Raw genomic sequence first — 72,089 nt, forward strand, 5'->3', positions numbered from 1 at the left:
AGGACCTGGGGAACTACGGATCTGTCAGTCTGACCTTGGTGCCAGGAAAGGTCCTCTTGAATGCAATCATGCAGTGTATGCAGAAAAATCGAGGCATCATGCATAATCAGCACGGGTCAATGACAGCCAAGTCCTGCCTCATCTCCTTCTATGACCAGGTGACCTACATGGTAGATGAGGAAAAGGCTGCTGACATAATCTACTTAGACTTCAGCAAAGACATAAATACACAGTCTCCCACAGTATTCTCCTGGAGAAACTGGCAGCCAATGGCTTGGACAGGTACAGTCTTTGCTCGGTTAAAAACTGGCAGGATGGCTGGGCAAAGAGGGTGGTGGTGAATGAAGTGAAATCCAGCTGGTGACTAGCCACCAGTGGTATTCCCCAGGGGTCAGTGTTGGGGCCGATCCACTTTAATATCTCTATTGATGACTTGGATGAGGGAATTGAGTGCACCTTCAATAAACTTGCATACACCAAGTTGGGGGGAATTGTTAGTATGCAAGAGGGTAAAAAGGCCCTGGGGAGGGACCCAAACAGATTGGATTGATGTGCAGAGCCAATGGGATGAGGTCCAACATGGCTAAGTGCTGTGTCCTACACTTTGGCCACAACAACCCCATGCAGTGCTACAGGCCTGGGGAAGAGAGGCTGGAAAGTTGTGCAGAGGAAAAGGATCTGGGTGTGTTGGTCAGTGCTCACCTGAACATGAAATGGCAGTGTGCCCAGGTGGCCAAGAAGGCCAATGGCATCCTGGCTTGTATAGAATTATAGAATCATAAAATATCCTGAGTTGGAAGGGACCCACAAGGATCATCGAGTCCAAATCCTGGCTTTACATAAGTCTATCCAAAACTTCAGGTCATATGACTGAGAGCATAGTCCAAACACTTCAACAACCTCAACAGGCTTGGTGCCATGACATACCGTTCCAGTGTGCAACCACCCTCTCAGTGAAGAACTTTTTCCTGATACCCAAACAAGAATAGTGTAGCTAGCAGGACCTGGGAGGTGATTGTCTCTGTGTATTCATAGATTCATAGAATCATTAGGGTTGGAATGACCTCTGGGATCATCTGGTCCAACCATCACCCTACTACCAATGTCACCCACTAAACCACATCCTTAAGAGTCAAGCCCAGCCTTTCCTTAAAACACCCCAGGGATAGTAACACTACCACTTCCCTGGGCAACACAATCCAATGCCTGACTGCTCTTTTTGAGAATACATTTCTCTGAATTTCCAATTTAAACCTCCCCTGGAGCAACTTGAGGCCATTCCTTCTAGTCCTACCATTAGTCACCTGTGAGAAGAGGCCTACTCCCAGCTCCCCACAACTTCCTTTCAAGTTGTTGTAGAGAGCAATAAGGTCTCCCCTGAGCTTCCTTTTCTCCAGACTAAACAAACCCAGTTCCCTCAGCCGCTCCTTATAGGACTTGTGTTCCAGGCCCTTCACCAGCTTTGTAGCCCTTCTCTGGACACATTCCAGGGCCTCAATGTCCTTCTTGTAGTGAGGGGCCCAAAACTGAATACAGTACTTGAGGTACGGCCACACCAGAGCTGAGTACAGGGGGCAATCACCTCCTTGGTCCTGCTGGCTACACTGTTCCTGGTACAAACCAGGATGCCATTGACCTTCTTGGTCACCTGGGCACACTGACAGCTCATGTTCTGGTGATACATTCTACTACACAGGTAAAGCAGAAAGGTATGTCCCATTGGAGATTCAGAGCAGCAAGCTAAGGAGGTGCTCTGAAGAGCATTCTGACCAAGCTGAAGGGAGAAATAGTGATGAATCTGCTTGTTATGGAGGAGGAATTCTGCTCATGGCATGCCTGATTGCTGTGCTCTGCTCTTCATGTCTCTCTCTCTCTCTCATCTTTCCTGTTGCTGTGTACTTGTCATCTCTTTGGCTTTCTTAGGAAAGTGCAATAATGAAGAGAAGGATTTCGTCCAAGAGTTGGTGAATTACAGGAAGGACCTATAGGTGTCAGCAGAGTCACTGCCTTGGATGTGCCAAAGGTATTGAGAAAGTGGTGGTGCTAACAATGAGAAAAGATCCATGCATATGTTTGTGAAAGTGAATGTATTTGTGTATGCCTTCTCAATGTCATGTCTGAGCTCTGAATTCCTGATGTGTACTTTGTGTTATCCATGCAACCTGCAGGGAAAGGCAGGAACTGTGGATTTCATGAGATATTTCCTAAAATGTACCACTTATGTATTGTAGCATCCATTTGCTAAACAGTAAAGGCAGCATGGTACTCCACCCAGTTACAGCATCCAATAGGAAGGCAAATTTTAAAGAAAGCCAGTCCCAGAGGACAGCGCAGTCCCAGAGGATGCAATATCAGAAACTTCTTGATCTAAAGAACAAGTGATGGAAATGTACGATGTGTTCATATGAGCAAACACATAAGACACAAGACAGCAGCCCACGAGTGTGGTTTTATCGGCGGAAGAAAGAGGAACCTTGATGAGGAGCCTCCAGAGTCCTGGATTTCTGGTGTCTGGGAGGTGTTGGTGATGCCCTTCATCATCTGTCTCTGTTCTTCTTCAACAGATGCCACATGAGGTCCTGGGTCTCAATGAGTACTGACTCAGATCTGCCAAGCCCATCAGGAAGTCTCTCCAGTAACCAAGGGCCTCCCAAAAGATGCCAGACCCCCACGGTAGAGATACAAACTGCACCCCCACAGGTGAGGTAGTGGCTTTGCTGGCTCAAGCGTGCAAAGCTCTGCACACAGTCCCAGGAAGGGCACCCTCTGAAACATGTTCTCCTCATACCTGTGCAGCTACGAACTAGGACTGACTCAACCTCAGTGGAAGGATCCTCAGCCACAGCAGTGGATCTTTAAGTCCCAGGCCCAGAGACATAAGTCCTCCTCTCTCAGGGGAACAAATGTCCAAAGTTACTATGCTGGGAAAGAGCACCACAGAGGTAAGATTCTTCCCATCTCAGTACTTCTGAGAGCAACAGAAATTTCCCCAAAGAGCTGAGAAGAAGACCTGAAAGTAACTTTACGGAAACACAGTTTCAAGCACAGTGTCTGCTTCTGCAGAAGAGTGCACCCACTCTAAACAAGTGAAACTTTTATACAAGTTGAACTTGCACTTGGAAGGAGAAATCTCTTGTGAGAAATGGAGCTAAGAATTGTACCCCAATTTGATTTTTCAGACAAGACTTGTCATACTTTACTTTTTCTCATGGCTGAATAACTTATGATAGCAATTGCATGTACTTCTGGCTGTCTTTCTTTTCACCCCAGAACACATTTCTCGAACCCAAATTTGGAAATGTCTTGAAATCCAGTTGGTTGAAAAGAATGGACATGTTTTAACATGATTAACAAAAGCTGCATTCCTTTAAGCTACTTATTTATTTATTTTTACATAAACAGAAAGGGAGAACAAAGGTAAGCTAGGACACTAGGGATTTTCTCCTGGGAACAGTACAATAGAGGGATGAATTCTTAAATAATAAATGGGAATATATATAAAAATGCAATAACGTACCTTCAGAGAAACCTCATCTTGTCTGTCTCTCCTGCGCTGACTGCCTTTCACTTTCTGCGTGATGGCACAGATATGAGCAGCCTTCGGTGTCTTTGGACTTTACACAGTTACAGGAAAGAGGGCTCTAAAAAAATGTTGAGACCTTTGCACTTGGCTTTTCACTGACTGGCAGAAGAATTTTTACCACCCTTGTAAATCTTACCCTTCAATGGCATTTAGTGTTGTTGTTCTCTTTAAGGAATGCCTGCAGGTAATCTGTGGAAGAAAGGTTGCAGGACATACATGATGTATGTGCTTAATTAGCTTGAATATGCCTCTGGTACAGGTAACATATGAATGGCTCCTATACAGTTCAAATTGGTTACTAAGAGAAAGACAGCTCTACTTTCAGGAGTTGGCTACCCCCATGATATCACAGTAGGAGACAATTTACTTTCTTGAAAAGGAGCTCCTTTGTCATGCATTGTTAGGGATGCCTCTGTTGGCCAAGTAGAGCCATATCTGCCTTTTTCTATTGTTGCCTTTACAGAACACAGTAGGATGTTCAATGGTGAAAGGAACCTTTTAGATTCAGAATAAGGGATCAGATCTAAGAAGGTGTTGCCTATGCCAACAGCCATGTTTTAAATGTTTTCTGTAAATAACAGAAGATTGTCCTCCATTGAAACTGATAAGAGGCCACATATATAAGGTTTTATAGCCCTATCCGAAATCTACTAGTATTTATTGCCATGTCATAACTCCTCCTGATAAACTATTTAAAGTACAAAAGTCATTTATAGTGCTTACCAGATTTTTTTTTTTTAATGGACTTCTGATGGGAATTTTATGAAATATTAACTTGTGTTGTGGTTTAGTCCATCAGACAGGGAAGCAATAGACAGTTGCTTGCTCCCTCCCCCCCCCCTGCAGTGGGATAGGGGAGAGAATCTGGAAAAAGAAATGTAAAACTCATGAGCTGAGATAAATATTAATAAGAAATAAATGCATGGAGGAAAAAAAATACACAAAACAAGTGACACAAAATGCAATTGCTCACCACCAGCTGACTGATGCTCAGCCAATCCTCAAGCAATGGCAGCCCCCTTAGACAACTGTCCCATGATTTTATTGATCAGTATGATGTCGTGGAATATTCCGTTGTTTAGTTTGGGTCAGCTGTCCTAGTTGTGTCCACTCCCAGCTGCTTGTGCACTGACAGCCTCTTCATGGGCAGGGCAGCATGACCCATGGGCAGAGAAGACAAAAAATTGCTTCATTCAAGTGTAAGCACTGCTCTTTAACAACTAAAACATTATCAGCATTTTTCTCATCCTAAATCCAAAACACAGCACCATACCAGCTACTAGGAAGAAAAATGTCTCTATCCCAGCTGAGACCAGGACATTTGGCAGCCTCATACCAACCTGACTTGCTTCTCTTCCCACAACCTCCCACAACCCTTTCCCCACCCAGGGCACTAGAATTTTCTGTTCAAGACCTTTAACCCTTTAGAGAAGTAGAAATAGTTTTACGAGATAAAATCCATAGCAGGTGTTAATATGTGAATTTAATGCAACAATGCCTTCAGAGTTTTGAACAATTCTTGGTGTGGGGTAGTTGTTGAGAACCAATTATTATTTTGATAGGTTTTAGGTTACTCATGCTTTACCCCGTTCATTCTTATGACACAGTCACGAGAGGATCCACCTTCCAGGTCATCTGTTCACCCTGGGCCACCATTTCTTCCACTTGATTTCTTCCCTGTGTTTGTGCCCTTAAAGAAGGACAGAATCTTATTATCAGAAAAGTGAGTTTTGTGTATTTGCTGTTGGTGATCATTCTGAAGTTGTTGTTCAAAGCATGATCATCAAGGCGATACTAGGATACAGTGACTGGGACACACATGCATACAGGAGGGCTGTCCACAAGATGGATTATTCTTTGTGGTTTTGGCAGACACCAAAAATACACAAACAATCTTGAGGAAAGGTACCACCTGCTGGCAAAGGATGTCACACTGCTCGCAACTGCCTTAATATGGGTTTTCAACACTGAAGGAGAACGATGGGATTGTGTTCATAGAATCATAGAATGTCTCGTGTTGGAAGGGGCCTTAAAAATCATTTAACTCCAACCCACCTGCCATAGGCAGGGATGCCACCCACTAGATTGGGTTGGTCAAGGCCCCAAGACCACAAGGTATTCAAGCCCAGCCTTGAATACCTCCAGGGATGGAACATCCACAACTTCTCTGGGCAACCTCTTCCAGTGCCTCACTACACTTAGAGGGAAGAATTTCCTCCTAATGTCTAGTCTAAACCTACCCTCTTTTAGTTTAAGACCACTTCCCTTTATCCTATCATTATCTACCCAAGTAAAGAGTCCTTCCCCATCCTTTATATAAGTCCCCTTTAAGTATTGAAAGGCTGCAGTGAGGTCTCCCCAGAGTCTTCCCTTCTCCAGGCTGAACAACCGCAGCTCTTCTGGCCTTTCTTCACAGGAGATGTACTCCAGCCCTCCAATCATTGTGTGTTCTGAGATGTTGGTGGATACTTATAAACTTATGATCCAGTAAATATTTCATTTCCTTTGGACTGGATCTAGTCTCAGCCATCAGGTATTCTTCAATCTTCTTTCCTAAGAGTAAGTAACAAACAACACTTAATATTTCATAACTTGTTCATTACAAGTGATTAGAAACACATATTGCAAATAAAAGATAATGCTAGACAAGGACTTCATGCCTATAGTTCTGAAAAGACTGCAGACGTGACAGCAGTAGCTGAATCTGTGTTTTTCCCAGTATGTTCAACACAGAAAATGAAATTACTAGACCTCCAAATGACAAGAATAATAAAAATGCCTAGCATTTCATCTAGTCACAGAGAATATAATGCGCTCTCCATCTTCCTCACATGAAATTGGATTCCATGGCAAGATTTCTCCAAAAATATTATTTACATGAAGATTCCCTGAATCTGACTAAGAGGGGAGGAAGAGGTTCCCTCTATATTAGGAAGTGGATAGATTGTGAACAGCTGTGCCTGAGAAACTGCCATGACCAGGTTGAGAGCTTGTGGGTGAAAATCAAAGATCAGTCCAGTAAAGAGCATTTTGTGGTTGGGGTCTGCTACATGCCACTTGATCAGGTGAAGTCTGTTGACGAGGCCTTCTTGCTTCAGCTGCAAGAACTGCCACACTCACAAGCTCTTGTCCTGATGGGGGATTTCAACCACCTGGATATCTGCTGGGGTAGTGGCATGGAGGGTTCCAGACAATCCAGGAGATTCCTGGAGTCTGTTGAGGATAACTTCCTGGTCCAGGTAGTAGACGGACTGACACGAGGTGAAGCCTTACTAGACCTGGTGCTCACCACAGCAGAAGAAAACATTAGAGAGGTTAAGACTGGAGGCTGCCTGGGCTGTAGTGACCATACCCTGGTGGAGTCTATGATCTTGAGGAATATGGGTCTGGCAAAAAGCAGAGTCAGGACCCTGAACTTCAGGAGAGCAAACTTTTGGCTGCTCAAGGAATTACTGGCTGGTATCCCCTGGGAAACTATGTCCTTAAGGGCATAGGAATGGAACAGATCTGGCAGCTCTTTAAGGACACCCTTCTGAGATCGCAAGAGCTCTCCACCCCGCAGCATAAGAAATCGAGCAGAGGAGGTGGGCAACAGGCATGGTTAAGCAAGGACCTGCAGCTTAAACTGAGGGAAAAGAGGGAAATGTACAGGAAGTGCAAGATATGTTGTGTAGCCTGGGAGGTTGCGCTGTCAGATGTGTAGAGACGGGATCAGGAAAGCCAAGGCACAGATGGAGCTGAACTTGGCAAGGGACGTGGAAAATAACAAAAGACATTCTACAGATACATACATAGGAAGAGACAGGCCAAGGAGAGTGTTCCCCCTCTAATAAATGAGATGGGATGTCCTGGTTTCAGTTAGAACAGAATTAATTTTCTTCCTAGTAGCTGGTGGAATGCTGTGTTTTGGCTTAGGATGAGAAGAGTGCTGATAACACCCCGATGTTTTAATTGTTGCAGAGCAGTGCTTATACCAAGCCAAGGACATCTCAGCCTTTCGCTCTGTCCTGCCAACAGGCAGGCTGGGGGTGCAGTAAGAGCTGGGAGGGGACAGACCCAGGACAGGTGACCCAAACTAGCCAAAGGGGTATTCCATACCATCTGACGTCATGCTAAACAATATATAGGGGTGGTTAGCCGGGGGGAGGGGGCTGGACTGCTCGGGGTTGAGCTGGGCATCGGTCAGCGGGTGGTGGGCAATTGCATTGTGCATCACTTGTTTGTACATATTATTATTACTTTCCTATTATCACCATTGTAACATTATTGTTATTATTGTTATTATTATTTTCCTGTCTTATTAAACTGTCTTTATCTCAACTCACGGGCTTCACTTTCCATTTCTCTCCCCCGTCCCAGAGAGGGAGGGGGGAGGGTGAGCGAACGGCTGCGTGGTATTTAGCTGCCAGCCGGGTTAAACCACGACAGTCTTTTTGGCGCCCAACGTGGGGCACGAAAGGTTGAGATAACGGCAGATCTGACCAGAGTGTGTTAAACTAAAATTGGTGTAAGTATTAGACCTGCTTAATAGTCACTTGTCATAATGCTGATCGCTTTAATCTCAACTCTGCTGCGCCTGTTTTCCAAATTGAGTATTATAGTACATTATTTTCCGTACTTGCTCTCTGTCATGTTGTTTATCCTCTCCGGGCCCTGGTTTCAGATCATTATGGTACTGAGTGTTGTAGCAATGGCTTATGAGACGATGAGATATCTGGTCATGACTCTAACTTGGTATTTGTACTCAGTAACATCGTCGACTCTGTATTTTGGAAACTGTATCTTGGAAACTATTAGCAATTATACCTATTGTTTTTTTCCATTAGGGAGTCAATCTGTGGAGGGGAAAGGGGAAGATATTTTTTCTTACTTGATTACTCTCCCTTTCTCCTTCACCACCCCTGTATCCTCCTGGATCACTATGCCTTCCTTCTTCACCACCCTCTTACCCTCCGAGCTTGCTACAACAGCTCTCCAAGATATTGAATATCCTTGGGATACTCAGACCAGCATAGTCTTGTTGTTCTGCCTCCTGAATGCACTTCAGGTTCTGCTTAAAGTTAAACAACTACTTAGGAAGCTCATCCGGAGATCTGCCCGGAGGCAGTATAGTTGTGGGTGGCAGGGAGTATGGGAGGATATGGGCAGGCATCTAGAGCAGTTGGCACCCCCAGTGTTTTGGAAATTCACCCCTGAACAACTGCAAAATCCTCAAAAACTGGCAGAATGCTTGAGAAAAAGGTGTCATGATTCTGGCAGTTCCAAAGTAACACAAATCATTGTAACATGCTGGGGCCTGGCTCATGCCTATCGAGCTGCCATTGATACTGCTATCAACTTAGTGACAGACCCTGCGGCCACTCCAAGCCCTGTGACAGATCCAACGGCCACTGTGACCCCTACGGTGGACTCTGCAGCCGCTCCAGTCCCAGCTTCTGCAGATGCTCCAGTCCCAGTTCCTGCAGCTGCTCCAGTCCCAGTTCCTGCAGCTGCTCCAGTTCCAGCTCCTGCAGCCACTCCAGTCCCAGCTCCTGCAGCCGCTCCAGTCCCAGCTCCTGCAGCCGCTCCAGTCCCAGCTCCTGCAGCCGCTCCAGTCCCAGCTCCTGCAGCCGCTCCAGTCCCAGCTCCTGCAGCCGCTCCAGCCCCAGCTCCTGCAGCCGCTCCAGCCCCAGCTCCTGCAGCCGCTCCAGCCCCAGCTCCTGCAGCTGCTCCAGTCCCAGCTCCTGCAGCCGCTCCAGTTCCAGCTCCTGCTGCTACTCCAGTCCCAGCTCCTGCAACTGCTCCAACTCCAGTTCCTGCAGCCACTCCAGCTCCGGTTCCTGCAGCTGCTCCAGCTCCTGCAGCCGCTCCAGCTCCTGTGGCTGGGTCAGAGAAACGAGCTGTAGCAGTGCAAGTTGACCCTGCAGAGGGTATTCCAACCTCTGTGGCAGACCCTGTAACAAGGTCAGAGAAACGAGCAGTAGCAGTGCAAGTTGACCCTGCGGAGAGTATTCCAACCTCTGTGGCAGACCCTGTAACAAGGTCAGAGAAACGAGCAGTAGCAGTGCAAGCTGCCCCTGTAGAGAAGGTGAAAAAATGGTATAGAGATTCAGGTCATTTAGAACGCAGAGAGTCTTCTGCCAAATCTAGGTATAGAGACGATGGAGACGACGATGACGCTGGGCCATCAAGGGTTCAGGAGGAGGAAGATGAGGATGCCGAAAAATCAACAGTAACTACCCGAAGCCTAAACGAGCGTGAGTTACGAGATGTGCGAAAAGATTTTGGTCGCTGTATAGGTGAGCAGTTTGTCACCTGGCTGCTCCGATGCTGGGACTCTGGAGCCAATTGTGTGGAATTAGACGGCAGGGAAGCCAAGCGACTGGGATCCCTTGCTAGAGACGCAGGCATTGACAAAGCAATTGCAGATGGAGCACAATCTCAAAGCCTCTGGAGGCGTCTTCTCTCAGCTGTGAGGGAAAGGTATCCCTTCAAGGAAGAACTTTTATGTCTACCAGGCAAGTGGACCACTATGGAGAAGGGAATCCAGTACCTGAGAGAATTAGCCGTACAGGAAGTGATTTATGAGGATCCAGACCTCAGACAAACATCCAAAGATCCAGATGAAGTCAGGTGTACACGACCCATGTGGCGGAAGTTTGTACAGAGTGCACCATCATCATATGCCAGCTCATTGGCAATAATGGCCTGGAAAGAGGATGAGGAACCCACAGTGGATGAAGCGGCTAAACAACTCCGGCAGTACGAAGAAAGTCTCTCTTCTTCCTTACAGGCCTGTGTCTCAGCTGTGGAGAAACTTTCTGAAAAGGTTCACCAACTTGAAGAGAATCTATCGTCCTCCCCACCTGAACCAACCAGTGTCCACCGAGCAAAAGAGAACACTGTGGAGAAACTTTCTGAAAAGGTTCACCAACTTGAAGAGAGATTATTCTCCTCCGTACCTGTACAGAGCAGTGTCTCAGCTATCGGGGGTAGGCGTTCATCCACACAAGGAAGACGATATGGTGGGTACTCACCCCGTGCCACCCTGTGGTTTTACTTACGAGACCATGGAGAGGACATGAGAAAATGGGATGGAAAATCTACTGCGACCCTAGAGGCACGGGTACGTGAGTTGCAAAAGAAAACAATCAAGAAAAAGGGATTCTCTGAAAAGTTTGCTGCTCCAACTTCCAGCAGACAGTCCTTCAAACACAGAAATGAAGAAGATTCTGACCAGGATTAGGGGAGCCCTGCCTCCAGCCAGGGGGAGGAAAGGGGCAATCGAGTTTATTGGACTGTGTGGATTCGATGGCCTGGCACGTCAGACGCACAGAAGTATAAGGCTTTAGTAGACACCAGTGCACAATGTACTATAATGCCATCGAGATATAAAGGACCAGAGCCCATCTATATTTGTGGAGTGACAGGCGGATCTCAGCAGTTGACTGTATTGGAGACTGAAGTGAGTCTGACTGGGAATGAGTGGGAAAAGCACCGCATTGTGACTGGCCCGGATGCTCCATGTATCCTTGGCATAGACTATCTTAGAAGAGGATATTGCAAGGACCCAAAAGGGTTCCGGTGGGCTTTTGGTATAGCTGCCTTAGAGACAGAAGGCATTAAACGATTCTCTACCTTGCCTGGTCTCTCAGAGGACCCCTCTGTTGTGGGGTTGCTGAGTGTCGAAGAACAGCGAGTGCCAATCGCTACCACAACTGTGCACCGGCGGCAATATCGCACTAACCGAGACTCCCTGATTCCCATCCATAAGCTAATTCATCAATTGGAGAGCCAAGGAGTGATCAGCAAGACTCATTCACCTTTCAATAGTCCCATATGGCCAGTGCGAAAGTCTAATGGCGAGTGGAGACTAACAGTGGACTATCGTGGCCTGAACGAAGTGACGCCACCACTGAGTGCTGCAGTGCCGGACATGCTGGAACTTCAGTACGAACTTGAATCGAAGGCAGCCAAGTGGTACGCCACAATTGATATCGCTAATGCATTTTTCTCCATCCCTCTAGCAGCAGAGTGCAGGCCACAATTTGCCTTCACTTGGAGGGGAGTCCAATATACTTGGAATCGGCTGCCCCAGGGGTGGAAACACAGCCCTACCATTTGCCATGGGCTGATCCAGTCTGCACTAGAGCAGGGGGAAGCTCCTGAACACCTGCAGTACATCGATGACATTATTGTGTGGGGTGACACAGCAGAGGAAGTTTTTGAGAAAGGGAAGAAAATAGTCCAAATCCTTCTGAAAGCCGGTTTTGCCATAAAACAAAACAAAGTCAAAGGACCTGCACAAGAGATCCAGTTTTTAGGAATAAAATGGCAAGATGGACGTCGTCAAATCCCAATGGATGTGATCAACAAAATAACAGCTATGTCTCCACCAACTAACAAAAAAGAAACACAGACTTTCCTAGGTGTTGTGGGGTTTTGGAGAATGCCCATCCCAAATTACAATCTGATTGTAAACCTGCTCTACCAAGTAACCCGTAAGAAGAATGAGTTTGAATGGGGCCCTGAACAATGACAAGCCTTTGAACAAATCAAGCAGGAAATAGTCCATGCAGTAGCCCTTGGGCCAGTTCAAACAGGACCAGATGTCAAGAATGTGCTCTGCACTGCAGCCGGGGAGAACGGCCCCACCTGGAGCCTCTGGCAGAAAGAACCTGGGGAAACTCGAGGTCGGCCCCTGGGGTTTTGGAGTCGGGGATACAGAGGATCTGAGGCCCGCTATACTCCAACTGAAAAGGAGATATTGGCAGCATATGAAGGAGTTCGATCTGCTTCGGAGGTGGTCGGTACTGAAGCGCAGCTCCTCCTAGCACCCCGATTGCCGGTACTAGGCTGGATGTTCAAGGGAAGGGTCTCTTCTACGCATCATGCAACTGATGCTACGTGGAGCAAGTGGGTTGCACTGATTACTCAGCGGGCTCGAATAGGAAACCCCAGTCGCCCAGGAATATTGGAAGTGATTATGGACTGGCCAGAAGGCAAATACTTTGGGATATCATCAGAGGAGGAGGTGGGTCGTGCTGAAGAAGCCCCACTGTACAACCAGTTCCCAGAGAATGAAAAGAAATATGCCCTGTTCACTGATGGGTCCTGCCGTATTGTGGGGAAGCATCGGAGATGGAAGGCTGCTGTATGGAGTCCTACACGACGAGTTGCAGAAGCTGCTGAGGGAGAAGGTGAATCGAGTCAGTTTGCAGAAGTGAAAGCCATTCAGCTGGCTTTAGACATTGCTGAACGAGAAAAATGGCCAGTTCTCTATCTCTACACCGATTCATGGATGGTAGCAAATGCCCTGTGGGGATGGTTACAGCAATGGAAGCAAAACAACTGGCAGCGTAGGGGCAAACCCATCTGAGCTGCTGCTTTGTGGCAAGACATTGCTGCTCGGGTAGAGAACCTGGCTGTGAAAGTACGTCACGTAGATGCTCATGTGCCCAAGAATCGGGCTACTGAAGAACATCAAAACAACCAGCAGGTGGATCAGGCTGCTAAGATTGAAGTAGCTCAGGTGGACCTGGATTGGCAGCATAAAGGTGAATTATTTATACCCAATGGGCCCATGACACCTCAGGCCATCAAGGTAGAGATGCAACATACAGATGGGCTTGTGATCGAGGGGTGGACCTGACCATGGACGCTATAGCACAGGTTATTCATGACTGTGAAACATGTGCTGTAATCAAGCAAGCCAAACGGTCAAAGCCTCTTTGGTATGGAGGACGATGGCTGAAATATAAATATGGAGAGGCCTGGCAGATTGATTACATCACACTCCCTCAAACTCGCAATGGCAAGCGCCACGTACTTACAATGGTGGAAGCAACCACCGGATGGCTGGAAACATATCCTGTGCCTCATGCCACCGCCCGGAACACTATCCTGGGCCTTGAAAAGCAAGTCCTATGGCGACATGGTACCCCAGAAAGAATAGAGTCAGACAATGGAATTCATTTCCGAAACAACCTTATAGACACTTGGGCCAAAGAACATGGTATTGAGTGGGTGTATCACATCCCCTATCATGCACCAGCCTCCGGGAAAGTTGAACGATACAGTGGACTGTTAGAGAATACACTGAAAGCAATGGGTGCTGGGACACTCAAAAATTGGGATGTGCATTTGGCAAAGGCCACCTGGTTAGTCAATACTAGGGGATCTGCCAACCGAGCTGGACCTGCCCAATCAAACCTGTTACGTACTGTAGAAGGGGATAAAGTTCCTGTAGTGCATGTAAGAAATATGCTGGGTAAAACAGTCTGGGCTACTCCTGCCTCAGGAAAAGGCAAACCTATTCGTGGAATTGTTTTCGCTCAGGGACCTGGATACACTTGGTGGGTGATGCAAAAGAACGGAGAGGTCCGGTGTGTACCTCAAGGAGATTTAATACTGGGTGAGAATAGCCCATGAACTGAATTGTACCATGTTAATTACTATATAATACTGTATGTTATCACTACTATGACTACTGTAGGTGACTAATTAGAATGTATGGAAAAGAGTGTAACCTGAGCATGACATAAATGGTATGGAATAAGGGGTGGATAGATGTCCTGGTTTCAGTTAGCACAGAATTAATTTTCTTCCTAGTAGCTGGTGGAATGCTGTGTTTTGGCTTAGGATGAGAAGAGTGCTGATAACACCCCGATGTTTTAATTGTTGCAGAGCAGTGCTTATACCAAGCCAAGGACATCTCAGCCTTTCGCTCTGTCCTGCCAACAGGCAGGCTGGGGGTGCAGTAAGAGCTGGGAGGGGACAGACCCAGGACAGGTGACCCAAACTAGCCAAAGGGGTATTCCATACCATCTGACGTCATGCTAAACAATATATAGGGGTGGTTAGCCGGGGGGAGGGGGCCGGACTGCTCGGGGTTAAGCTGGGCATCGGTCAGCGGGTGGTGGGCAATTGCATTGTGCATCACTTGTTTGTACATATTATTATTACTTTCCTATTATCACCATTGTAACATTATTGTTATTATTGTTATTATTATTTTCCTGTCTTATTAAACTGTCTTTATCTCAACTCACGGGCTTCACTTTCCATTTCTCTCCCCCGTCCCAGAGAGGGAGGGGGGAGGGTGAGCGAACGGCTGCGTGATATTTAGCTGCCAGCCGGGTTAAACCATGACATGGGACAACTGTCTTCCTCAGACATGGAAAAAGCTGAGGTACTCAATAAGCGCTTTGCCTCAAGTCTTCACTGGTGGTCAAGTTTCCTATGACTGACAGGACCCTGAACCTTAAGAAGAGGGTAAGAAGAGTGGATTCCATCCCACTGTGACAGTGGTATAAGTCTGGAACAGCTTAAGGAAACTGGATGAGTATAAGTTAATTACCCAGACATCTCCTGGGTAAGCAACTTGGCCAGGCACAAGCAGTCCAAACGGTTCCTACAATGCGTTGAGGACAATTTTCTGACACAGGTGGTGGAGAAACTGACGAGGTGGGGGGTGCTCCTGGACCTCGTTCTTACCAACAGGGATGGCCTTGTTAGGGATGTGAAGGTGGGGGGTAGCTTGGGATGCAGCAACCATGAGATGGTGGAGTTCCAGATGGAACTAGGCAAAGGAAGTAAAAAAAAAAAGTAAAAGCAGGATTGCAACCGTGGACTTCCAAAGAGCCAACTTCAACCTCTTCCAGGACCTGCTTGGGAGTATCTTATGGGATAGGTTGCTAGAAAGCAAGGGTGCTTGTGAGAGCTAGGCTACATTTAAGCAGCACTTCCATGCTCAGGATTGGTGCATCCCAAAGAATAGGAAATAGGGGAAGGGGGGCAGGAAACCTGCGTGGATGAGCAAGGAGCTCATCAATAAGATCAAAAGGAAGAGGAAGGTCTATGAAATGTGAAAAAAGGGCCTGTCCTCTTGGGAGGAGTATAGATGTGTTATCAGGGCCTGCAGGGATGCAACAGGGAAGGCTAAAGCCCACCTAGAGATGAGGCTTCAAAAGAGATAAAGGATAATAAGGTTTTTTCAAGTATGTAAACAGCAAGAGAAAGACTAGGGATAATGTGGATCCCTTGCTGAATGAGGGGGGTGTCCTGGTAATGGGAGACACTGAGAAGGCGGAGATACTGAATACTTTCTTTGCTTCAGTCTTTGCTTCAAGGACGCTCCCCCAGGACTCCTCAACCCTGGCAATAGGACAAAGGGTCTGGGAAATGGAGGGCATGGAGGGCTCCCCCTGGTGGACGTGAGAGTGGTTCGGGAGCATCTGAGTGGGCTCAACGCACACAAATCCATGGGTCCCGATGGGATGCATCTGCGTGTGCTAAGGGAGCTGGCAGATGTGATCACCAAACCGCTTTCTATCATCTTTGAAAGGTCCTGGAGAATGGGTGAGGTGCCTGAAGACTGGAGGATAGCCAATGTCACTCCAGTCTTCAAGAAGGGCAAGAAGGAGTATCTGGGAAACTACAGGCCATTCAGTCTCACTTCTGTCCCTGGACAGATGTTGGAACAGCTTGCTCTGGATGCCATCTCCAAGTAATTGGAAGAGAAAAACATTATGAGGAGTAGTCAGCATGGATTCACCAAGGGGAAGTCGTGCTCGACCAACCTGGTTGCCTTCTATGACGGCATCACCAGCTGGGTAGATAGGAGGAGAGCAGTGGATGTCATCAACCTTGACTTTAGCAAGGCTTTCGATACTGTCCCCCATAACATCCTACTAGCAAAGCTGAGAAAGTGTGGGATAGAGGAGGAGATGGCAAGGTGGGTTGAGAACTGGCTGACTGGCTGAGCTCAGAGGGTGGTGATTGCTGGAGCAGAGTCTGGCTGGAGGCCAGTGGAGACCTGTGACTAGCGGTGTTCCCCAGGGGTTGGTGCTGGGTCTGGTCTTGTTCAACACCTTCATCGACGACCTTGATAAGGGAATAGTGTCTGCCCTCAGCAAGTACGCCAATGATGCAAAGCTGGGAGGGGTGGCTGACACACCAGAAGGCTGTGCTGCCATTCAGCGAGACCTGGACCGGCTGGAGAGATGGGCAGGAAGAAACCAAATGAGATTTAATAAGAGCAAGTGTAGAGTCCTGCACCTGGGAAGGAACAACTGCATGTATCAGTACAGGCTGGGGGATGACCTGCTGGAGAGGAGCTCTGACGAAAAGGACTTGGGGGTCCTAGTGAATGACAGGTTGACCATGAGCCAACAGTGTGCCCTTGTGGCCAAGAGGGCTAATGGGATCCTGGCATGCATTAAAAGGAGCGTGACCAGCAGGTCAAGGGAGGTGATCCTCCCCCTCTACTCTGCCCTGCTCAGGCCTCACCTGGAGTACTGTGTCCAGTTCTGGTCTCCCCGGTACAAGAAAGACAGGGATCTCCTGGAAAAAGTCCAGCAGAGGGCCACAAAGATGATATGGGGCCTGGAGCATCTTCCCTATGAGGAAAGGCTGAGAGAACCGGGTCTGTTCAGCCTGGAGAAGAGAAGACTGAGAGGGGATCTCCTCAGTGTATATAAATATTTGAGGTGTGGGGGAGAGAAGGATGTAGCCAACCTCTTCTCAGTGGTTTGTGGGGATAGGACAAGGGGCAATGGCTGCAAGTTAGAGCACAGGAAGTTTCGCACTGACATGTGAAAGAACTTCTTCACCGTGAGGGTGACAGAACACTGGACAACACTGGAGGCTGTGGAGTCTCCTTATCTGGAGATATTCATGGCCCATCTGGACACCTACCTGGGCAGCCTGCTCTGAGGAACCTGCTTTGGCAGGGGGGTTGGACCCGATGATCTTTCAAGGTCCCTTCCAAACCCTACAGTTTTGTGATTTTGTGATTCTGTGAAGTCCACAGGGCTGGATGGTATACATGTACATCCCAGGGTGCTGAGAGAGATAGCTGATATGGTTGCCAAGCCACTCTCCTTCATATTTGAAAAATCATGGCTGATGAGTGAAGTCCCCGGTGACTGGAAAAAGGGAAACATTACTCCCATTTTTAAGAAAGGGAGAAAGGAAGACCCAGGGAACTACAGGCTGGTGAGCCTCTCCTCTGTGCCTGTGAAGATCATGGAGCAGATACTCCTGGAAGACATGTTAAGGCATGTATGAGATAAAGAGGTGATCCAAGACAGCCAGCATGGCTTCACCAAAGGCGGATCTTGCCTAACCAATCTGGTGGCCTTCTATGATGGAGTGATGGCATCAGTGGACAAAGGAAGGACAATGGATATCATCTATCTAGAGTTGCACAAAGCCTTTGATATGGTCCCTCACCACATTTTTCTCTCTAAATTGGTGAGGTATGGATTTGAAGGATGGACTGTTAGGTGGATCAAGAAGTGGTTGGCTGGTCACAGCCAAAGGGTTGTGGTCAACAGTTCTATGTCTGGGTGGAGGCCAGTCACAAGTGGTGTCCCTCAGAGATCAGTCTTGGGACTGGTGCTCTTCAACATCTTTATCAATGACATAGATGGAAGAATCGAGTGCATCCTCAGCAAGTTTGCAGATGGCACCAAGCTGAGCAGTGTGGTTGATACAGTAGAGGGAAGGGATGCCATCCAGAGGGACCTGGACAAGCTGAAAAATCATTCTATGATTCTAAGATTCTAGGCTCCTATTCATTCCAATCCCCCTGCCATGGGCAGTGACACCTTCCATGAGACCAGGTTGCCCAAAGACTCATCCAACCTGGCTTTTAACACAGGGATGGGGCATCCACTTCTCTGGGCAATCTGTTCCAGTGCCTCACCACCCTCATAGGAAATAATTTCTTCCTTATGTCTAATCTAAATCTGCATTTTATTTTTAATTTAATTTAACTTAATTTATTTTATTTTAATTTAATTTATTTTTTAATTTAAAACAGGGCTGCTCTCAAGCCATTCTCCGCTTAGCCAGTATATGTGCTTGGGTTTAGCAGGGCCCAGATGCAAGACTTTGCACTTGGAATCCTGCCCTATCAAATTGCCCATACTCACAGTCCTTTTAAGAAATGGGAAACCACAAATGCTTCTGCTTCTTGCCTTATGTACATCAGTCTAGTGAAGGAAGTGCTGGTATAAGGCTCAAAGGATTGGTAGGAATGCAAAAGCAACAAAATCCTAAACACAGATCTTAAAACAACATCTGCCTAGGTATAGAGTTCAATTGCAAGGGAATAAACCAGGGGGTCAGTACCCTTCCCTAATCCTGATTGTGTATTTTTCAGTGACTGTCCAATGACAATGAATAAACCATCCTACAGATAATTATCTTGTATAGTTGTATATCCCTGTTTTTCTGTATGAGATACTTGTATCTCTTTGATGATCAGGCTTAGGACCATATACTGTGGTTTAACCTGGCCTGCGGCTAAGCACCATGCAGCCGTTCTCTAACCCTCCCTGCTCCCTCTCTGGAATAAGGGAGAGAATCCGGAAAATGAAGCCTGAGGGTTGAGATAGAAACAATTTCTTAGGACAGAAAATAAAAGAAAACAACAATAATAATGATAATAATACTACTTATAATATAGTGTACAAAAGAAATGATGCACAATGCAATTACTCACCACCCGCTGACCAATGCCCCGCCTATCCCTGAGAAGACGGTCTCCCCACCCCAGACAGCCATCCCTATATATTGTTTAGCATGACGTCAGATGGTATAGAATACCCCTTTGGCCTCTTTGGGTCAGCTGTCCTGGGTCTGTCCTCTCCCAGCTCCCGCTGCACCCACAGCCTGCCCGCTGGCAGGACAGAGCGAGAGACTGAAAAGTCCTTGGCTTAGTGTAAACACTGCTCTGCAATAATTAAAACATAAGTGTGATATCAACATTATTCTCATCCTAAATCCCAAACACAGAACCCTACCAGCTACTAGGAGGAAAATGCACTCTAGCCTAGCTGAAACCAGGACATATATCCACCCCTTATTCCATACCATTTATGTCATGCTCAGGTTATACCCTTTCCAATACATTCCAATTAATAACCATTTTCACTTATGGTATACAGAATGTCCAGTGAGTTTGCATAGTCTGGGCTCCATCTGTCACAGCACTCTTTCAGGGCAGAAAAGATGGTGTGTGATGGATCATCACACATTGAAGCCTGTTCTCATTCCATCACATTGCTGTGCTTGTCCAATTCTATCAAGATTCATTCATTATTATCTGTGTGGCTGTTACAGTGATACCATTTTAAGGACATTGATATATAGCAATCATGGTAGTGATAACATACAGTATTATATAATAATTAACATGATACAATTCAACTCATGGGCTATTCTCACCCAGTATTAAATCCCCTTGTGGTACACTTTGGACCTCGTAATTCTTTTGCATTACCCTCCAAGTGCATCCAGGTCCGTGAGCAAAAGCAACCTCACTAATGGGTTTGCCTTTTCCTGAGGCAGGAGTAGCCCAGACTGTTTTACCCAGCATATTTCTTACATGCACTACAGGAACTTCATCCCCTTCTACAGTACGCAACAGGTTTGATTAGGCGGGTCCAGCTCAGTTGACGCATCCCCTAGTATTGACTAACCAGGTGGCCTTTGCCAAATGTGTATCCCAATTTTTGAATGTCCCAGCACCCATTGCTTTCAGTGTATTCTCTAACAGTCCACTGTATCATTCAGCTTTCCCGGAGGCTGGTGCATGATAGGGGATGTGATACACCCACTCAATACCATGTTCTTTGGCCCCAGTGTCTACAAGGTTGTTTCAGAATTGAGTCCCATTGTCTGACTCATTTTTTTCTGGGGTGCCATGTCACCATAGGACTTGCTTTTCAAGGCCCAGGATAGTGTTCCAAGCAGTGGCATGGGGCACAGGATATGTTTCCAGCCATCCGGTGGTTGCTTCCACCATTGTAAGGATGTGGTGCTTGCCATTGTGAGTTTGAGGAAGTGTGACGTAATCAACCTGCCAGGCCTCTCCGTATTTATATTTCAGCCATCGTCCTCAATACCAGAGAGGCTTTGACCGTTTGGCTTGCTTGATTGCTGCACGTGTTCCACAATCATGAATAACCTGTGCTATAGTGTCCATGGTCAGGTCCACCTCTCAATCACAAGCCCATCTGTATGTTGCATCTCTACCTTGATGGCCTGAGGTGTCATGGGCCCATTGGGTATAAATAATTCACCTTTATGTTGCCAGTTCAGGTCCACCTGAGCCACTTCAGTCTTAGCAGCCTGATCCACCTGCTGGTTGTTTTGATGTTCGTCAGTAGCCTGATTCTTGGGGACATGAGCATCTAGGTGGCATACATTTACAACCAGGTTCTTCACAAGAGCAGCAATATCTTGACACAATGCAGCAGCCCAGATGGGTTTCATAGAATCATAGAATCATAGAATATCCCGAGTTGGAAGGGACTGTGGTGGTTTTACTCAGGTGGGCAGCCGAGCTCCACCACAACCGCTCTCTCACTCCCCCTCTCCTCAAAGAGGAAGGGGGAGAAAATACAACACAGAGAACTCGAGGTTTGAGATAAGAAAGGTTTAATTAAAGGGAAAGGGAATGGGCGGAAAAAACAGAGACAAAAGAAGCAATCAGTCCGCGTGGAAGCACAGAGAGAGGAAAAAATATTCTCTACTTCCCATCAGCGAGCGGTGTTCGGCCACGTCCTGGGAAGCAGGGCCTCAAACGCGTAGTGGTTGTTCAGGAGGAACAGCCCCCTCCCCCACGAGAGCCCCCCCTTTTATTGCTGAGTGTGACATCAGGTGTTATGGAATATCCTTTTGGTTGGTTTAGGTCATGGGGGCTTGGAAGGAGTCCTGATGCTGTGCCAGCACTATGCAGCAATAGACACAACACTGGAGTGATATCAGTGCTGTTCCAGCTACGAGTGCAGAGTACAGCACTGTGTGGGCTGCTGCAGGGAAAAGGTGACTCCAGCTCAGACAGACCCAACACAGGGACCCATAAGGATCATCAAGTCCAACTCCTGGCACTGCACAGGTCTACCCAAAATTTAGACCATGTGATTAAGCGCACAGTCCAATCACTTCCTAAATTCAGACAGGCTTGGTACAGTGACTACGTCCCTGGGGAGCCTGTTCCTGTGTGCAACCACCCTCTTGGTGAAGAACCTCTTCCTGATGTCCAGCCTCAACTTCCCTTGCCTCAGCTTAACACTGTTCCTGTGGGTCCTATCACTGGTGTTTACAGAAAATAGGTCACCTGCCTCTCTAATCCCCCTCACGAGGAAGTTGTAGACCGCGATGAGGTTCCCCCTCAGCCTGCTCTTCTCCAGGCTGAACAGGCCCAGTGCCCTCAGCCACTCTTCATATGTCTTCCCCTCTAGGCCCCTCACCTGGCTTTATTTCCACCCCTGGGGCAGTCAATTCCAGGTGTACTGACTGTCCCTCCAAGTGAAAGCAAACTGTGAACTGCACGCTGCTGCCAGAGAGATGGAGAAAAATGCATTAGCGATATCTGTTGTGGCATACCATTGGCTATCTCTGACTCTAGTTCATGCTGAACTTCTAGAATGTCTGGCACTGCAGCACTCAGTGGTTGCATGACTTCATTCAGGACACAATAATACACTGTTAGTTTCCACTCTCCATTAGACTTTCGCACCAGACGTATAGGACTATTAAAGGGTGAGTGAGTCTTGCTGATTACTCCTTGGCTCTCCAGCTGATGAACTGATTCCTGGATGGGAATCAGGGAGTCTCTTGATGAGTTGATGCTGGTGTACAGCTGTGGAAGCGAATGGCACCTGCTGTTATTTGACCCTCAGCAATCCTACAACAGAAGGGTCTTCTGAGAGACCAGGCAGGTTAGATAGCTGCTTAATCTTCTCTGTGCTCAAGGCAGCTATGCCAAAAGCCCACTGGTACCCTTTTGGATCTCTGAAGTACCCTCTCTTGAGGTTGTCTAAGCCAAGGATCAATGGAACCTCTGGGCAGTTATGATGGGGTACTTTTGCCACTCTTTCCCAGTTAGGCTCACTTCAGCCTCCAATAGTTATCTGTTGAGATCCTCCCTGTCACTCCAGAGATACAGATGAGTTCTGTCCCTTGGCAGCCTGATGGCATTAGGGTACACTGTGCACTGGTGTCCACTAGAGCAGCCAGTTATTTACCTGTTCCATTCTCCTCTTTCTTTCTGGGTCCTGGTCATCCACTGGCAGGACAGAGGAGAACACTACCTGCATCCCCCAATCCCTTCAACATCCTTCCCAGGAATGCAAAGTCCTTTTTAATATTACTCATTTTCTTAATGAGATGGTTGGTCCAGTGGGTTAGCCACAGCGTGTGTTACCTGAGCATCAGATTCAGAGACCTTCTCCTCCCCTTGAGGGTGCTGAGTAGTGTTAATTACCATTTGATAGACATAGGCCAGACCCCAACACAGTGCAGCAAGCTGAAGTTCTCTGGCATTGGGTCAGGGCATACGTCTTTCAAACATTCTATCATATTTTTTTTTTTAAGGATTTTACACTTCAGGGGTGCAGTTCAAAACCATCAGCAGAGAAAACCAGAGCAGGTGTATACCAAATCCTCACACACACCTTGCCATCTGCCACCACACTGTCTTGGGGCAGATTCCTGAGTGATATTCTTAACTAATTGTTTAACCCTAGGGAGAGAAAGAAACACATTTTGCAGAACTAGAAATAGGTTTATGTTGGTTACCCATGGACATTCAAAGTACTCCAAAGCTGCTGTAATTAGCCCAGAGGAAAAAAAGGAGGAAGTACCATTCCTGGTATTATGCTTAAACTGTCTTTGTAGGAAAGGTGCTCCAGCCTTCTGATGATCTTCATGGCTCTCCTCTGGATTCATTCTAATACATCCATGTCTTTCTTGGACTGGGTGCCCCAGAGGTCAACACAGTATACTCTAGGTGGGGTGTTTATGAGAAGCCACCAACAGGCTGGAGAAATGGGCAGGCAAGAACCTCATGCAGTCCAAGAAGAAGTGCAAAGTCCTTTGCATGGGTAATAACCAATCCATGCAACTATATACAGTAGGGGCCACCCATGTGGAAAGTATCTTGGAAGAAAATGACCTGGGGTCCTCTTGGATATCAAATTGCCCACTGAAGAGCAATATGCACGTGTGGCAAAAAGGCAACAATTTATCCTAGGCTGCATTAGACAAAATATTGCCAGGAGGTCAAGGGAGGTGATCCTTCCCCACTAATCACCACTGGTGAGGCCACTCCTGGAGTGCTGGCTGCAATTCTGGACTCCCAGTACAAAAGAGACATGGATAGACTGGAGGGAGTCCAATGGAAGTCCATGAAGATGATTAAGGGACCTGATCAGCTCCCTATGAGGAAAGGCTGAGAGGACTAGGACCTTTTAGCTTAGAAAAAAGGAGGCTTCAGGGGAATCTCATCAGTGTCTATTCTGTGATTTAGCATTTATTTTGCAAAACCCTCTAGAAACATCAAAACCAAATACTGGCTTAACGTTGCCAGATTATAAAGCTGTGTTTGGTGTGGAAGTTGAGTATACCAGGAGCTGTGCATTATCCCGGTAATGGCAGGTAATAATCTAAATAGCAAAGAGCCAGTTCTGGCTTTCTGAATCATTACCAGTGCCACAGCTAACTTTATCAATGAAGCTAGAAATAATCCCAATCAGGATTTCAGCAATAATCTTATTAACCTCAGAATCACACAGAATCACAGAACTGTAGGGGTTGGAAGGGACCTCAAGATGTCATCAGGTCCAACCCCTCTGCCAAAGAAGGTTACCTAGAGCAGGTTGCCCAGGTGTGCGTCCAGATGGGCCTTGAATATCTCCAGAGAAGGAGACTCCATAACCTCCCTGTGCAGCCTGTTCCAGTGGTCTGTCACCCTTACCATGAAGAAGTTCTTTCGCATGTTGGTGCGGAACTTCCAGTTCCCCTTTTTGTGGCCATTACCCCTTGTCCTGTCTCCACAAACCACTGAAAAGAGGTTGGCCAAATCCCTCTGTCTCACACACCTCAGGTATTTATAAACATTGATGAGATCCCCTCTCAGTCTTTTCTCCAGGCTAAATAAACCCAGGTCTCTCAGCCTTTCCTCATAGGGAAGATACTCCAGGACCCATATCATCTTTGTGGCCCTCTGCTGGACTCTTTCCAGGAGATCCCTGTCTTTCTTGTACCAGGGAGCCCAGAACCGGACACAGTACTCCAGGTGAGGTCTGAGCAGGGCAGAGTAGAGGGGGAGGATCACCTCCCTTGACCTGCTGGTCATGCTCCTTTTAATGCATGCCAGGATCCCATTAGCCCTCTTGGCCACAAGGGCACACTTCTGTCTCATGGTCAACCTGTCGTCCACCAAAAACTGAGGTCCTTCTCCTCAGAACTCCTTTTCAGCAGGTCATCCCCCAGCCTGTACTGATACATGCAGTTGTTCCTTCCCAGTTGCAGGACTCTACACTTGCTCTTGTTAAACCTCATTTGGTTTCTTCCTGTCCATCTCTCCAGATGGTCCAGGTCTCGCTGAATGGCAGCACAGCTTTCTGGTGTGTCGGCCACCCCTCCCAGCTTTGTGTCATCAGTGTAATTGCTGAGGGCAGATACTATTCCCTCATCAAGGTCGTCGATGAAGATGTTGAACAAGACCAGACCCAGCACCGACCCCTGGGAAACACCACTAGACACAGGTTTCCAGCTGGTCTCTGCGCCACCAATCACCACCCTCTGAGCTCAGCCAGTCAGCCAATTCTCAATGCACTTTACTGCCCACTCTTCTATCCTACATTTTCTCAGCTTTGCTAGCAGGATGTCATGGGAGACAGTATCAAAAGCCTTGCTAAAGTCAAGGTAGATGACATCCATGGCTCTTCCCCCCATCTACCCAGCAGGTGATGCTGTCATAGAAGGCAACCAGGTTGGTCAAGCATGACTTCCCCTTGGTGAATCCATGCTGACTACTCCTTATAATAATAGACTTATGGAACAGAATATCCCAAGTTGGAAGGGACCCATAAGGATCATCAAGTCCAACTCCTGACATTCTTCTCTTTCAATTGATTGGAGATGGCATCCAGAACATCCAGAACAAGCTGTTTGAACAGCTTTCCAGTGACAGAGGTAAGACTGAGTGGCCTGTAGTTTCCAGATCCTCCTTCTTGCCCTTCTTGAAGACCTGTCGTGGTTTAACCCGGCCTGCAGCTGTGAGCTAACGGTTGTGTGGAGTTTAGCTGCTGGCTGGGTTAAACCATGACAAGACCGGAGTGACATTGGCTATCCTCCAGTTTTCGGGCACCTCTCCTGTTCTCCAGGACCTTTCAAAGATGATAGAGAGTGGTTCGGCAATCATCTCTGCCAGCTCCCTTAGCACACAGGGATGCATCCTGTCAGGGCTCATGGATTTGTGTTCATTGAGCCCACTCAGATGCTCTTAAACCACTCTCTTGTCAACCAGGGTGAGCCTCCATTTCCCAGACCCTTTCTTATCCCTCCAGGGTCGAGGAGTCCCATGGGGGGTTGTACTGGGTCTGGCTGGAATGTTAACTTTCCCGGCAGCAGCCCATTCAGTGCCGTACTCTGTACTTGTAGCTGGAACAGCAGTGTTATCACACCAGTGTTGTGTCTACTGCTGAGCAGCAGTGGCACAGCATTGGGCCTTTCTCTAACCCTCCTAGGGGGTGGGCAAAAAAGTGAGGAGAGAAACATCACTAGGGCAGCTGACCTAAACCAATCAAAGGGATATTCCATACCATGTGGTGTCACACTCAGCAATAAAAGGTGGAAACAGGAAGAAGAGGGGAGGGGTGGGCTCTCGTTGAGAAGACGTCGGTCCTCCTCTCGAACACCGGCTGCGTGCGTTGAGGCCTTGCTTCAAGGACGTGGTCAATCATGGCTCATTTGTGGGAAGTAGAGAGTAATTTCTTTCCTCTGCACTTCCATATAGCTTTCATTTATTTTGTTTGTTTGTTTTCCTCCCTTTTTCCCCTTTTCCCTTTTACTTCCCCTTAGTTAAATTGTTTAGTTCATGGTAGTATTTATTTAATTATTATAATTATTTCCCTTTAATTAAATTATCCTTATCTCAACCCGTGAGTTGTTCTTTGCTTTACTTCTCCCCCTCCTCATCTAAAGGAGGGGGAGTGAGAGAGCGGTTGTGGGGTTTAGCTGCCCAGCACGGTAAAACCACCACAGGGGTGTCCTGGAAGCAAAGACTGAATCAAAGAAAGCATTCAGTATCTCTGCCTTCTCAGTGTCTCCCGTGACCAGGACATTCCCCTCGTTCAGCAAGAGACCCACATTATCCCTAGTCTTCCTTTTACATTTTATATACTTTAAAAAAAAAAAAAAAGCACTTCTTACACTTCTTATTATCCTTTATCTCTTTTAAAAGCCTCATCTCCAGGTGGGCTGTAGGCTTCCTCGTTGAGTCCCTGCAGATCCTGACAACACTTCTATACTCTGCCCAGGAAGACAGGCCCTTTTTTCACATTTCATAGACCTTTCTCTTCCTTTTGATCTTGTCATAGATTCATAGAGTCATAGAATCATAAAACATCCCGAGTTGGATGGGACCCATAAGGATCTTGTCCAGGTCAAGTCCAATTCCTGGCACTGCACAGGTCTACTCAAAAGTTTAGACCATGTGATTAAGCGCACAGTCCAATTGCTTCTTAAATTCAGACAGGCTTGGTGCAGTGACTACTTCACCAGAGAGCCTGTTCCAGTGTGCAACCACCCTCTCAGTGAAGGACATCTTCCTGATGTCCAGCCTAAACTTCTCCTGTTTAACACTGTTCCTGTGGGTCCTATCACTGGTGTTTACAGAGAATAGGCCACCTGTCTCTCCACTTCCCCTCACGAGGAAGTTGTAGACTGTGATGAGGTTCTCCCTCAGCCTCCTCTTCTCCAGGCTGAACAGGCCCAGTGACCTCAGCCACTCCTCATATGTCTTCCCATCAGCAAGGAGCTATTAATGAGCTCCTTGCTCATCCACTCATTTTTCCGGTCTACCCTTCCCCAATTTCCTACTCTTAGGGATGCACTGATCCTGAGCTTGGAAGAAGTGCTGTTTAATTGTTGCACAGCTCTCACAAGCACCCTTGCCTTCTAGAAACCTAGTCCATGAGATACCCCCAAGCTGGTCCCGGAGGAGGTCGAAATTGGCTCTGTGAATATTAATATTTAGTAATATTTCTGGGCTGAGAATTCATTTTTATCTGTAGGTTCTTAGAATACATATAGGTTGTCTCTACCCAGTGAGTTAGTGGACCAACGTACACTTTGTCCAGGTCTTCCTACAGAAATGGCTCATAGAAGGATTAACAACCAGTGGTGAAAGCATCCTTGTTGTTCAGTTTTAATTTGATGGAACATACAATGTAGTTGGACTCAGGCTTTGGATTTCAGTTGTACATTAACAATGGATTTTCACTCTATCCCTTCACTTCTCATCATTATCAAACCCCTTAGCTATTTGTAGAGGCTCACTGTCAGCCTTTATCGCAGTGGAACCTGTTGAGAAGAATGGAAAGAGCCTCAGTTCCTGGCTGAGGTCACAACCAAATTTAAAAGTGTACAAAGCTTTTTTCTGGTGGACACTGTAAAATGACAACTTCTTGGCAGAGATGTCTAGGAACATCCCAATCTTTTGTGGTCTTCCACTCACAGTCAAATGGGTACAAGGATTCGTGTGAACCACATACTCTTGCTCATCTGCCAGTTCTATGACCCAGAAGCCATTCTGAGGAGACAGAACCACTGTCCCTTTGCGTGTTACAGTCTCCCGGGCAACACCCAAGATCCAGTTTCTCCTCTTTCCAACATCCACTTCCCAGTAGAGTCTCCCAGATGTGTATCCTTCCTTTGCCAACACAAAAGCATGGGAATCAAATCTCTCCTCCTTGACAGGCACCCTTCTGATCACACCAGTGTCAGTCACACTCTTCCCATCTTCTGACACTTGCAGCCTTGGATGAGCCGTGTCAGCATCAAGGGTGACATCAACTGCAAAAATCAAGTAATTAGTTAAGTAGTGAAGGGCAAGAAGGCTACTGCTGTGAAACTTTCTATTTGTTGACCCTATGTATTTATTGCCCTGTTATGCCTTGATCTCCACTCTAATAGGCCCTATGGAGTTTCTTTGACCAGGATGCCTCCACCTTGTGCCATCCCAGATCTCCCACACCGTTTGTCCCTCATCTATAGCAAACTAAGAGAGGCCAACATTCAGCAAATGCAAGGCAACTCATAGAGACACTTCCTTAAAAATGGCCTGTAGCTTCAAAGAGGAATGTAAGGAGATTACAAGTCTTTGCCTTAATCACTGAAACTGTATAGAAAAGACAAGAGGATAAGGGCCATGTCTTCGCATAGAATTTGTCTTTGAGTAGAACTAGAATCATAAAATACTCTTGCAAGAGAATGGGGAGAAATTCCATGGGTGCAAACTGTTTGGCAAATACATTTGGTAGAATACACTTGGCAGTAGAAATGCTTGAGCTAAACACCCTGAAACGAGCTTCTTCTTTCAAGTTCTCACCCTATTCTTCTGGAGAAGAATAATGTTGTTTCATATCCCAGAAGCAGTAAACAAAGGCCTTGAGAAGTTTACAGGACAGCAAACGAATAAGAGAGATTCAGAATTTTTTTTTTTTGGTGTTGTACTGTTAGTTTCAGAAGTGTTAGCAGAGAAGGGTAAAATTTTTAAAGAACTGCATTCAAACTCCAAGTGTTCAGCATGTTTTCTTTTCTTTTCTTACCTTTGTATTGTTGTACAAGCAGCAACACTGTGAAAAAAAAAAAAAAAAAAAAAAAAGAGAGAGAGAGAAAAAAAATGTCATGAGTGTTTTTCAGGAGATCAATCAGGCTGCTTCCTGTGAGGAACTTGGCATTCCTGGAATAGCCCTCCTCACCATCTCCAAAGCATATATTGTCATACAGAAAGCTTGTGGGCAATCAGAAAGACACTCCATATTCCCTGGGCTCTGGGCAGTACAGCATCAAGACCTAACACTGGGAGAGACCCACTACACTCCCACCTACTCTCCAAAACTCTAGGCAATGGTTGTGCCTGACATGCATGGCCTACAATGTGTCTGACTCCATGGGTATGACAGTCAGATGCCACTGTTGGCAGCTGAGGGACACAGCACCTCTCCTTGGCCAGACCCTTGCACACCAGAATCTGCAGTCCCCCTACCACAGCTCTCACAGACCTTGTTTCCTCACAGTGGGAATTTACCCTGGCCACACCCTACATCCCAGTGCATAGCATTTCCTTTCCTCGGGGCTACCTGTTCTCCTGAGACACTGCTTTAAGCCTTGACTCATCATCAAGTCCTTAAAGCACTCACAAGGGAGCACACTCAGTAATGGTGCCCAAATGCTATGAGTCCATCCCTGCAGTCATTCTGATTGAATGGTCATGCAAAGAAGGGACCAGGAGTGCCCCATCCCTGATACAATCCTTCCTTCACTTAACTTTAGTGACTGTCTCTTCATCATTGCACATACACGGTCTCATTGACAATAAAAAATAAATGAAAATAAAAAACAGATGTGTTCAGAAAGTAAATGTTAAGTTATGGGAGCAAAATGCTTGCTCCGAGCAAGTGTCCTCTGCCTGCTAGTGCTCTCTAACACTATGCCACTGTCATGGTTTTGGCTGGGACAGAGTTAATGTTCTTCACAGAGACTCACACAATGCTGTGTTTGGGATTTTTGCTTAAAATACTACTGATAATACACTGATATTTTAGTTGTTGCAGAGCGGTGCTTACACAGAGCCAAGGACTTTTCTCCTTCTCATGCTGCCCTGCCAGCAAGGTGGCTAGGAGTGCACCAGAAGCTGGGAGGGGGCACAGCCAGGATACGTGACCTTACAGTACTTTATAATTACCTTAAAGGAGGTTGTAATGAGGTGGAGATTAGGCTACTCTCCCAAGCACCAAGTGATAAGACAATGAGAAATTGTCTTAAGTTGCACCAGGGGAGGTTTAGGTTGGATATTAGGAAAATAAATTTTGTTAATGAAAGAATTGTGCGGCACTGGAACAGGCTGCCAAGGAAGTGGTTGAGTCTCCATCCCAGGAGGTCTTCAAGAAATGTGAAGATGTAGAACTTAGTAGCATGATTTAGTGGTAGACTTGTCAGTACTAGGTTAAAGGTTGGACTAGATGATCTTAGAGGTCTTTTCCAACCTTAATGATTCTATTCTATTCTGCCTGCATTGGTCTGTGGTGTCACACTCACCAGAATCATTACTAGTCAAGGACTGGACATCTTCTGCAAGGGGAGAATGTCTGTGGGCAACCGCAAAGTGAAAGGGAGAAATAGTGCTGGGATAGTGGTGTGTTGAGGTCAGTGTTCCAAGACTATCAGCAGGTACTTTCACCACTTTCATAAGTGGTGTGGGGGGACAAAGATTACATCACTGAGAGCTCATCAAACACACTTCTTCAAAGAGGAGGAAGAGAAAAGGACTTTTACAACGTGCAGCCAATACATCAGCAGGGAAATGTCTAAATGGCATGAGAGAGTTGTGAAAATTCTCTCCCAAAGAAAGGACTGTACTTCAGTAGCACCTTATAAGACACCCAGAGGACTTGCTCAATGGATGGTGTCTCTAAATTACAGTTATGGCTTTCACAAAGGCAAAAGTCTTCATGTGAATTCCTATGCTCACCTAGCTTAGTTTCCATCTCCAGCAGGCAATCCTTGATCCAGGAATTTTTGGCTGCTTCAAAATCTTTGCTTATTCTGCCTTTCATTTCTTCTCTGAGGATCTGAAGCTCTTCCTCTCTAGATGCCTCCAGGGTCTGCAAAGATTCCTGCAGAGTATGGAGCTTTTCGGAGATTGTCTGGAGGGAAGTCTGAGTTTTGGCCTGTTCCTCCAGAGGTGGGGCTGCATTCTGTGAAACTTCCAGTTGGCTCTGCAACACAGCCAGCTTCTCACTCAGGATCCTCTCCTCTTGACGCAAGGATTCTAGGGCCCTTGCGGTGTGTATCTCCACAGTTCTTCCTGCAAAGAAAGAGAGGAGTCAGTGGGAAACTGACATTGCTTCCTGGGAAGATGGTCCTTGTCTTTCTAATGGGGAGGGTGTTTCCTCCTAGGAAGGTCAGAGAACACGCTCCTCTGATTTCAGTGCCAAGGTGGACTCATTTCCAGAATACATTGTGGAAGTGACATAGGGCTTACTAAAGTCCTGAACCCTAGTTCCATCCACTAAAATTTCTTTCCAAGGCTTTCAGTCTGTAATGGCAATTCTACCCTGTAACTAACTCCTTCCCCATCGTCCATGGTAAGTGGGCTTTGGATGCAGGAGGACAGAACTGAGATGTTCCTGCCACCTTCCTTACATTGGTTTGGATATATTGAGTACCAGAGGGATGGAGAAGGAGAATAGGCTCCCTGATCCTGCCTGAAGGCTTATCAGAGACCTGCTGGGTGGGCTGGAGGCCAGGAATTGCTCTTCTCCATCTCTCCAGGCAGGCTTTGTGGGCTATGGGAGACATGACTGTTTGTGGATGAGAACTATGAGTGACAAAAGAGAGAGACAGTATTGGGTCCTGGAGGTGGGTGTTCCTAGAGCCTCACCTGAACCTTCACCACATACAGGCATCACAGAAAGAAAGTCAAGGCAAATCCCTTCCAAGAGGAGGAGAGAATAAAGACCTTTACCACCAGCAGACGCTACCCTGTCATGGAGCTGGCTCAGTGGGGTGGGAAACAAGACCATCTCCCCAAGGAAGGGCTGTTCTCCTCTACCACCCTGGAGGAAATGCCAGTCACAAGCTCACAGGTTTGGTGTCACCGTTGACCTTTGGGTTGCCATCCTAATTTTGTCTGGGGTAGGTTAACTGTCTTCACAGGAGCTGGTATGATGCTGTGTTTTTGATTTGTGATGACAATTATTTTGATAACCTGAGGATGTTTTAGTTGTTCTGGGCAGTGCTTTCACACAGCCAAGGTCCCCTCTGCTTGTCATCATGCTCTGCCAGTGAATAGGTAGAGGATGTCTACGATGTTGGAAGGGGAAACACCTGTGAAGCTGACCCCATTTGGCCAAGAGGAAGCTGCATACATTTAGCTCTTTCTTTGAGGCTTTCAGGCTCCTCTTTCAATTCCCTCTGTGAAGTGTCCACCTCTCCGTGGTCCAAGGGGACAGAAGACAAGAGAAATTATAACAACATTCAATTTCTCTTGCATTGGCTTGTATGAATTTTGTGCCAGAGGAATGTGGAAAGCGCAGAAACCCTGTCATCCTGCTTGATAGGTGTTCTGGGCAAAACAGAGCAGGAGTTGCCCTACTCCTTATCTCCAGGCAGGTTCTGTTGGCTGTGAGATAGAAGGTTGTTTGTTGATGAGGAAGATGAATTGGTGAAAGGGAGAAATAGTGCTGGGATTATGGGGTGTTGAGGTCAATGTTCCTGGAACACCAACAGGGACCTTCACCACTTTCATAAGTGGTATGGGGGTACAATTATTACATCACAGAGAGCTCATCAAACACCCTCCTTCAAAGAGGAGGAAGAGAAAAGGACCTTCACAACCTGCAGCCAATATGTCAGCAGGGAAATGTCCCAATGGCACGTCAGAGTTGGGAAACTTTTCTCCCCAAGAAAGGACCATACTTCCCTAGCACCTTCTAGGACCCCCAGGGCACCTACTCAACGGATGACATCTGTCTAACATAATTTTGGCTTTCAGTGAGACAAAGGCATTCATGTGAATTACCATGCTCACCTAATTTAGTTTCCATCTCCAGGAGGCTCTCCTTGGTCCAGGACCTCTTTGCTGCCTCTAAATCTTTGCTTATTCTGACCCCCATTTCTGCTCTGAGGATCTCAAGGTCTTGTTTTCTAGATGCTTCCACATTCTCCAATGGTATCGGCATTGACTGATATTTTTCAGGGACTGTCTGGAGGGAAGTCTGTGTGTTGGCCTGTTCCTCCAGAGTTAGGGCTGCATTCTGTGAGACTTCCAGTTGGCTCTGCATCACAGCCAGCTTCTCTCGCAGAATCCTCTCTGCCTTCTCCTGCATGGAATGTAGGGTTGTTTTGTTGTTTATGTCCATGGTCCTTCCTGCAAAAAAACAGCTGTGAAGCCGACCCCATTTGGCCAAAGGGGTACTCCATCCATTATAACACCATACTCAGCAATAAAAGCTGAGATAAAGAAGGAGGAAGGGGAGACATTCATAGTGATGGCATTGGTCTTCCACAGGAAATGTTACCTGTGATGGAGCCCTGCTTTCGTAGAAATGACTGAACCTCTGCCTGCCAATCAGAAACAGTGAATAACTCCCGCGTTTTGCTTTGCTAGGGCTTGCAGCTTTTACTTAAAATCTCTTTAACTCAGTCCACAAGTTCTCTCACTTGGACCTTTCCACTTCTCTCCCCCATGCAATCGGAGGAAAGTGATTGAGAGAATTTGCAGTATTTAGCTTCTCACTGGGGTTTAAGCACAATAGAGTTGAAGGTTTGTTTAGGAATTGCACTGCTCACAGTCTTGGTTTAACCTGGCCAGCATCTAAACACCACGCAGCCTTTCGCTCACCCTCCCCCCTCCCACTCTGGGACAGAGGAGAGAAATGGAAAGTGAAGCCCGTGAGTTGAGATAAAGACAGTTTAATAAGACAGGAAAATAATAATAATAATAGTAGTAATAATAATAATAATACAACGATGATAATAGTACTACTACTAATAATGTGTACAAACAAGTGATGCACAATGCAATTGCTCACCACCCGCTGACCGATGCCCAGCCTAACCCTGAGCAGTCTGGCGCCCCTCCCCTGGCTAGCCACCCCTATATATTGTTTTGCATGACATCAGATGGTATGGAATACCCCTTTGGCTAGTTTGGGTCACCTGTCCTGGGTCTGTCCCCTCCCAGCTCTTACTGCACCCCTAGCCTGCCCGTTGACAGGACAGAGCAAGAAGCTGAGATGTCCTTGGCTTGGTATAAGCACTGCTCTGCAACAATTAAAACACTGGGGTGTTATCAGCACTCATCTCATCCTAAGCCAAAACAAAGCATTCTACCAGCTACTAGGAAGAAAATTAACTCTGTTCTAACTGAAACCAGGACACTCACCTAGTTTTTCTTCCATCTCCAGCAGGCTCTCCTTGGTCCAGGACTTTTTGGCTGCCTCCAAACCTTTGCTTATTCTGCCTTCCATTTCTTCTCTGAGAATCTGAAGGTCTTGCTCTCTAGATGCCTCCAGGTTCTGCAAAGATTCCTGCAGAGTATGGAGCTTTTCAGAGATTGTCGGGAGGGAAGTCTGAGTTTTGGCCAGTTCCTCCAGAGTTGTGGCAGCATCCTGTGAAACTTCCAGTAGGCTCTGCAACACAGCCAGCTTCTCACTCAGGATCCTCTCCTCCTCTTGATGAAAGGATTCTAGGGCCCTTGCGGTGTTTATCTCCACAGTTCTTCCTGCAAAGAAAGAGAGGAGTCAGTGGGAAACTGACATTGCTTCCTGGGAAGATGGTCCTTGTCTTTCTAACGGGGAGACACTTTTGATGGCCAGATTGTGATGGGAGTACGGAATCCGTAGAAGGTCTCAGTGGGAAGTACTTAGCCAGTGGAAGTGAAGTAGTGCTTACCAATGGCCTGAACCCCAGTTTCCTCTGCTAACATTTATTTTCAGGGCTTTCAGTCTCTCATGGCAATTCTCCCCTGTAGCTGCCTCCTTCCCTATCATCTATGATAAGTGGACTCGGGATGGAAGAGGACAGAACTGAGAAGATCCTGCAACCTTCCTTATATTGCCTTAGATAGACTGAATTCCAGGGGAATGGAGAAGGAGAAAAGGTTCTGTGATCCTCCCTGAAGGCTTGTCAGACAAGAAAATTGATAAGAACTTCCCACCAGCCGTGTTCAATGCATACTGGGGCAGAGGATAACCCAGGTGCCCAGGAGAGTCCCAACCCTTGTACGGTCCTCATTCCACTATGGTGCTTGCTCTATGGGCATCCATGGACATTATGCCCTGAACACACACACTTAACAATCTTCCTCTGAGCATTCACTGAAATGAAAAAATAACAAAAATAGTACCTTCACAGTTCTCCATTTTCTAGTAAATAGTGTTCTCTTTCCCTGAGGTTCTTTTCTCTGCAGTTGTCCTGCTTCACAATATAATTTGGCATTAATTACAATCTACATTCTGAAGTCATCCCTTTCCTATCTGCTGTCTCCTGTCAGAAATTCCTACCTGCTGAATATATACTTTGGCAGAAGAACAGTCTTGCCTCATAGGTGAGGACAACTGTTGTATGTTAAGAAGGAAAGCTGTGAGAGGTTTTTTCAAACACAGACCTCTCTCAGCATCCTTTTTGCATTACAAACCCATATCTCCTTTTTTTCAGAAAGGATCATCTCACCAAAAAAAAGCATATTCTTTATTGTCCTGGTTTCAGTTAGGATAGAGTTAATTTTCCTCCTACTAGCAGGTAGGGTGCTATGTTTTGGATTAGGATAAGAAGAGTGCTGATAACATGCTGATGTTGCAGATTGTTGCAGAGCAGTGCTTACATCAAGCCAAGGACTTTTCAGCTCCTCGCTCTGTCCTGCCAGCAGGCAGGCTAGGGGTGCAGCAAGAGCTGGCAGAGGACAGACCCAGGACAGCTAACCCAAACTGGCCTAAAGGGTATTCCATACCATCTGACATCATGCTAAACAATATATAGGGGTGGCTAGCTGGGGGAGGGGGCCAGACTGCTCGGGGTTAGGCTGGGCATCGGTCAGCGGGTGGTGAGCAATTGCATTGTGCTTGTTTGTACATATTATTAGTAGTAGTACTATTATCACCATTGTATTATTATTATTATTACTATTATTATTATTATTGTTTTCCTGTCTTATTAAACTGTCTTTATCTCAACTCATGGGCTTCACTTTCCATTTCTCTCCCCTGTCCCAGAGAGGGAGGGGGAGGGTGAGCGAACGGCTGCGTGGTGTTTAGCTGCTGGCTGGGTTAAACCACAACAAAGACATAAATAAAAATCAAGAAAACTCACTTAAATCAATGGATGGATGCCAGAGGATATTTTTGAAAATATGTAGTACAAATGCTAAAACCAGGATAACGATAGTATCCTCATAACAGTACCTAAAGCATGAACGCTTTGATTCTGGCATGGGAGAATAGCTTACCTATTAAAATAAGGAGGGAAAAAACATAAAGAACCCAGAACCAGTCACAGTTCTCTGAAAAATGGAGAAAAAGCAATTAAAAAAATGACCGCAAATTCCTTGCAATACAACACAAGTATAGAGTGGTAGTGGGGTCATACAGTCTGTGCCATTTGGACATGGTTAGCAGAAGAACATTTTAAAAAACAATTATTTATCTGGAAGACCAATGAGGAAAACTAAGTTTTAAATAAAGCTTACACACGACCTTGATGTTTACATTTCATATCACTGCCCGAACAAACTGGAGACAAACTGGGAGATATGTTTTTTTCTGTTTGTTTGTTTTGTTTTGTTTTTCTCTCCCCCCTGCTTCCCGCCCCCCCCCCCCCCCCCCCCCCCCCCCCCCCCGCCCCGGGGAATTTTTAAATTATCCTTGATCTTGACATTATGTCTCTATTTTTATTCAAGAGTATGTCTATTTCTCACTGAAAGGAGTGATATTGCTCTAAGTGATACCATAGAAATACTTTAGTTTAAGTTAAGTTGATTTTGAAAGCTTTGAGTAAGAATGACAGAGGAAAGCTCAGCCTTAGCCTTGCTGCCTGAAAACACCTTTTCAGCCAGAATAACCAGAATAACTCTCTAAGAGCCTAACACCAAAGTATTTCCTTGCTGGCACAAATCTCAGATCTGACAGTCTAAAGATCTGCCAGAGAAACCTCTCTGCTGACATCAAAAAATAAAAGTCCATACAGGTAAACAGGCTAGGAGCACTTAGCTCAGGATTGCACTGTCTTCCTGGCTTTCCTGGCATCACCAGATATTCTTCCCTTTTCAGCCACAGCCTGGGTGATGGGATGCCATGACTGCAGAGCCGTTGACTTTATCAAAGTTTTGAGCAATATACTCCTGAACGGAGTTAGCTATTGAGCATTGTTAGAAAATGAGTGAAATAATTCACAGCATTAGGCCCATCCTGTTTATTAGTGCAGGGTGATGTGAACAGAGGGCACATTTACTTCCTTAGAGAATGATGAAATGCAAGAAAGAGGTCTTAATTGCTTTATACCTGAATGTTTAGCAGTGTGTAGACTGGATTCCATATTTGTGGTCAAGAAAGAAGGAAGCGGTTGTCCACAGGGTATCTCAATGGAGCTTTCTATTGCAAAAGCACTGTCCTTCTCCTGTAGAATGCTTGTCCGAGCCAGTGAAGATAGATCTTCTCCTTGGGGATTAACCCACATGGCTTTGGGCTTTACATAGGAGCCTCTTATTTGACTCTCATATGTACAAGTGTTTGGCTTTTGCAGAACCATTTCATACAAGGAACCTGCAACAGAGACAACTTACTACCACTGCATTGGGCACTACACAGAAATACCAACTACAGCATGGGAAAGATCTCACAGAACACCTGCACTTTTGTTATGTTTCACCTGCAATTAAAAATATCTGCCTTTGGGACATTTAATTTTAAAATTATCAGAAACAACAGGAATACTTCTCTTTGTTTTCCACTAACAAATGCATAACTTCCTGCCCAGAAGGGGACTGATTCCCTCAGTAATGCATATACAGGTGTAAAAATGTTACCTACCTGTTCGACTTATCTTTTCTTTGACAAGTGTGACTACACATTTCACATCTACGTCATCACAAGGCACTGTCATGATGCTTTGCAATGAAAAAAGGTCTCTCTCATTCCAGGTTACATAGGTCCTGGCCTCCACATTTTTATTGCTTTCTCCATAGTTTGTCCAAAGGACTTCAGGCTTTGGGTTCCATCCTTTTGACTTACATGTGTAGCGACACATGCCCTCCTCCTGTTGATCCCTTTCCAAAGTTGGCTTATTTCCGAGTGCTGTAGAAGAATTATCGCAATAAGAATTAACCATGAGAGTTATATAAAATAATAACAAACTTATAAGTAAAAAAATAAATAACTACAGAAAGATGACACTTTCAGATTTTTTTCTGTTTTGGTTTGTTTCAACTTGTTTATTAATATACTGCTCTAAATATTCATAGCACATAGAAACAACCATAATAGGTCAGATCAAAAGGGCCATTTAATTTGACTCCCACAAGGAAACACACTAGGGCACCTTACCACACAGAGACAGTGAACCCCAGTGAGACTGGATGATGAAAAGTCAGGAAAAACTATCTGTGAACTTGCAAAACCAGATGAGCAATCTCCATGTGACTGAGATACAGGTCTACAAAAAGGGAATGCTCTGAAGAGGAAGAAGAGCAAGGAATTGTTCCCTGTCTTATCCAATACCAAAATAAGAGACATCAAATCAGACTAGCACATGACAGATTTGAAAAAGGAAAAAGGGATTTCACACATGCCATTGATCTGTGGAATACACCAATGATAGATTTGTGGATGTTAGTTGTTTACATGTACTCAAGCTAAGCTCCAGTGTGACTTGTCTAACAGAAGGCTGGGCTTGATAAAGTGCTTTCTGGCAGTATTTCCAAGTTTATATTTGGACAAGTCTTCCATGATGGGCGATTTCAAACGAGGAAGAAAAAGGGATCTTCAGTGTATCATTGTGCTCCCTCCCTAGTAGCTCTGATTTTTTATTTATTTTATTTTATTTTATTTTATTTTATTTTATTTTATTTTATTTTATTTTATTTTATTTTATTTTATTTTATTTTATTTATTTTTGTTTTGAAAAGCCAAAGTTTCAGTTTACAAAGCTAACTGGAGAAGATGAATATCGATAATTCCATAGTATAAAAACATGATAGGTACTCATACAGGGATACTCAGCAGTTCCCCATTGCACTATTTTCCCACATGACAAGCCACAGGCCCCATACCCTTCAGTACCTGGTCTTCAGATACTCAGAACTGAGGCAAGACTTCCCAGCCATTTCCTGGGTCTCTGCATATTTCCCCAGAAGAAGATCTCAACTGTTGACCACAGAATAGTCAGAGCCTAAGAGCCCTGGTGGGAATTGAACTCAGCATGGTATTAGCAGGTCTCATTTCACTGTGACAGTCTCCCTGCTTACCTGTCACATCAAGGTGAGTAACAGCCTCCTGTGAGCCAGCACTGCCACTCACAGCACAAACATATTCCCCCTCATCGGTTACTTGCACTTGCTGGATAATCAGAAGAAGTGATCTTCTTTCCCAGCGCCCCTTAATCCTGCACCATTCTTCATCCTGGCACTGCTCCACCACCCCACCAAGGCTGGGGGAAGAGCACAGTGGAGTATCCCTTTCCTTTTCCTTTTTGTACCAAAGCAAGCCTGTGTCGGAGGGGACACTGTGTGTCAGCTGGCAGGACAGAGTCACTTGCTCACCAACACAGACAACTGAAGGATCAATGCTGATGGTGATAGGAACTTCACCTGCAAGAAAGAGGTGGGACCAAATGCACTGTTGTTTGTTTTTTTTTTTTTTTTTTATATATATACTCTTTCTATTGAGGAAGCAATAAGGCAGAAATCTATGCATTACTTTAATTCAAAAAAAGTCTGAGGTTTAGGCTAGAGTTGTCTAGTCCCCTGCAAAAGTAAGGATAGGGTCTTCAGTCACTACTACCACCTCCTCCAGGCACATACATGTATATGCTTTAGGATTTCCACATCGCCAGATTTTATATACATTGCAGTCATGTTATATGTTCATGGAGAATAGGGGCATTGGGGGCAGCAATTTATTCAATAATACCATGGGTACACTGGTGGGAGGATGGCAAATAAAAGCACACTGAGCTAGGAGCAAGTTACCATAAATGAGCTGCAAGGAGCTGATGATCTGAGCAGCCTGAAAGCAATCTGTGTGGGTTCTTGCTCTCCACTAACCCTGACTGTATGATCTGTGAGAGACTGACTATGTCTCTTTCATCTGTGTGGTAAGATAATACACTATCTTAGTCCCTGAGATAGCCAACACTCCAGAGAAGGGCTGTAGTGTCTCACCTCATCTGAGGTGGCCAATGTTATCCCACAGTTGGGCTTGGAGTTGTCAGACATTACACAGGATCTATGGTACCTTTATTCCTTCGGGGAATGAGAATATGAATGGAAGTGCAAGTGTAATATCTTAGGAAACTGGCTAGCTGAACTGAAAACTAAGTCATGTTTAAGATATGAGTAGAACAATTTGGAGCCAACTCCTGACCATGAAGTGCCAGGCATGGGATTAAAACAAGTGTCCTAAAGGTGACTTTAGGAACTGGCAGGGACTGGCATCTCAGACCAGAGGAATCTCATTCTGGAGTGTCCATTTACACAAAAGTTAGATTTCAACAGTTGTTTTTCTCTGAGGGTCTTTTCACCCTGGAAAACAATCTGCTAGTGATCAGCAACTAAGATAGCCCACAAAAGACACATTTAACTTGGCGGCACTTCCCTTTTTTCTACCAATGCAGAAAAAGGGGGAAAGGTACGTTTTTGTTTTTTTTTTTTTTTCTTTTCTATTCTAGTTTCCTCCATGGATTCTGCTTTCTTCATTACATTACATGCATTGATCTTTCATAGAATTCATCATATTTACTTCTCTTCTATGGCTAAAGTGATTTTCTAGATATAGTAAGGAGTTTCTTACCTGTAAACCACTTTGAAATTAAAAAACATTTTGGAAGAGCTAAGAACAGGACTGCTCTGAGATTCATTTCTGAGCACACGTTCTGAAAAACTTCCAAAAATATAATGTTAATCAAGTTAAGTTGCTTATAATCCTCCTGGAAATGACTGATGTGCCATGAGAAAGAAGAAGAATTCCTGAGGAATAAAACATAATGAAACATAATCTCACTAAAACAGAAACACTTTTTCAAGCAAGGCATAGAAATCTTCACTTTTCTTCGGCATGTAAAGGCTCTACCTGACTGGGTGATTTTGGGGGAGATGAGTCCTGGGAAGAACAGATGGACCAGTTAGCACAGATATTTGGCAACCTGGGTGGAATTATTTAGCAGCTTGCTCTCTGGTCACCATTAGAGGGGGTAGGGTGATAAGTGGAGGTGGCAACCCAAAGGCTGCTGTGTGGGAAATATCCAGGACACTTCCTGATGATATTTATCCAAAGTGCAAAATATGTGGCTTGAACAGAAGCTGCATAAAGAAAATTCCCTAAGACTCTCATCTGGGCTTTTTCCCCCTCATCTATTCAAACATTTTCCATCAGACAATAATAAAGCATCAGTTAAAGAATCACATGCAGAATGGAAAAATCTTCCCCTCCTAGCTAAGGTCTTTGTGACCGTATTTATAACCAGGTTGATTATTATTGTCTGACACATTTCTGACTTGAGCTTAAACCACAACATGGGCCTCATGAAAGATTTAAATTGATTTAAATTGTGCTGAAACAATTTTTATTTTATTTATTTATTTATTTTTATTGGTCAGATTTTCCCTATTGGGCTGGGAAGAGCATTTAGGCCATCGCCTGGAAGTGTTTTTTGCTTGTCAGGGATGGACTTGACAATCACAGAACTGCTCTATAGAACAACTACATTCCCTGAGGTGAAGGTTTAGCAATTTCTAAGGAAATGTTTAGGAAATATTTCTTTACTTCTAAACAGAGCAAACAAAATATACAGCTCTTAGAACTGATTCAGTTTTGCCCTCATTGTAACTGAGTGTTTTTTTATTTTGGTATAAACTGCAGATATATCTTGTTTCTGTTGTATTGATTCTTGCACATCTGTACTAGCCTACAGTAAAATCCATGAGCAACAGGGGAGCACAGAAAGACCCTCATTTCTCTCCAGCCAACATTATACTGTGTAAACACTGGGGTTCTTCTTGCCTGCTCTTTTGGCATGAAGAATTGGGCTGATAACACGGCATTCTCAGTTTTGTCATTGTCCATGCCTTATGTGCACTAAGAAGCCTTAACAATCCTGAGCACCCTCACTTCCAACCACACTCTCTGCTCATTGTTCTTGGAAATCCATTTAAGTTTGTGTCATGGATGGCAGGCCTGTGTCTAATTCTCCCTCCTTGACAGACTTTGGACCTTGTGTCCTGAATAGATTTTGGACTCATGTTGGAGCTTGTCTCTAGCCCTGTCTCCATTTTGCTCCTGACTGGACCCTTTAGATGGATCCTACAACTAATTCATTGCTTTTCTTTATGTAGGGCTGCAGATGGACTCTGTTAACAGCACCTGGCTCTGCCTGCTGTTTTCAGACAATGTGGCATTGCTGGGTCATTTGGCCAAAGGGGGAAATGTCCTTCCACAGCTCATAGCTCACTGTCTCTGAGGGAACAGCTATCCATCACCGTTTCTTAACCATCCCTCTTACGAGGCATAGGAACTTTGAACTTAAAACTGATTTTGATGTCAGGCCAGGAGTGAAATCAGGAGCCCAGGAGGCCTCTGTCAGCCCTGTACTTACATTGCTGAGCTCTCATGCAATGTATGTAAGAGCACCTGCTCTTGTTGGGTTCTTTTAAGAAACTGGGCTGTACTTCAATACTTCCCCACCTACTTTGTTTGTACAGTGGTGTGTCACATCCTGGTGCAAGAGGCACAGTGTAAGAACACATCCTGGAAGTGGACATGACACAGAAAATCCGGCTTTCACTTTGTAACAGACTAGCAGGTGTAGTCTGTGCATAACTGAGAGAGAGAGAATGACTGCCTGGTCTGGTTCTCCCATAACCTCCTTAAAAACTTCTCCAGGGTCCCATCTCAGGAGGCTTCAGAAAAGCAACGCATTCCACAGAGTTGCAACACTGCACCTCATCTGTGCATACAGTTGTAGTTAGTTACTACCACCAGCTACTGCCTTCTTTTTTTTTTTTGCACTTCCTCTCATAGCCTTGCTAAATCAATCAGCCTGTGTCTCCCAGCATGCCCCATTCCTTATCTCTGTGGGTGTGATACCTTGCACCTGCAATCCTTCTTAATTCCAACAGGCTTGTACTCTTGTCCTTGAACAATGTGAACCACTGAACTGTAGTAAAAGAGTTGTTCTGTAGGGCAGTGAAACTGAGTGCTTTAAGGAAGCAGCTGGGGAATATACCATGTCTTAAAGAGTCTGGCATTTACTCTAAATATAGAGTGTAAGAAGGAGACAATTCAACCATAGTGAAGGAAAACACAAGATATTGTTCTAATCACTCAAAAGGCAGGTTAGAGAGTGAGTCCCCATGTAAGTCACCTCCCTTTGCTTTTCCAAGCAACAAAGTTGTGACAAACATCATGTTACAAAAGATCAACTGTATATGAAAGTGCACATTAATTCACATTGTGTTTGCAAGTTTGCACTTACAAGCTCTTTCCATAATACTCTATTTGAGGGACAGATAGTTAACATTTATGTCTAAACTGTTCAAGAATATAAAAGAATGAAAACAGCGAACTATGCATCATTCCATTTGTTTGCATTTTTCTCCTGCAACCCTTAATTCTTTGCTATGATGTTTACACATATATTATGATCATTTTTACACTTTTTTACCATTCCATAGCAAAGAATGTTTCAATTTTAATCATTCAGATCAGAACACTATATATATTTACAAAGTAGTAGTTCAATGAAATAAAGTAATTTAAGCTAAAGTATAAATCTCAAAACAATACCTGATTAACTTATATAAATACTCAGAGATTTAGTTATCAAAACACTCTTTCCTTAATAACACTAAGATATCTTCTGCTATATTTCTTATCATTATATCAACCCCAATATATATCTTATGAAATAGTAAAGAGAATATAACTGGACAAAACACTATCTGGAATATATAATTTTGTGGTTTTCATTGTCCTTCCTTTTTAGCCTTTATAAGTCTTGTGCTCTTACCTATCAGCAGAAACCTCTTGACTGTCAGTTACTAATAAAATGCAGGAAGAAAAAATATGACTCATGTTCCAGGTTGAAGTAGGAGGAGCAATTCTGCACTAATAGGAAAAGGACAAGAAATGTCTCTCACTTCCTGCTAGAAAATAAAATTGAGACTAGTATAACATGACAGGTAATTATTAATAAATAAAAAAATAATACAAAACAAACAAAAATTTTTCCTTTCTGGCTGTATTGGGTGTCTGTGGCAAGGATTTGGTGGCTGAGGAGTTGCAGGGGTGACTTCTTTGGGAAAAGGTGAAGGGCTGCCCCCATGTGGGGCACAGCTGGATACAAGAGTCTTCAAAGTGAATGCACTGCTGGACACAGATGAATCAAGTAGTCAAGCTGGTAGTAAATCTGGGAAAACATAATTAAGAAAGGACAAAATGCTGTATGACAGGTAGGGATGAGGAAAAGATATGAGAGAAACAGCTCTGCAGACAGCAAGGTCAGTGAAGAAGGAGGGAGAGGAGGTGTTCCACATCCCAGAGCATAGATTTCCACTGCAGCCCATAGGGAGAACTAGAGTGCAACAGGTATCCACACTGAGCTTGTGGAGAAGACCATGGTGGAGCAGGTATCCCTGCAGCCTGTGGATGACCACACCAGAACGGATATCCACACTGAAAGGGGCAGATACCTAGATCATTTATGAAAATATTTAAGAAAACTGGCCCTAAAATGGAGACCTGCACAACCCCACTAGTGGCTGTCCACCAGTTTGATGTTACCCCATTTACTATTATGATTTGCGCCCAACCCATCAGCCAATTGTTCACCCATCTGGACATTGTGGATAATGTGAAAGACAATATATTTTGAAAGACAATATTTAAAGCTTTGCTGAAGTCGAAGAAGATTACATGATCTGGCATCCCTTGGTCAACCAGATGGGTAACCTTGTCATAAAAGGAAATTAAATTCATTAAACAGGTCTCTCCTCTTGTGAATCTGTGTTGGCTATGACCAATGATTTTGTTGTCATTCAGGTTGTTTGTTTTTTTTTTTTTTTTTTTTTTTTTTCAGTAACTCCCAGAATAATCTTCTCTATAATTTTAATAGGCACTGAAGTGACACTGACAGGACTGTAATTACCAGGACCTTCTTTTTGTCCCTTGAAAATTTGAAATGTTTGCCAGCTGCTAGTTAACTGAGAGCTCTCCAGATTCACAAGACCATTGAAAAATAGTTGAGAGAGGTTTTATAATGACATAGAATCATAGAATATCCCGAGTTGGAAGGGACCCATAAAGATCATCAAGTCCAACTCCTGGCACCGCACAGGACTGCCCAAAAGTTTAGAAAATGTGACTAAGTAAACAATCCAAATGATTCTTAAATTAATCACAGAATCACAGAATTTCTAAATTAAGACAGGCTTGGTGCAGTGACTACTTCACTGGGGAGTCTGTTCCAGTGTGCATCCACCCTCTCGGTGAAGAACCTCTTCCTGATGTCCAGCCTAAACTTCTCCTGCCTCAGCTTAACAGCATTCCTGTGGGTCCTATCACTGGTGTTTACAGAGAATAGGTCACCTGCCTCTCCGCTCCCTCTCGCAAGGAAGTTGTAGACTGCGATGAAGTCTACAACTGGGTACTCCGGTGCCCAGAACTGCACACAGTACTCGAGGTGAGGCCACACCAGTGCAGAGTAGAGTGGGACAATCCCCTCCCTCGACTGACTAACAGTGCTGTGCTTGATGCACCCCAGGATACGGTTGGCCTTCCTGGCTGCCAGGGCACACTGCTGGCTCATATTCAACTTGCTGTCAACCACAACCCCCAGATCCCTCTCTGCAGGGCTGCTCTCCAGCGTCTCATTGCCAGTCTGTATGTAAAGCCAAGGTTGTCCCATCCCAGGTGCAGGACCCGGCACTTGCCTTTGTTAAACTTCATGAGGTTGGTGATCACCCAGCTCTCCAATCGTGTCCGGATCTCTCTGCAAGGCATTTCCACCCTCATCAGAGTCCACAGCTCCTCCAAGTTTGGTGTTGTTGGCAAATTTGCTCAAAACACCTTCTAGTCCTACATCCAAATCATTTATAAAAACATTGAAGAGGACTGGCCCTAAAATGGAGCCTTGAGGGACACCACTAGTGACCATCCACCAGCCAGATGTGGCCCCATTAACCACAACCCTTTGAGCCCTGCCCGTTAGCCAATGGCTCACCCATTGTATGACGTTTTTGTTTAGCTGTATGCTGACATTTAGTCCAGTAGGATCCTATGGGAAACTGTGTCAAAATCCTTGCTGAAGTCCGAAAAGATCACATCAGCTGTTTTCCCTTGATCGACTAGGTGGCTGATCTTCTCATAAAAAGAAATCAAATATGTTAAGCAGGACCTACCCCTCATGAACCCATGTTGGCTGGGACCAATGACTTCATTGTCCCCCAGGTGCGCCTCAATAACTTTGAGGATTATGTTCTCCATCATTTTACCAGGCACTGACATGAGACTGATAGGCCTGTAATTGCTAGGGTCTTCTTTCTTACCCTTCTTGAAAAATGGCACAGTATTTGCCAGCTTCCAGTGTACTGGGACCTCTCCAGATTCCCAAGACCTTTGAAAAATAGTTGAGAGAGTAGTTGAAAAATAGTTGATGACATCAGCCAGCTCTTTAAGCACCCTGGGATGGATCTCATCTGGACCCATGGAGACTTGTGTGGATCCAGGTGGAGCAGCAAATCCCCGACATGTTCAGGGTTGGTTGGGAGTTTGTCATTCCCACCATCATCGTCCTTCAGCTCAAGACATCCTGGGTCCTGAAGCCCATCATTAGTGTTGAAGACAGAGGCGAGGAAGGCATTAAATGTCTCTGCTTTGCCTGTGTCACTCTATGTGAGGAGACCTTCCCCATCAAGTAGTGGAAGTTGAATGTTTTTCTGTCTTCTGTCCTTTTGGACCATGGGGGGTTGGACAATTCACAGAGGGAATTACCATAGGAAGCTGAGAGCCTCAGAGAAAGAGCTAAAAGAACAGAGTCTGGGCTCAGCTCTGCTTCTCTTCCTTTGGATAAGGAGTGCCCCAACAGTCCTTGTGTGGATTTGTGGATTCTGTCCTCACTACACCATCTCACCCAGCAAAGTGCATTTTCTGATGAAAGAAAAAGAAAAACAAACAAACAAAAAAACACAGGTCACAATCTGCATGTTTTATGCTACAATATGCTGTAAGGCTGTGGCATTGAAATAAGACCTGTCTCTTCTAGGTCCTTTCTAAAAGCTTAACAGTCAAGTCTATTCCTCACAGGCAAAAATGGCAGTGTACGGTGGTGGTACTATAAGCAAGACAAATTTACAGGTCCCAGAGACCTTTCCCCCTTACAGAAGATACCCTGTCCTTTGCTAGAAATGGTCCTGATGGGTGTGATACCACAGACGAAAACACCGGGAATGGGATAGAATGAGATAGAAAGACTCATACTGATAAGTCTAAGTATATAGGACATATAATTGGTGTACAAAAGGAGAGTTCTGAATGGGAGAGGTGATTCTACAAGGGTTGTCCTCACCTATAAGGCAAGGCTGTTCTCCTACCACAGCATGCATTCAGCAGGGATGGTAGGAATTTCTGACAGGAGACAGCAGAAGCAGATCTCAGAAATGTTGAAATGTTGACTTCAGAATTTAGATTGTAACTATTGCCCAATTAACTGGTGAAGTAGGGCAACTGGTGAGAAAAGAACCTCAAGGAAAGAGAACACCATTCTAGAGAACACCATTCCCTGGTTAGAAGGGAACTTGGAGGAACTGTTTATTTTTATTTTATTTTATTTTATTTTATTTTATTTTATTTTATTTTATTTTATTTTATTTTATTTTATTTTATTTTATTTTATTTTATTTTATTTTATTTATTTTATTTTATTTTATTTTATTTTATTTTATTTTATTTTATTTTATTTTATTTTATTTTATTTTATTTTATTTTATTTTATTTTATTCTAATTTTTAATTTCAGTGAATACCCAGAGGAAGATTGGTAAGTGTGGGTGTTCAGTGTATAATGTCCATGGATGCCCATGGAGCAAGCTCCATAGTGGAATGAGGACCATGAGAGGGTTGGACCTCTCCTGGGCACCTGGACTTTCTTTTTCCCCACTGTTCATTTGGCTTGACTGATGGGATGTTCTCATAACGTTAAGGATGCTGATTCAGAGTGGGTTCCCTTGTGAAAGCGCAATGGCATTATTGCTGAGAGAAGACTATAAGCATGAAACTGTGAGGGAAAGCAAAACCAGGGAAGGGGATCACTGTCCCCTGGGAAGTAGAGAGCAGCTGGGATGCTCTCCAGGTGTGAGCCAGAATAGAAGTGTAGAGAGGTTTTGGTGGGGACGCTGGTCCCATGCCTCAGTGCCCTGGATAGTCCTACCTCTGTACAGGGGTAGGTGGAGGTTGAGTGCGGGAAGCAGCAGAGAGGAGACTGGGGTGGGGATCTCCCAACCTGGATGTTATACAGCCCAGAACCCAAGGATCCCTTCTCTGCCCTGCTGGCAGCAGCTCCTGCCTGGAACAGCCCTCATTTCTCTTCCTTCTCCTCACTTGTATTTGCAGAAGAGCTGGAGGTGCAAGGCAGGATGCAGGGGAATGTGGACATGATGGGTGAGTACATGCAGAGTGCTTCCCCCATGCCTTTGTGCATGGGGCAGCAGTGGCTGGGTGCAGGTGCTGGTGGAGGATGAGCGTGGCTTGCTGAAGGCTTCCCATTCTCTTCCACCAATCCCTTTTTGGGAAAGGATACTAAGCATTGTGTCTTCCCTTCTCACTCTCTTCTTGCAGAGTCCCTGAAGAAGGAGAATGGTAAGTGTGTCTGTCTGCCTGAAGGCCAAGCACACCAGCTGATGTGTAGGTTTTTGGGACATGGTACAGTGGACCTGTGTGGAGGAGTCTTTGGAACACAAGCAAGAGTGAGGGAAAGGGATTTGGAGGGAAGCCTGAGGAGTGGTGGCTGGAGATGGAAACCCTGGTCCAGTGAGCAGCCCTGTTTCCTTTGGATGGAGTGCAATTCCTGGCAGAAACTGGTGACACTTGCTTGGAGGAAGCTCTTTGTTCCCATAATCTCGATGTTTAAATTCTGAATGCTTTTTTAAATTTATTTTTTTATTTTTATTTTTTATTTTTTTTAATTTTCATTGACTCTGATTGCATGTGTTTGGAAAGATTAAAACTGGTACTAAAGGTAAGTGGAGGGTGAAAGTATCAGGGATGGAGCAATCCTGGTCTATTTTTTGTCCAAGCATGCAATCAGAGCAGATGCTGTGATGGTCTTATACCTTTTGGGACCTCATTGCTTAGTGGGCTCCCTTGTGAAAGCTCAATGATCTTAATGCTAAGTCAAGGCTTAAAGCAGAACTTCAGGAGAGCAAGTAGCCCCAGAGAAAGTGAATGCCAAGCTCTGGGCTGTAGAGAACTGCCAGGTTGAATTTGCAGTGGGAGGCAGCAAGAATGTGTAGTGATGCTGTGTTAGGGCTACTGCAGCTTCTGATGTGCAACGGTCTGGCCAAGGAGAGCTGCTGTGTCCTTCAGCACCTCAACAGCTAGCAAAGGCATGAAGCTGGCATAGCCTTACAGGCAGCAATGTTGCAGGCTGTGTGTGCCAGTCAGGGCCATTGCCCTGAGATATAGTGAGCATCCTGGAGGATAGTGGGGTTCTTCCAATGTTGGCTCTTGATGTTGTACTGCCCAGAGTCCAAGAGTCTTTCAGCTTCTCCACAAGCTTTCTGTGTGGTGATACAGTCTTTGGAGATCATGAGGATGGCTCTTCCAGGCAACTGTCTGTGCCCTGGTCTCACTGTTCCAGCTGGTGCTCTTTAGCTTTGGCTTTGCCAAGGCAGTGCCCCTTAGCCACCTGTAGGCTGTCTTTCACATTTTCGTTTTGGTGCTGCAGGGCTCCACTAACAGAAACTGCGGACTTCCTGATTATCTATGCTTGATGTATGTAAACAGTTGTTTTCCTTGCTTGATTTTTTCTTCTTTACCATGGAAAGTTAAATAGCCTTCTGATTAGCTTTCTGACCTGTAGAAGAGACATGGTACTGTAGAAGAGCATGGTCTTCTACCAACAGCATAGGCTGTTATATAAGTCATTGGATACTTGTTCTCCTGAAAAAACACCCTTTGCATCCTTTTCTTGTTTTTCACAGAACTGCTGCATGCACAGTGGTACAAAGGTAAGAAATGAGAACAAAACTTGCTGAATTCCACTACTTGGATCTTCAATGCAGTTCTTTAAAAATTTTGCCCTTCTCAGGTAACAGTTCTGAAACTAAAAGCATAACAGCAAAATTTGTTTCCGAATCTCTCATTTATTTGCTGTCCTGGAAACTCTGCAAGGCCATTGTTTACTGCTTCTGGAATGTAATATAATTTCTTCTCCAGAAGAAACTGTGTTGCAATTTGAAAGAAGGAAAGGCTCATTTCAGGGTGTTTAGCTCCAGCTTTTCTACTGCCAAGTGTGTGCTAACGTGGTGTATGTGCCAGTCTTGACCAATAGAATTTCTCCCCATTCTCATACAGGAGGATTTTGTGGTCCTAGTTCTACTCAAAGACAAGTTCTGTGCGTAAGCATGCCTCTTATCCTGTCATCACCTTTATACAGTTTCAGTGATTAAGGCAAAGGCTTATGATCTCCTTAAATTCCTCTTTGAAGCTACATGACATTTTCAGGGAAGTGTCTCTGTGAGTGTTACATTTGCTGAATATTGGCCTCTCTCTCAGTGTTCCATAGATGAGACATAGGAGATCTGGGATGGCAGAAGGTGGAGGGGGGTCCTGGTCAAAGCAACTTCCTAGGGCCTATCAGAGTGGAGATCAAGACATGGTAGCGGAATAACAAAATGCAAAAGGTCTACCAAGAGAAAGCTTCAAAGCAGTGATCTTTTTGCCCTTTCTTACTTAACAAATTACTTGACTATTGCAGTTGAAGTCACCCTTGATGCTGACATGGCTCATCCGAGGCTGCAAGTGTCGAAAGACGGGAAGAGTGTGATTGACGCTGGTGCAATCAGAAGGGTGCCCAGCAAGAAGGAGAGATTTGATTCCCACACTTTTGTGTTGGCAAAGGAAGCTTATGCATCTGGGAGAGTCTACTGGGAAAGTGGATGTTGGAAAGAGGAGAAACTGGACCTTGGGTGTTGCCCAGGAGACTGTGACACACAAAGGGACTTTGGTTCTTTCTCCTCATAATGGCTTCTGGGCCATAGGGGTGGCAGATGGGCAAGACTATTGGGCTTACACGGATCCTTGGACCCGTTTGACTGTGAGTGGTAGACCACGAAAGATTGGGATCTTCCTGGATATCTCAGCCAAGAAGCTGTTATTTTACAATGTCCACCAGAAAAATACTTTGTACACTTTTTCCTTTCATAATGACTGCAGCCAGGAAACGAAGCTCTTTCCTTTCTTCTCAACAGGTCCCCCTGCAACAATGGTTGACACTGAGCCTCTACAAATAGCTCAGGGGTTTGATGATGATAAGAAGTGAAGAGATGAATTGAGAATGTTCAGCTAATGCATGGCTGAAATCCAGAGCCTTGGTTCTGACTACGTTGTATTTATCCCCACAGTTTTTGCCACCAAATTAAAACCTAAAAGCTAATTCATAAAAGATGTTTTCACCACTACTTCCTAAGCAGTCTCTGATCCACTTCTGTAGGAAGACCTGGATGTCAGATCACTGAAATATTTGTGATATATATTTGTGCAAAAGTGGTCTACTGTTCTAGAGTGGGGGAGCATTCTAATGAACTGAACCAAACCTTCCTAAAAATACTTCTGAATTCTGTTTCCAGATGGTCACCTGTCATGGCAGATCCTTCTATGTCATTTGCAAGTATGCTCTGCTTCCTGAAGGTCTCTTGCCTGATTTGTTACTCATGTTTCTTGAGAGGCTGTGTGAAACACAGTCCTACCCTCCTTGTTTTGGGATGTAGTCTTGTGCTGGGAAAAAAATATGAAATGAAGTAAGAAAGAGTGATTTTTCCTGTGATGCTGAGTGCTCTGATGTTGTTCTGTCTTCTTCTTACTGATAATCTGCTCATCAAGGGGGATTCAGAGCCATTACTGCCCAGATTGTTAGGTTCCCATATAGCAATAATCTTCTGGTAATCCCTTGCAGCTAGTTAACTGATGTTTTCTAATGCAGGAAGCACTCTTACTAGAGATCCCAGACCTCAATAAATGTAATGCTTGTTTGTTGCCTTGAGGTTCTTTCCCTGAGGGCAGCTATTTTTCCTTTGAAGTGCCTGCTTATGTTCAGCACAAAAGATAATTTCTTATTGTCTGCAGCAAGTGCACACCCCCAGATCATGACCCTTGACTCACAGCCCTGACAAGCACAATGCAGACCCAAGTGCAAATGTTGACAGGAAAGGCACTGTGAAGCAGTCTCCTAGGGAAATTATTTGGATTTTCACTTGTCCCAATTCTTTCAGCTACCCTTCCCAGCCTGTTGCGCCCCATTGGAGGTACTGAAGACACACTGGAAGGATATCATAGGAGTGCCAGACGGCTCTGATCATATTTTTAATATAGTTTATATATTAAAATTATTATTATTATATTATTATATATATTATATAATATTTTTTTTTCTGTTTCAAATGCAAAGCCATTATCAGAATCACAGAATCACAGAGTTGTAGGGGTTGGAAAGGACCTCAAGAGATCATCAGTCTAGTGATGGGGAGGGGACATCATTAGGGCAGCTGACCTAAACCAACCTAGGGGATATTCCATGCCATATGATGTCGCACTCAGCAATAAAAGGTGGGAAAGGGGAAGCAGCGGGGGGCTGTCACTGTGTAAGCATCTATCCTCCCAAAAAAACCACTATGTGTATTGAGGCCTTGCTGCCTTACTTCCCAGGATGTGGTTGAACATTGCTCATTGGTGGGAAGTAGAGAGTAACTGCTGTTCTCTCTCTGTGCTCCCGTGAGGTCTTTGGCTTTTTTTTTTTTTTCTTTCTCCCTTTTCCCTTTAATTAAATCATCTTTATCTCAAATCTTGAGCCCTTTGTGTCGTATTTTATACCCCTTCCTCTTTGAGAAGGGGGAGTGAGAGAGTGTCTGTGGTGGAACACAGCTGCCTACCCACATAAAACCACCACAAGTCCAAACAATGTTCAGGGGAATTTGCAAAGTGTAAATAACCTTACTCTTTTAGTGTACAAGGACAGAATTCACACATGAAAATCAAGATAGCCAAACTTTCCACGTCAATGAGTTTGCTCTCAAGCTTTGTCCTTCCTGCCATTTCTAGATTCATGCATTTAATCCTTTTCTCTCATCAAGAGACAAAGAATATATCCGCAAGAACACTGACAATTTACAATACCTGTACAAATTCTCCCTTGCACAGTTTTCAGAAGAGCTTGTGGCAGAAGGAGAATGTCTTTCCCTTCCTCTGTGTTGGGAATTCCTCCTGCTAGGACACCCTCTCCTGGCAAGTCTATCATTAGCCCAAGAGGCACTTCACACAGTCAGATGTCAGGATGCTGAGAATCCTTTTGATCACCCCTAGCTCTTGGCAGATAGTCATGGGAAAGTGAGCAGAAATCATCTACCTCACAGAACATTCAAAATGACACCATTCTCATAAAATTGAAAACCAAGCCTGGTTACTGGTCATTTTTTTGAAAGTTAAATTTAAAGTCAGGGTTTAAGAAGTGAAGACACACATTGGAAGCAAGGAAGCAATAGCAAGCAAGGAACTGAAGGTGTTTGTAAGGATGATGCTGGGAAGTACTAGATTAAGATTAAATCTCATTTAATCTTTATGTTTAAAATCTCATAAACATGAACCAGTGTCAAGAAAAGCTGGTTTGATAGTCCAGGCGGGCAGTGACAGTATTGAAGAGAGAAGCCTGAAGGCTATCAAAAGAGACTTTAGGGGGCTGGGACGGTTAGTGGATGGAGCGGGAGTGCAGGTGGTGTTTTCATCCGTCCCTACGGTGGCATGGAGGGGTACAGAGAGGACACGGAAAGCCCACCTGTTAAACATGTGGCTCCGGGGCTGGTGCCAACGCAGAAATCTTGGGTTTTTCAACTATGGGGCACTTTACTCAGCACCTGGCCTGATGGCCGCAGACGGGTCCCTATCTTTTAGGGGAAAAAGGATCCTGGGCCAGGAGCTGGCAGGGCTCATTGAGAGGGCTTTAAACTAGGTAAGAAGGGGGATGGGGCTGAAGCAAGGATTGTTGGGGCTGTGCCAGGGGGAGCAATGGCAAGGCCGGAGGATAAGGTAAAGGCCCAGCTGAAGTGCATCTACACCAATGCACGCAGTATGGGTAACAAACAGGAGGAGCTGGAAGCCATCATGCAGCAGGCAGGCTACGACTTGGTTGCCATCACGGAGATGTGGTGGGACCAGTCTCATGACTGGAGTGCTGCAATGCCTGGCTATAAGCTCTTCAGAAGGGACAGGCAGCACAGAAGGGGTGGTGGTGTGGCTCTCTATATTAGAGAGTCTTTCGAGGTTGTAGAACTTGAGGCTGGGAATGGCAAGGTCGAGTCCCTTTGGGTTAGGATCGGCAGGGACAACAAGACTAGTGTCCTGGTCAGGGTCTGCTATAGACCGCCGAACCAGGATGAGGAGACGGATGAGGAGTTCTACAGGCAGCTGACAGAAGTTGCGAAATCTTCAGCGCTTGTACTCGTGGGGGACTTCAACTTTCCTGACATATCCTGGAAGCACAACACAGCCCAGAGAAAGCAGTCTAGGAGGTTTCTGGAGAGCGTGGAAGATAGCTTCCTGACGCAGCTGGTTAGTGAACCTACCAGGGGTGGTGCCCCGCTAGACCTTCTGTTCACAAACAGAGAAGGACTGGTGGAGGATGTGATTGTCGGGAGCTGTCTTGGGCAGAGTGACCACGAAATGGTGGAGTTCACTATTTCTGGCGAGGCCAGGAAGGGGACCAGTAAAACCGCTGTATTGGACTTTCGGAGGGCTGACTTTGGGCTGCTCAGGACACTAGTTGGTGGAGTCCCTTGGGAGGTGGTTCTGAAGGGCAGAGGAGTCCAGGAAGGCTGGGCGCTCTTCAAGAGGGAAATCTTAAAGGCGCAGGAGCGGTCTGTACCCATGTGCCCAAAGATGAGCCAGCGGGGAAGAAGACCAGCCTGGCTGAACAGAGATTTGTGGCTTGATCTTAGGAGAAAAAAGAGGGTTTATAATCTTTGGAAAAGTGGGCAGGCCACTAGGGAGGACTATAAGGATGTAGCGAGGCTGTGCAGGGACAAAATTAGGAAGGCCAAAGCTCATCTGGAGCTCAATCTGGCTACTGCCGTTAAAGATAACAAAAAACGTTTCTATAAATACATCAACACAAAAAGGAGGACTAAGGAGAATCTCCAGCCTTTACTGGATGTGGGGGGAAACTTAGTTACAACAGATGAGGAAAAGGCGGAGGTGCTCAATGCCTTCCTTGCCTCAGTCTTTAGCGGTAATACCGGTTGTTCTCTGGATACCCAGTACCCTGAGCTGGTGGAAGGGGATGGGGAGCAGAATGTGGCCCTCATAATCAATGAGGAAATGGTTGGTGACCTGCTACGGCACTTGGATGTTCACAAATTGATGGGGCCGGATGGGATCCACCCAAGGGTACTGAGAGAACTGGCAGAGGAGCTGGCCAAGCCGCTTACCATCATTTATCAACAGTCCTGGCTATCGGGGGAGGTCCCAGTTGACTGGCGGCTAGCAAATGTGACGCCCATCTACAAGAAGGGCCGGAGGGCAGACCCGGGAAACTACAGGCCTGTCAGTTTGACCTCAGTACCAGGGAAGCTCATGGAGCAGATCCTCCTGAGAGTCATCATGCGGCACTTGCAGGGGAAGCAGGCAATCAGGCCCAGTCAGCATGGGTTTATGAAATGCAGATCCTGCTTGACGAACCTGATCTCCTTCTATGACAAAGTGACGTGCTGGGTGGACAAGGGAAAGGCTGTGGATGTGGTCTACCTTGACTTCAGCAAGGCATTTGACACCGTCTCCCACAGCATTCTCCTCAAGAAACTGGCTGCTCTTGACTTGCACTGGCGCAGGCTTCATTGGGTTACAAACTGGCTGGATAGCCGGGCCTAAAGAGTCGTGGTAAATGGAGTCAAGTCCAGCTGGAGGCCAGTCACTAGTGGCGTCCCCCAGGGCTCGGTGCTGGGGCCGGTCCTCTTTAATACCTTCATCAATGATCTGGATGAGGGCATTGAGTGCACCCTCAGTAAGTTTGCAGATGACACCAAGTTAGGTGCGTGTGTCAATCTGCTCGAGGGTAGGAAAGCTCTGCAGGAGGATCTGGATAGGCTGCACCAATGGGCTGAGGTCAACTGCATGAAGTTCAACAAGGCCAAGTGCCGGGTCCTCCACCTGGGGCGCAATAACCCCAAGAAGAGCTACAGGCTGGGAGATGAGTGGTTCGAAAGCTGCCAGGCAGAGAAGGACCTGGGAGTGATGGTGGACAGTCGGCTGAATATGAGCCAGCAGTGTGCTCAGGTGGCCAAGAAGGCCAACGGCATCCTGGCTTGTATCAGAAACAGTGTGGCCAGCAGGGCTAGGGAGGTGATCGTCCCCCTGTACTCAGCTCTGGTGAGGCCGCACCTCGAGTACTGTGTTCAGTTTTGGGCCCCTTGCTACAAGAAGGACATCGAGGTTTTTGAGCGGGTGCAGAGAAGGGCGACGAAGCTGGTGAGGGGCCTGGAGAACAAGTCCTACGAGGAGCGGCTGAGGGAGCTGGGTTTGTTCAGCCTGGAGAAGAGGAGGCTCAGGGGTGACCTTATTGCTCTCTACAGGTACCTCAAGGGAGGCTGTAGCGAGGTGGGGGTTGGCCTGTTCTCCCACGTGCCTGGTGACAGGACGAGGGGGAATGGGCTTAAGTTGAGCCAGGGGAGTTTTAGGTTAGATGTTAGGAAGAACTTCTTTACTGAAAGGGTTGTTAGACACTGGAACAGGCTGCCCAGGGAAGTGGTGGAGTCACCATCCCTGGAAGTCTTTAAAAGATGTTTAGATGTAGAGCTCAGGGATATGGTTTAGTGGAGGACTTCCTAGTCTTAGGTCAGAGGTTGGACTCGATGATCTTGAGGTCTCTTCCAACCTAGAAATTCTGTGATTCTGTGATTAGAAAGTCTTTTGCAAGCAGGAAAAAAAAAAAAAAAAAAAGAAATTAGATTAATGACAGCTGCAGCCTGTGGTATATTTTGGTGTGCTATGGGTGGCAAAGCAGATGTGAGGTTACAGCTCAGAGAAACATAGAAGCATTGCATCAGAGAATGGCTTTGGTTGGAAGAGATCTTAAAGATCACCTGTTTACAAATCCTGCACCAAGGGCAGAGATGACACCCACTAGATCAGGTTGTCCAGGGTCCCATCCAACTTGACCCTGAACCATCCTTTTATGAAGATGTGGTCCTTGGCAATCTGCTTTAGGTGCACCTGCTTAAGCAGTGGGTTTTGATCAGATGACGTCCAGATGTACATGCCAACATCAAACTTTTTGTGATCTGTCATTTCTGTGGCAAAAACCTGTAGAATCTTCAAAGCCAAATAATGGACACAGCTTCCATTACAGGTAACAGAATTAAGTGAAAAACAGTTTACCTGCATCCACCTGCCCTGACATGCATAAGGACACCTCCCACAAAGCCCCATCCAAGCATGACTTGAACTTTTCCAGGGATGACGTACCCATAGCTTCACTGGGCAACCTCTTCCAATGTCTTATCTTCTAAATCTAATTCCCTCCAAACATCTAAACTAAATCTCCCTTTTTTTTTTTTTAGTTTAAAACCATTCCCCCTTGTCCTATATCTATCTGCTCATGTAAAAATTGCTCTCTCGCTCTTTCTCTTTTTTTATTTTATTTTTTAATATGTCTCCTTGAAGTCCTGAAAGGCTGCAACAAGGTCTCCCAAGAGCCTTCTATTCTACAGGCTGAAGAGATGCTCCAGCCCTCTGATCATCTTCACAACCCTCCTGTTCACCCTCTGTAAGAGATCCAAATCTTTCTTGTGCTGGGGGCCCCAGACCTAGATGAAGTACTGCAAGTGGAGCCTTACAAGGGCAGGGCAGAGGGTGACAATCACCTCCCTTAACTTGCAAGCTACTCCTCTGTTGATGTAGGCCAAGATGCAATTTGCCTACTGGGCTGCAAGCACACACTGCTGGCTCATGCTGAGCTTTTCATCCACCAGAACCCCCAAGTCCTTCTCTGCAGGGCTGCTCTCAATGTGTTCTGGTCCCAGTCTGTCCTCATGTCTTGGATTGCCCTGACCCAGGTGCAGCACCTTGCACTTCACAGAATCACTTGGACTTGTTGAACCTCATTAGGTTTGCACAGACCCTCTTCTCCAGTTTGTCTGGATCCCTTTCGATGGCATCCCTTCCTTCTGATGTATCAGCTGCACTACTCAGCTTGGTGTCATCTGCAAACTTACTGAGAGTGTGCTCAATCCCACTGTCTACGTCACTGATAGATATTAAGATATACCAGTCCCAAGACAGGTATATCTTTTCTCTAGGCTGAACAAGCCCAGCTCCCTCAGCCGCTCCTCATAGGACTTGTTCTCCAGGCCCCTCGCCAGCTTTGTCGCCCTCCTCTGCACCCGCTCAAGCACCTTGATGTCCTTCTTGTAGCGAGGAGCTCAGAGCTTGACACCCCCCAAAAGTAATGCAGCCTCCCAGGCGGTGCTCTGGGGGGAACACACTGCCACCCAGGTGTCAGGCTGCAAGGTATGCCCAACTCTCACACCAGCTCAGGACAGCACGAGCAAGCAAATCTGTGGGAGGGACGTCCAGGTAGAGGCACTCCTCCACCTAGTGACAGAACTCAGGGAATGGGTGAAGAGGCTGAAAAGGACCAGGGAGTCCAAGAGAGAGACAGACTACTGGAGCCACTCCCTACCTTCCCCGAGACAGGCCCAGCAGGCAGAAGGAAAACACACGTTGGAGGATTGTATCATCTCTCCACCTGGCTGAAAGCACTGAACTAGATAGAGGATAAGGGCCAGTGGCAACAAGTCCCTGCATGGTGTGGCAGGTTGGTACCCCTCAGGGACTTCCCCACCTTTCCAGGTGCCTGTGCACAATAGGTATGAAGCTTTGCAGGTTGATCTGGACAATACTGAGGAACATGGTACATCTGGCTTGGAGGTGACACTAAGGTCATATCAAGCTGCACCCTGCATTAAATCGGCTCCCACCAAGAAAAAAAAAAAAAAAAAGATAGGTTGTTGTCATAGAATCATAGAATCATAGAATCATAGAATATCCTGAGTTGGAAGGGACCCTTAAGGATCATCAAGTCCAACTCTTGACACCGCACAGGTCTACCCAAAAGTTCAGACCATGTGCCTAAGTGCACAGTCCAATCTCTTCTTAAATTCAGACAGGCTCGGTGCAGTGACCACTTCCCTGGGGAGCCTGTTCCAGTGTGCAACCACCCTCTCTGTGAGGAACCCCCTCCTGACGTCCAGCCTAAATTTCCCCTGCCTCAGCTTAACCCTGTTCCCGCGGGTCCTGTCACTAGTGTTAATGGAGAAAAGGTCTCCTGCCTCTCGACACCCCCTTACGAGGAAGTTGTAGACTGTGATGAGGTCTCCCCTCAGCCTCCTCTTCTCTAGGCTGAACAGGCCCAGTGACCTCAGCCGTTCCTCGTACGTCTTCCCCTCCAGGCCTTTCACCATCTTTGTAGCCCTCCTCTGGACACTTTCCAACAGTTTCATGTCCTTTTTATACTGTGGTGCCCAGAACTGCACACAGTACTCGAGGTGAGGCCGCACCAGCGCAGAGTAGAGCGGGACAATCACCTCCCTTGACCTACTAGCGATGCCGTGCTTGATGCACCCCAGGACACGATTGGCCCTCCTGGCTGCCAGGGCACATTGCTGGCTCATATTCAACTTGCTGTCTACCACGACCCCCAGATCCCTCTCTTCTAGGCTGCTCTCCAGCGTCTCATCGCCCAGTCTGTACATGCAGCCAGGGTTTCCCCGTCCCAGGTGCAGGACCCGGCATGTCATGTGAGACTCCCTTCTAAAGGGAACTGCAGGACCAATATACAGACCAGACCCACTTCTCAGGGAAGTCTGCTACATCCATGAGGTCCTAATTACAAGTGTGAAGAGAAAGCTCCCTGCCCTGGTTCAGCCCTCTGACTATTAACAATTACTGATTTTTCAGGCAGGCAGCGATGAAGCTCCAAGAAGAAGTCTGAGGGCAATCAAAAGAGACTTCAAGGCCCTGGGACAACTGATTAAGGGATCATGACCGAGAAAGCCTGGGGGTGTTATAACAATGTTTATGGGATGGTATGCTAGCAAGGTACATCTTTCTGCCATCGATGGAGAGCCATGCAGCAGCAAAGGCACAAGGGACATTGACAATTCAGAAATCACAAAAGTGCCCGGGAACTGTCAGGCATGAATTAGGGCTTCTGCCTCCAAAAGGGTGGAAAGATCTCTAGCCCAACTGCAGTGTGACTACATCAATGCACTCAGGCAAAAAACAGGAGGAGCTGGAAGACATTGTGCAACAGGAGGGCTATGTCAAAGTCGGGAAGACTATAAAGATGCAGTGAATGTGGTGTGATTGCCTAAACACAGAACATAAAAATAATATTCACATTTTAAGGACAATGTACAGCATTGAAGAGTCTTTCAGAGTCGCGTGTAATTGCATTACCTGAGCATTCTCCAGGCTTCCAACCTTAGATGCTATTGCACTGGGGGAACCTGGTGTGCTGATTCTAAGGAACAGTATGGAGTGTAGAGCAGAGTGGAGACACAGCGGCTAGGCTCTGTGACAAGAGGGGGACTCAGTTGTTCTTGTGCACACTGAGACCAATAAGCTGCACTTTTGCTACCCTGAGCCAAAAACCTGTCATGTTTTTGACAAAAAGTTGTACTCTAGTGTACTTTTGCTCATTATAATATCATTATAGTACCAAAACACACCTCCATCCCACAAACTACCCACCTCCAAGTTGCAACCACCCCTTACTGAGCATGCGCTCTGAATTTCTCAGAGCCTATACCTTTAAATGGGGAGGGGAAAATTTTTCACCAATCATAACTAAGATATGCTTGACAAGAGTCACTCAAGCTCCACCTAAATGATAGAAAATAATACAAATTGGCCTAAGAGAGAGAGGAGATTAAGGAATATACCATTCTCAGGGGAGATACCTACATGAGGGAATATACCATCACGAGAACCTCCTGACTTCTGAGATCAGGTGATGGGCTGAGACTCCCTTCCCCCTCCCACTGGGATGCCTTTGGGTGAGATTTGAACACTTGGTTTTACTGTGTGTCTCTGCAGAAACTTAGAAATCTCTAGAGTCTTTGTACCTTTTAAAGTGTTAATTTCCAGGCTGTGCTCCTGTGTATTTCATGCATGCTAGCTCACTTTTGCAGACAGTAAATTATGATAGAATGCTATGTTTTGGCTTAGGATGAGAAGAGTGCTGATAACACCCCGATGTTTTAATTGTTTCAGAGCAGTGTTTACACCAAGCCAAGGACATTTCAGCTTCTCACTTGGTCCTGCCAACAGGCAGGCTGGGGGTGCAGCAGGAGCTGGGAGGGGACAGACCCAGAACAGCTGATGCAAATTAGCCAAAGGGGTATTCCATACAATCTGACGTCATGCTGAACAATATATAGGGGTGGCTAGTCAGGGGGAGGAGGGCTAGATGGCTTGGTGCTAGGCTGGGCATCAGTCAGCGGGTGGTGAGCAAGAGCATTGTGCATCACTTGTTTTGTATACGTTGTTGTTGTTGTTGTTGTTGTTGTTGTTTACCTGTCTTGATAAACTGTCTTTAACTCAACTCACAGGCTTCACTTTCCCGTTTCTCTCCCCCATCCCAGAGAAGGAAAGGGGAAGGTGTGAGAATGGCTGTGTGGTGTTTAGCTGCTGACCGGGTTAAACCACAACACCTGTGTACAGAATCACAGAATCACAGAATCACAGAATTTTCTAGGTTGGAAGAGACCTCAAGGTCATCGAGTCCAACCTCCAACCTAACGCTAACAGCCCTCCACTAAACCATATCCCTAAGCTCTACATCTAAACGTCTTTTGAAGACTTCCAAGGATGGTGACTCCACCACTTCCCTGGGCAGCCTGTTCCAGTGCCTCGCAACCCTTTCAGTGAAGAAGTTCTTCCTAACATCTAGCCTAAAACTCCCCTGGCTCAACTTAAGCCCATTCCCCCTCGTCCTGTCACCAGGCACGTGGGAGAACAGGCCAACCCCCACCTCGCTACAGCCTCCCTTGAGGTACCTAAAAAGAGCGATAAGGTCGCCCCTGAGCCTCCTCTTCTCCAGGCTGAACAAACCCAGCTCCCTCAGCCGCTCCTCGTAGGACTTGTTCTCCAGGCCCCTCACCAGCTTCGTCGCCCTTCTCTGCACCCGCTCAAGCACCTCGATGTCCTTCTTGTAGCGAGGGGCCCAAAACTGAACACAGTACTCGAGGTGCGGCCTCACCAGAGCTGAGTACAGGGGGACGATCACCTCCCTAGCCCTGCTGGTCACACTGTTCCTGATACAAGCCAGGATGCCGTTGGCCTTCTTGGCCACCTGAGCACACTGCTGGCTCATATTCAGCCGACTGTCCACCATCACTCCCAGGTCCTTCTCTGCCTGGCAGCTCTCCAACCACTCATCTCCCAGCCTGTAGCTCTTCTTGGGGTTATTGCGCCCCAGGTGCAGGACCCGGCACTTGGCCTTGTTGAACTTCATGCAGTTGACCTCAGCCCATCGGTCCAGCCTATCCAGATCCTCCTGCAGAGCTTTCCTACCCTCAAGCAGATCGACACACGCACCTAACTTGGTGTCATCTGCGAACTTACTGAGGGTGCACTCGATGCCCTCGTCCAGATCGTCGATGAAGATATTAAAGAGGACCGGCCCCAGCACCGAGCCCTGGGGGACGCCACTAGTGACTGGCCTCCAACTGGACTTGGCTCCATTCACCACGACTCTTTGGGCCCGGCTATCCAGCCAGTTTCTAACCCAACGAAGCGTGCGCCAGTCCAAGCCAAGAGCAGCCAGTTTCTTGAGGAGAATGCTGTGGGAGACGGTGTCAAAAGCCTTGCTGAAGTCAAGGTAGACCACATCCACAGCCTTTCCCTCATCCACCCAGCGCGTCACTTTGTCATAGAAGGAGATCAGGTTCGTCAGGCATGACCTGCCTTTCATAAAGCCATGCTGACTGGGCCTGATCGCCTGCTTCCCCTTCAAGTGCTGCATGATGACTCTCAGGAGGATCTGCTCCATGAGCTTTCCTGGCACTGAGGTCAAACTGACAGGCCTGTAGTTTCCTGGGTCAGCCCTCCGGCCCTTCTTGTAGATGGGCGTCACGTTTGCTAGCCGCCAGTCGATTGGGACCTCCCCCGATAGCCAGGACTGTTGATAAATGATGGACAGTGGCTTGGCCAGCTCCTCTGCCAGTTCCCTCAGTACCCTTGGGTGGATCCCATCCGGCCCCATCGACTTGTGCACATCTAAGTGCCGTAGTAGGTCACCAACCAGTTCTTCACATGTTGCTGTAACAAATTGCACTTAACTGCATTGTTCCTAGCCATGATAGTTCTCATTAAACATGACTAGATTAAGGGTGGTTACATGTTTTTGGTGAATCCATGTCTGTGGTAGTTCAGTGCTCTGAATCTGATCAGACCCATGTTGGTTAATGTGTTATTGGTGAATCTGTGACCATGAAAGTTCAGTACCCTGAATTCGACTGGACCCATAACAATAAATTGGCTACACCCCTTAACGTGACAGTGAGGCTGTACAGAAACTAAATGAGATGGGCTAAAGCCCAACCAGAGCTCAATCTGGCTACTGATGTTAAAGACAATGAAGTTTGTTTTAATATATACTTAAACAAGAAAAATAGGAGTAAGGAGAATCATAAAATCATAGAACCATAGCACCAAATAATTATAGAATGGTTTGGGTTGGAAGGGACTTTAAAGATCATTTCATTCCAACACCTTTACCATGGGCAGAGACACCTATCACTAAACCAGGTTGCTCAAAACCTTGTCCAAGCTGGATGCAATCTTTCTGCAGGTTGAACAACCCCAGCTCTCTCAGCCTGTCTTCACAGGAGAGGTGCTCTAGCCCCTTGATCATCTATATGGACCTCCTCTGGACTTGTTCTAATACTTCTGTGTCTTTCTTGTACTGGGGGCCCCAGAGGTAAACACACTGCTCCAGGTGGGGTCTCACAAGAGCAGAGCAAAGGAGGAGAATCCCCTCCCTTGACTTACTGGCTATGCTTCTTTTGATGCAGCCCAAAATACAGTTGGTTTTCTGGGCTGCAAGTGCACATTGCGAGCTCATACCAAGGTTCTCATAATCCAACACCACCAGGTCCTTCTCATCAGGGCTACTTTCAATCTATTCTCCACCCAGCCTGTATCATTGTACTTAGGATTGCCCCAGACCAGATACAATACCTTGCACTTAGTATTGTTGAACTGCACAAGGTTCACACTGGCCCACCTCTCATGTTGCTCAGTTATTCTCCTTCTGTACTCCAATGTTGCAACCCTATAGAAGAAAGCCACCAGATTTGTCAGGACCAATCTGCCTGTAGTGAATCCATGTTGGATGTCACCAGTCATCTCCTTGTTTTCTGTGTGCCTTAGCATAGTATCTACTACATGATCTTGCCAGGCACAGAGGTGAGAATGAAAGGCCTGCAGTTCCCTGGGTCTTGGTGTTGTTGAGGCAATTCCCTCTCGTCCTATCACTAGTTACCTGTGAGAAGAGTCCGACCCCCATCTCCCTACAACTTCCTTTCAGGGAGTTATAGAAAACAATAAGATTTCCCCCAAGCCTCCTCTTCTCCAGACTAAACATCCCCATTACCTCACAGGATTTGCATTCCAGGCCCTTCACCAGCTTCATAGCCCTTCTCTGGATACATTCCAAGGCCTCAATGTCCTTGTTGTACTGAGGGGGTACCATGGGGGACAGCATCAAATGCTTTGCACAAATCCAGGTGGATGATGTCAGTTGCTCTTCCTCTATCCACCAATGTTGTAACCCCAAGGTAGAAGGACACCAGATTTGTCGGGTACGATCTGCCCTTTTGAAGCCACGTTGGATGGCACATTGTGTGCCTTAGTATAGTTTCCAGGAGTATCTAATGCATGACCTTGCCAGGCAAAGAGGTGAGACTGAAAGGCCTGTAGATCCCCAGGTCTTGGTATTGTCTTCCATCTTCAGTCAGCATGTACTTCACTGGACTGCCATGACTTCTCAGATATGATGGACAGTGGCTTAGCAACTCCATCTGCCGGTTCCCTCAGGATTTATGGATGCATCTCCTTAAGTGCTATGGACTTGTATACCTTTGGGTTCCTTAGATACTCTAGAACCGGATCTCCTATACTGGGCTGTTGAAGAATCTCCAACCATTACCGAAGAAAAGATTAAAGAATCAAAATCCTTTATTGGACTGGGAGGTGGGGGGTGGGGGAGGAGGAGAGGATTGGGTTAACATAGTGACAAGAGAGAAGAAAAAGGCTGAAGTAGTTAATGCCTTCTTTGGCTCAGTCCTTAGCAGCAAGGCCAGTAGTTCTCCATGTACTCAGCCCCCTGACCTGGTAGACAGGGGCACAGAGTAGAATGAAGCCCTCATAATCCGTGAGGAAGTGGTTAGTGATCTGCTACTCTGTTTAGATGTACGCTAGTCTATGGGGCCAGGTGGGATCCACCTGAGGGTGCTGAGGGAGCTGGTGAAAGTGTTCATTGAGCAAATTTCCATCACTTATCAGCAGTCCTGGTTGTCAGGGTAGATCTCAGTTGACTTGCAGCTAGAAAATGTGACACTCATCTACAAGAAGGGCTGGAGGGACAATCCAGGAAACTACAGGCCTGTCAGTCTGCCCTCGGTGTTGGGAAAGCTCATGGAGCAGTGTCGTGGTTTAACCCGGCCGGCAGCTAAATACCACGCAGCCGTTCGCTCACCCTCCCCCCTCCCTCTCTGGGACGGGGGAGAGAAATGGAAAGTGAAGCCTGTGAGTTGAGATAAAGACAGTTTAATAAGACAGGAAAATAATAATAACAAAATAATAATAACAATAATAATAATAATAATAGTACAATGGTGATAATAGGAAAGTAATAATAATATGTACAAACAAATGATGCACAATGCAATTGCTCACGACCCGCTGACCGATGCCCAGCCTAAGCCCGAGCAGTCTGGCCCCCTCCCCCCGGCTAGCCACCCCTATATATTGTTTAGCATGACGTCAGTTGGTATGGAATACCTCTTTGGCTAGTTTGGGTCACCTGTCCTGGGTCTGTCCCCTCCCAGCTCTTACTGCACCCCCAGCCTGCCCGTTGGCAGGACAGAGCGAAAGGCTGAGATGTCCTTGGCTTGGTATAAGCACTGCTCTGCAACAATTAAAACATCGGGGTGTTATCAGCACTCTTCTCATCCTAAGCCAAAACACAGCATTCCACCAGCTACTAGGAGGAAAATTAATTCTGTTCTAACTGAAACCAGGACATCTATCCACCCCTTATTCCATACCATTTATGTCATGCTCAGGTTACACTCTTTTCCATACATTCTAACTAGTCACCTATAGTAGTCATGGTAGTGATAACATACAGTATTATATAGTAATTAACATGGTACAATTCAGTTCATGGGCTATTCTCACCCAGTATTAAATCTCCTTGAGGTACACACCGGACCTCTCCGTTCTTTTGCATCACCCACCAAGTGTATCCAGGTCCCTGAGAGAAAACAATTCCACCAATAGGTTTGCCTTTTCCTGAGGCAGGAGTAGCCCAGACTGTTTTACCCAGCATATTTCTTACATGCACTACAGGAACTTTATCCCCATCTACAGTACGTAACAGGTTTGATTGGGCAGGTCCAGCTCGGTTGGCAGATCCCCTAGTATTGACTAACCAGGTGGCCTTTGCCAAATGTGTATCCCAATTTTTGAATGTCCCAGCGCCCATTGCTTTCAATGTAGTCTTTAACATTGTATCATTCAACTTTCCCGGAGGCTGGTGCATGATAGGGGATGTGATACACCCACTCAATACCATGTTCTTTGGCCCAAGTGTCTATAAGGTTGTTTCGGAAATGAGTTCCATTGTCTGACTCTATTCTTTCTGGGGTACCATGTCGCCATAGGACTTGCTTTTCAAGGCCCAGGATAGTGTTCCGGGCGGTGGCATGAGGCACAGAATATGTTTCCAGCCATCCGGTGGTTGCTTCCACCATTGTAAGTACGTGGCGCTTGCCATTGCGAGTTTGAGGGAGTGTGATGTAATCAATCTGCCAGGCCTTTCCATATTTATATTTCAGCCATCGTCCTCCATACCAAAGAGGCTTTGACCGTTTGGCTTGTTTAATTGCAGCACATGTTTTACAGTCATGAATAACCTGTGCTATAGCATCCATGGTTAGGTCCACCCCTCGATCATGAGCCCATCTGTATGTTGCATCTCTACCTTGATGGCCTGAGGTGTCATGGGCTCATCGGGCTATAAATAATTCACCTTTATACTGCCAATCCAGGTCCACCTGAGCTACTTCAATCTTAGCAGCCTGATCCACCTGCTGTTTGTTTTGATGTTCTTCAGTAGGCCGATTCTTGGGCACATGAGCATCTAAGTGACGCACTTTCACAGCCAGGTTCTCTACCCGAGCAGCAATATCTTGCCACAATGCAGCAGCCCAGATGGGTTTGCCCCTACGCTGCCAGTTGTTTTGCTTCCATTGCTGTAACCATCCCCACAGGGCATTTGCTACCATCCATGAATCGGTGTAGAGATAGAGAACTGGCCATTTTTCTCATTCAGCAATGTCTAAAGCCAGCTGAATGGCTTTCACTTCTGCAAACTGACTCGATTCACCTTCTCCCTCAGCAGCTTCTGCAACTCGTCGTGTAGGACTCCATACAGCAGCCTTCCATCTCCGATGCTTCCCCACAATACGACAGGACCCATCAGTGAACAGGGCATATTTCTTTTCATTCTCTGGTAACTGGTTGTACAGTGGGGCTTCTTCAGCACGACCCACCTCTTCCTCTGATGATATCCCAAAGTATTTGCCTTCTGGCCAGTCCATAATCACTTCCAAAATTCCTGGGCGACTGGGGTTTCCTATTCGAGCCTGCTGAGTAATCAGTGCAACCCACTTGCTCCATGTAGCATCAGTTGCATGATGCGTAGAAGAGACCCTTCCCTTGAACATCCAGCCTAGTACCGGCAATCGGGGTGCTAGGAGGAGCTGCACTTCAGTACCGACCACCTCCGAAGCAGATCAAACTCCTTCATATGCTCCCAATATCTCCTTTTCAGTTGGAGTATAGCAGGCCTCAGATCCTCTGTATCCCCGACTCCAAAACCCCAGGGGCCGACCTCGAGTTTCCCCAGGTTCTTTCTGCCAGAGGCTCCAGGTGGGGCCGTTCTCCCCGGCTGCAGTGTAGAGCACATTCTTGACATCTGGTCCTGTTTGAACTGGCCCAAGGGCTACTGCATGGACTATTTCCTGCTTAATTTGTTCAAAGGCTTGTCATTGTTCAGGGCCCCATTCAAACTCATTCTTCTTACGGGTTACTTGGTAGAGCGGGTTTACAATCAGACTGTAATTTGGGATGTGCATTCTCCAAAACCCCACAACACCTAGGAAAGTCTGTGTTTCTTTTTTGTTAGTTGGTGGAGACATAGCTGTTATTTTGTTGATCACATCCATTGGGATTTGACGACGTCCATCTTGCCGTTTTATTCCTAAAAAATGGATCTCTTGTGCAGGTCCTTTGACTTTGTTTTGTTTTATGGCAAAACCAGCTTTCAGAAGGATTTGGACTATTTTCTTCCCTTTCTCGAAAACTTCCTCTGCTGTGTCACCCCACACAATAATGTCATCGATGTCCTGCAGGTGTTCAGGAGCTTCCCCCTGCTCTAGCGCAGACTGGATCAGCCCATGGCAAATGGTAGGGCTGTGTTTCCACCCCTGGGGCAGTCGATTCCAAGTATATTGGACTCCCCTCCAAGTGAAGGCAAATTGTGGCCTGCACTCTGCTGCTAGAGGGATGGAGAAAAATGCATTAGCGATATCAATTGTGGCGTACCACTTGGCTGCCTTCGATTCAAGTTCGTACTGAAGTTCCAGCATGTCCGGCACTGCAGCACTCAGTGGTGGTGTGACTTCGTTCAGGCCACGATAGTCCACTGTTAGTCTCCACTTGCCATTAGACTTTCTCACTGGCCATATGGGACTATTGAAAGGTGAATGAGTCTTGCTGATCACTCCTTGGCTCTCCAATTGACGAATTAGCTTATGGATGGGAATCAGGGAGTCTCGGTTAGTGCGATATTGCCGCCGGTGCACAGTTGTGGTAGAGATTGGCACTTGCTGTTCTTCGACCCTCAGCAACCCCACAACAGAGGGGTCCTGTGAGAGACCAGGCAAGGTAGATAATTGTTTAATGCCCTCTCTCTCTAAGACAGCTATACCAAAAGCCCACCGGAACCCTTTTGGGTCCTTGCAATATCCTCTTCTAAGATAGTCTATGCCAAGGATACATGGAGCATCCGGGCCAGTCACAATGCGGTGCTTTTCCCACTCATTCCCAGTCAGACTCACTTCAGCCTCCAATACAGTCAACTGCTGAGATCCCCCTGTCACTCCACAAATACAGATGGGCTCTGGTCCTTTATAGCTCGATGGCATTAGAGTACATTGTGCACTGGTGTCTACTAAAGCCTTATACTTCTGTGCGTCTGACGTGCCAGGCCATCGAATCCACACAGTCCAATAAACTCGATTGTCCCTTTCCTCCCCCTGGCTGGAGGCAGGGCCCCCCTAATCCTGGTCAGAATCTTCTTCGTTTCTGTGTTTGAAGGACTGTCTGCTGGAAGTTGGAGCAGCAAACTTTTCAGAGAATCCTTTTTTCTTGATTGTTTTCTTTTGCAACTCACGTACCCATGCCTCTAGGGTCGCGGTAGATTTTCCATCCCATTTTCTCATGTCCTCTCCATGGTCTCATAAGTAAAACCACAGGGTGGCACGGGGTGAGTACCCACCATATCGTCTTCCTTGTGTGGATGAACACCTACCCCTGATAGCTGAGACACTGCTTGGTACAGGTGCGGAGGAGAATAATCTCTCTTCAAGTTGGTGAAACTTTTCAGAAAGTTTCTCCCAAGTGTTCTCTTTTGGTCGGTGGACACTGGTTGGTTCAGGTGGGGAGGACGATAGATTCTCTTCAAGTTGGTGAACCTTTTCAGAAAGTTTCTCCACAGCTGAGACGCAGGCCTGTAAGGAAGAAGAGAGACTTTCTTCGTACTGCCGGAGTTGTTTAGCCACTTCATCCACTGTGGGTTCCTCATCCTCTTTCCAGGCCATTATTGCCAATGAGCTGGCATATGATGATGGTGCACTCCGTACAAACTTCCGCCACATGGGTCGTGTACACCTGACTTCATCTGGATCTTTGGATGTTTGTCTGAGGTCTGGATCCTCATAAATCACTTCCCGTACGGCTAATTCTCTCAGGTACTGGATTCCCTTCTCCATAGTGGTCCACTTGCCTGGTAGACATAAAATATCTTCCTTGAAGGGATACCTTTCCCTCACAGCTGAAAGGAGACGCCTCCAGAGGCTGTGAGATTGTGCTCCATCTGCAATTGCTTTGTCAATGCCTGCGTCTCTAGCAAGGGATCCCAGTCGCTTGGCTTCCCTGCCGTCTAATTCCACACAATTGGCTCCAGTGTCCCAGCATCGGAGCAGCCAGGTGACAAGCTGCTCACCTATACAACGACCAAAATCTTTTCGCACATCTCGTAACTCACACTTGTTTAGGCTTCGGGTAGTTACTGTTGATTTTTCGGCATCCTCATCTTCCTCCTCCTGAATCCTTGATGGCCCAGCATCATCGTCGTCTCCATCGTCTCTATACCTAGATTTGGCAGAAGACTCTCTGCGTTCTAAATGACCTGAATCTCTATACCATTTTTTCACCTTCTCTACAGGGGCAGCTTGCACTGCTACTGCTCGTTTCTCTGACCTTGTTACAGGGTCTGCCACAGAGGTTGGAATACCCTCTGCAGGGTCAACTTGCACTGCTACAGCTCTTTTCTCTGACCCAGCCGCAGGAGCTGGAGCAGCTGCAGGAACCGGAGCTGGAGCGGCTGCAGGAGCTGGAACTGGAGCAGCTGCAGGAGCTGGAACAGGAGTGGCTGCAGGAGCTGGAACTGGAGCAGCTGCAGAGTAGGGGTCACAGTGGCCGTTGGATCTGTCACAGGGCTTGGAGTGGCCACAGGGTCTGTCACTAAATTAATAGCAGTATCAATGGCAGCTCCATAGGCATGAGCCAGGCCCCAGCATGTTAAAATGATTTGTGTTACTTTGGAACTGCCAGAATCATGACACCTTTTTTTCAAGCATTCTGCCAGTTTTTTGAGGATTTTGCAGTTGTTCAGGGGTGAATTTCCAAAACACTGGGGGTGCCAACTGCTCTAGATGCCTGCCCATATCCTCCCATACTCCCTGCCACCCACAACTATACTGCCTCCGGGCAGATCTCCGGATGAGCTTCCTAAGTAGTTGTTTAACTTTAAGCAGAATCTGAAGTGCATTCAGGAGGCAGAACAACAAGACTCTGCTGGTCTGAGTATCCCAAGAATATTCAATATCTTGGAGAGCT

General features: G+C 46.1%; 1 protein-coding gene across 1 annotated transcript; it reads right to left on the reverse strand.

Moving 5' to 3' along the window:
* Positions 1 to 27,878: 27,878 nt before the first annotated feature.
* LOC309889285 (uncharacterized protein) lies at positions 27,879 to 49,008 on the reverse strand (the record flags this gene model as incomplete). The annotated part of the gene is made up of 9 exons (XM_082782050.1): positions 27,879 to 28,441; positions 29,197 to 29,223; positions 31,122 to 31,266; positions 33,439 to 33,521; positions 34,539 to 34,877; positions 37,651 to 37,911; positions 38,179 to 38,442; positions 39,612 to 39,953; positions 48,954 to 49,008. 9 exons carry the CDS (start codon positions 49,006 to 49,008, stop codon positions 27,879 to 27,881), a joined length of 2,079 nt encoding a protein of 692 aa, XP_082638176.1.
* Positions 49,009 to 72,089: the final 23,081 nt, after the last annotated feature.

Source organism: Aythya marila (genome assembly GCF_965140915.1).
Source record: "Aythya marila genome assembly, chromosome: 34".
Taxonomy (NCBI): domain Eukaryota; kingdom Metazoa; phylum Chordata; class Aves; order Anseriformes; family Anatidae; genus Aythya; species Aythya marila.